The sequence below is a fragment of the Bos indicus genome, chromosome 29 (assembly GCF_029378745.1).
Source record: "Bos indicus isolate NIAB-ARS_2022 breed Sahiwal x Tharparkar chromosome 29, NIAB-ARS_B.indTharparkar_mat_pri_1.0, whole genome shotgun sequence".
Taxonomy (NCBI): domain Eukaryota; kingdom Metazoa; phylum Chordata; class Mammalia; order Artiodactyla; family Bovidae; genus Bos; species Bos indicus.
The window spans coordinates 39354062-39426150 of NC_091788.1; the positions used below are offsets into that span (position 1 = coordinate 39354062).

Here is a 72089-nt window from a genome sequence, read left to right on the forward strand (position 1 = left end):
TGCTCAACATCACTCATTATCAGAGAAATGCAAATCAAAACCACAATGAGGTACCATTTCACGCCAGTCAGAACAGCTGCTATCCAAAAGTCTACAAGCAGCAAATGCAGAGGATGGTGTGGAGAAAATGGAACCCTCTTACACTGTTGGTGGGAATGCAAACTACTACAGCCACTATGGAGAACAGTGTGGAGATTCCTTAAAAAAACTGGAAATTGAACTGCCATATGACCCAACATGGAGAAGACAATGGCACCCCACTCCAGCACTCTTGCCTGGAAAATCCCATGGACGGAGGAGCCTGGTGGGCTACAGTCCATGGGGTCGCTAAGAGTCGAACACGACTGAGCAAATTCACTTTCATGCACTGGAGAAGGAAATGGCAACCCACTCCAGTGTTCTTGCCTGGAGAATCCCAGGGATGGGGGAGCCTGGTGGGCTGCCATCTGTGGGGTCGCACCGAGTTGGACACGACTGAATTGACTTAGTACTATGACCCAACAATCCCACTGCTGGGCATACACACCAAAGAAACCAGAACTGAAAGAGATACATGTACGCAAAAGTTCATCGCAGCACTGTTTATCATAGCCAGGACATGGTAGCAACCTAGATGACCATCGGCAGATGAATGGATAAGAAAGCTTTGGAACATATACACAATGGAGTATTACTCAGCCATTTAAAAGAATACATTTGACTCAGTCCTAATGAGGTGGATGAAACTGGAACCTATTATACAGAGTGAAATAAGCAAGACAGAAAAACACCAATATAGTATACTAACACATATATATGGAATTTAGAAATATGGTAACAATAAGCCTGTATGAGAGACAGGAAAAGAGACACAGATCTATAGAACAGTCTTCTGGACTCTGTGGGAGAGAGCGACGGTGGGATGATTTGGGAGAATGGCATTGAAACATGTATATTATCATATGTGAAATGAATCTCCAGTCCAGGTTCAATGCATGATACAGGATGCACGGGTGGGTGCACTGGGATGACCCAGAGGGATGGAATGGGGAGAGAGGTGGGAGGGGGATTCAGGATGGGGAACATGTGTACACCCATGGAGGATTTATGTTGATGTATGGCAAAACCAATACAATATTGTAAAGTAATTAGCAGTCCAATTAAAATAAATAAATGTATATTAAAAATGAGTAATTTCCACGCTGATGAATGGGGACACATTAGACTTGGTGCAATTTGAGACTCAATGATTGTTCCCTATAATTCAGACCAGTACTATCAGCTCTCTGCTAAAAACTTGAAGGGCATCACCTGTACCTCCCACAGTTTTCTGTATGTATCTCTCTCCTGTGAACTCTAACTAAATAGAGTCATAAATCTCTCTTCTTGGGGAGACTGTTTGTCTTTGCCTAGGTACACCTTCCATGTATGTGTTGGAAACTATTTCTAGAGTTGGAGCAATTGTAGAACTCTCCTTGCTTGCTCCCTACCTCAGGAACCCATCCTCCATACTTTGGCCAATTTATGGAAAGAACTGACTCATTAGAAAAGACCTTTATGCAGGGAAAGATTAAGGGCAAAAGGCAAAGGGGAAGACCGAAGATGAAATTGTTGGGTGGCATCACTGACTTGATGAATATGAGTTTGATCAAGTTCTGGGAGTTGATGATAGACAGGGAAACCTGGAAAGCTGCACCCCATGATATAGCAAAGAGTTGGACATGACTGAGAGATTTAACTGAACTGAGGACATCAGAGAGCATGCAGAAGTCTTTGGGGTCCTGTCAAGCCTGTGGCTCTGGTGGGAGTGGTGAAAGATTTAGGTGGAAGGGGAGGCTTCCCATCCTCTGGTGCAGGTCCTTGAATCCAAGGCAAGGAGCACAAGATTTTGAATGTATTATCAAATATTGTTTTCTAAAAAAACAAAAAACTGTTTTCTGCAGGAGTGAGAACTTTGACTGAGTCTATTCTCTAGATTTTACTGAGGGATGTGGAAGGGATCTGGAGTGGGCTGAGTCTGCTAAAGTTAGATGACCAGCTACTGGAGGGCTAGGCTTATGGTAGACTTTCTGCACTAGGTGAAAAACAAATCCAGTGAAAAAGTGTCCCTTCTGCAGTGTACATGCCAATGTATCACATTGTTTCAGCAGATCATTTCAATGGTGTTTTGGGGCAAGCAAGAAATGCATGATGGGTGGTTGGCTTTTGTCAATTCTTGTAGGTAGTTCGATGACTAAATATATGGTTACTTAATTGCATGGTTGGAATTATGCTTGGGAAAGAAAACTAGATGAGGTCCAGACATATTTCGACATTGAACAGCAAGCATAGGAAGGTTACTAAGGCAACTATAGGTAATTTAAACATGAGGGGCCAAATGGAGAAAGATTCATTTAACGGGCTGAGATTGAACCATACAGGTTGCCATAGTTGTTGCTATGACAAGTACCCATAACAGCTACTTGTTGCTAAGCTGGAGATGTAGGAAACTTGACTAGAGGCCAAGAACCTGTACAATTTTCTTTGCAGTGTGATTTCAGGGGAGAAGTAGTTGACAAGGAAAGGCTGACTGGTAAGGCTGAGGAAGGGAATAATCTGAGCCAGTAATCATTACTGCTTCTGAGAGCCCAGAAAACAGAAGCATCCACTCAGATTTCTGGGCCAGTGTTCAGAAATAGATGTCATTTGGCTTGAATCAATATTTAGCCTTGGGAATGGCAGCCATAACCTCTAAACAGATTTCCTTCTCCCAAGGTGGCAGAATAATTCATATTTGTTCCAGACTCAGGAACCCAGAAAGACCTCTCAGGGCTACTTGCTCTTTGCAGGCACACACGCAATCTAGAAAGTGGAATTGTCATCATGGTGCCCATTTTTCAGATGAGAAAACTGAGGTTAAGACACTTGGTCAAGCTCACACAGCTAAGCATGTGAAAAGCCAAGCACAAACCCAGGGTAACAGTCCTCAAATTGTGTGTTTTTGCTCCAGGCCCATTGGGAGTGGTGGGTGGTGATCTGGAAGCAATGCTTAGGCAGAAGAAAACAATATTCACGTTTAAATTGAAGAAAGTAAGGAAAACCACTAGAATATTCAGCTACGACCTAAGTCAAATCCCTTATGATTATATAGTGGAGATGAAAAGTAGATTCAAGGAATTAGGTCTGTTAGCCTGAAGAACTATGGATGGAGGTTTGTAACATTGTATGGGAGGTGGTCATCAAAACCATCTTCAAGAAAAACAAATGTGACAAGGCAACGTGGTTGCCTGAGGAGGCCTTAAAAACAGCTGAGAAAATAAGAGAAGTGAAAGACAAAGGAGAACGGGAAAGATATACCCAATTGAATGCAGACTTCCAGAGAATAGCAAGGAGAGATAAGAAAGACCTCATAAGTGAATAGTGCAAGAATTAGAGGAAAAGAACAGAATTGTAAAGAGTATAGATCTCTTCAAGAAAAGTGGAGATACAAGAAGAACACTTCATGCAAAGATGGGCACGATAAAGGAGAGAAAAGTCAAAGACCTAACAGAAGCAGATGAGATTAAGAAGAGGTGACAAGAATGCATGGAAGAACTATACAAAAATGGTCATAATGACCGGGATAGGTATGATGCTGAGGTCACTCACATAAAGCCGGATATGCTGGAGTATGAAGTCAAGTGGGCTTTAGAAAGCATCACTACAAGAAAAGCTAGGGAAGGTGATGGAATTACAGCTGAGCTGTTTAAAAATCCTAAAGAATGAGGCTGTCAAAGTGCTGCATTCAATATGTCAGCAAATTTGGAAAGCTCTGCAGTGCCCACAGTGCTGGAAAATGTCAATATTCATTCTAGTCCAAACGAAAGGCAATTCCAAAGAATGTTCAACCTATCATGCCATTGTGCTCATCTCACTTGCTAGCAAGGTAATGTTTAAATTCCTTCAAGCTAAGTTTCAACAGTTCATGAACTGAGAATTTCCAGATATACAAACTGGTTTGAGGAAGCAGATATCAAATTGCCAACATCCATTGGATCATAAAGAAAGCAAAGGAATCTCAGAAAAAAACATTTCCATCTGCTTCACTGACTATGCTAAAGACTTTCACTGTGTGGACCACAACAAACTGTGGAAAATTCTTAAGGAATGGGAGTACCAGATCAACTTACCTTTTTCCTAACAAGTCTGTATGTAGGTCAAAAAGCAGCAGATAGAATCAGACATGGAACAACTGAAAGATTTAAAATTGGGAAAGGAGAATGACAAGGTATACATTGTCACTCTGCTTATTTAACTTATATGTAGGATACATCTTTCAATATGCTGGTCTGGATAAATGCCAAGCTAGAATCAAGATTGCTGGGAGAAGTATCAATATCCACAGATACGAAGATAATACTACCTTAATAGCAGAAAACAAAAAAGAGCTAAAGAGCCTCTCAATGAGAAGAGGAGATGAAAAACTACCTTAAACTCAATATTCAAAAAACTATTCACAAAAAGATTGTCAACATTCATGACATCCAGTCCCATCACTTCATAGCATATAGATGAGGGAAAAGTGGAAAAAGTGGCAGATTTTATTTTCTTGAGCTCCAAAATCACTATGGACCTTGACTGCAGCCACAAAATTAAAAGACACTTGCTGCTTGGAAGGAATAAAGGCTATGAAAAACCTGCACAGAGTATTAAAAAGCAGAGACTCACTTTGCTACAGAGGTCTGTAGTGTCAAAGCTATGATTTTTCCAGAAATCAGGTACAGGCATGATATCTGTAAGAAACAGTGAATGCTAAAGCACTGAGCTTTTGAACTGTGGTGCTTGAGAAGATTCTTGAGAGTCCCTTATACAACAAGGAGATCAAACCAGTCAATCTGAAAGGAAATTAACTTCTGACCCCTGCTGTCTCAGCTGAGGCATCTACTGAGGGCCTCCAGGTGGAAAGAACGGGTGGTTCCACTGCAAAAGTGCCTGATCATGGCAGCTCCAAGCAAACAGTTTGTATCCCCACCCATGGAGAAACTCAGAAAGACTGAAGGCTCTGAGTACCCTGAGTCTCCTGATACAGGCGTTGCATTCTCCCCAGCAGCACTGGAGGCCAAGCAAGGGGCATTCTAGGCCCTGGAGAAGGGGGGTGTCTCAGGGGTCCACTGGGGCCACCAGTTACCAAGTAGGACTGGAAAGGACAGAGCAGGCATACATGGCAGAGAGCTGGTGACAGGGGTGTGGAAACAAGATGGAACCAGCTCTGCATGAAGTACCTCACCCAAACTCCCCTGGAGGACAAGCCCAGTGATAAGATCATTTGAGATGGGATGAAGACAGTCTATTTCATTACCCCTCATAATTCCTCTGAATGAGGAGGTGGTGGAGTTTGTGGGTCATCACAAACTCTTCCATGGCCTAGACCATCTCCCAGTCACTATCCTTGGGGCTGCCTCTCCCCAGCTTCAGTCATGTAGTTCTGGAAGAAACTGACAATTATGTGTGCTGCTGGGTCAGGGCCACAGGACCATGTAAAGCCAATCATAGGACAGCATGGCCCTGCCAGGATGGCTGATCTAGGATTGTACACATGATCTGAGGTGGGTCATTCAGAGAACACCCTTGAACTCTGATGTCTTCAATCTTTTCTTTCCTTATTGGAGAAGCCTTCAGGATATAAAACCCTAGGGCAGGTAGCTTGGACTCCCTCAGTAGGTGAAGCCTTAAGGAAGAAAGTTGTCAGGCTAAGACCATCAAAGAAGAGGGAATGAAAGTGTGAGGGTGTGGAATAGAGACCTGATGACTTCAGATTTCTTGGGTCCAGTCACTGAGATCTTTGTATTTGCTCTGATTCTTGTGTCCTGGATTCCCAGAATCATTTAAATGAGTCTCCCATTTCCTGGAAGCCAGTTGGAAGTGGGCTCCTCTCAACTGTGATTCAGACTTGGTTCTAGATCCTTCCCAAACATTGTACACCTCCCAGACACAAACAGAGGCACCTATTTGTTTCAGCACCATTACAAGTAAAACATTTTATTCTTTATTGAAAATAGGGTGTTCAGACCACAAAATACAGTTCACCAGCATCCTGGGCAGGAGTACCCGAAGTGTGATTTAGTGTTTGCTTGGAGCGGCCTTACCGATTCCTGAACCACTCCAAGCATTTATACTGCCTGTGCCAGGCCAATCCTGTCATTTCCTCAATTCAGGACTGAGAAATACAGCCTCAGGAAGTCGTCACCCAGCATCCAGGTCTCTCTAGATGTCTTCACTGTGTTCTCTATAAAGGTGGTATAGCAGTGGCCTCTAGAATCCTGGGGGAGTCAGAGACACATACCAGTCAGCCTGAGCCCTTACGTGCGACTCCCACAAATATCCAGACCAAGCACAATTCTTGGTTTTATTTCCTCTTTTGGTAAGTATCAAGGGATTTTCTCCTTAGCAGGGGATATGAGAGTTCATCCACAACTGAAGGGGCCAAGATATGTGGTTGCCATGAGGAAGGGTGTGGGGGAGAGGAGGACTGGGAGTTGTGGATACAGAGGAATGATAAACCACAAAGTCTTACTGTAGAGCATAAAGAAATATATTAAATATCCAGTGATAAACCACATGAAAAAGTATAAGAAAAAGAATATATATTTCTGTATGTGTATAACTGAGACACATTGCTGTGCAGCAGATCTTAACGCAACCCTGAAGATTAGCCACACTTCAATAAACATTTTAGAAAAGAAAAAGAGTGTCCATAGTTGTACTCTCTCCCTATTTATTTCCTTCTGACTCCTGCTCCTTGGTTTCTCTGCAGAGAATTCTGGTTCTCCTCCTGCATCCCCACAATTTGTACTTAATTAAAAAACTCTATTTTGTATTGGAGTATAGCTGATTAACAATATTCTGAATTTCAGGGGAACAGTAAACGTACTCAACCATATACATCCATGTATCCTGGTTGCAAAAATACCCCTCCCATCTGGGTTGTCATATAATTAACTGGAGTTCCCTGTTCTACACAGTAACCCTTTGTTGGTTATCCATCTTAAATAGAACAGTGCCCACAACACATTGTTGAAGATTTAACTTAGAAATTCTGGGAAGCCTCCTTTGGCCCACACTCACCCTCTTTGGCCACTCCAGGCTTGGTTGGGTAATGTACTCTGGTTTTCCAACCCCACTGGACAGTCCGTAGCCCTCATCACCCTGAGTAAGTCCCCAGTGCCCCATTGCAGAGCACCTTGGGATGCCATTTGCATGGAATCCAGTGCAGTTTTGCCCAGAACCAAGCGACCCTCCATATGGCTCCATGAGTTTACAGTTTTAGAATTCCTGAAATTCTCTCCCTTCCTCAAAGTCTTCTTTGAGCCCATCGGCCAGCTCTGAACTCCCCTAGATAGCTGACATGAATTCTCCACCCTATGCTGGGGCTGAACAATCACTGTGTACACTTTATTCACATTAGCATCCAGCCTTCCCACAGAGGGGTCAGGTATCCTAACTCATAAAGGGGGCACCCAGCCAGAGCTAGGGGAAGATGCATCCGAGAATGAGAGTGACTGTGTAATTTATCATCCAAACCAGGAAAACTGCGAGAAGGGAAGGGAGACTGTTAATCCCTATAGTGGGACAGCACACTGGGAGTATCCCCAGCCATTCTCCTTGTCACATGACTTATTTCAAAGACTGCTAGAGCTGACCTCCAGTGTTCATCCATCTGAGGGTTCAGATTGAACTGAAGCTCTTTGAACAATGAGGAACTGAGTGATCCCATCTCCTATTGATTCCCACCATGTCAGCATGGTGTGGTGTCTCCACATTTATTTCAAGATGATCAGTGTCCCAGATGGCTCTTTACTCTCAAGTGGTTCCTATTGTCAGAGTCTGGCCAGCCCCAGGGCTCAGCAGCATCTGCAATAGTGTGAGATGGCCTGCAGAGGGCACCCTCTTCCACGTAGCAGCCCAAGGGTTCTGCAAGTTCCTATTTGAGAACCACGCCTCAGGGTCCTCTCCTCACCTTGAGGATGTAAGCTTGAGCTGGGACTGGGTAGTTGATACCATTAATCGTGAAGATAATAGAGGGCAGGGTACTGACCATAAAACATGAAACAGTGCTATTAGAGACAGAGAGAGAGAGAGGTTGGCACTGGAGATCCTTCTTGTGTATGGAGACTGGGAGTGACCCTGGGGCATGACCCTTCACCTCGGAATCCCTTGGCGTGGCACCAATGAGTTTCTGGATGTTATTGACCAGTCTTCTTGGGCCAAAGGTCAGTGATGTCTCAGTATCCACGAAGGGCTCACAGCCACCAGAACAAGCAATAACCTTTCTTTTCATGGAGATGCTGAGAGACAGTGTGACTGAGAAGGATCAAGGTCACTCTGAGTCTCCCTAGAGCTTGCCCTTTCCTGACTGTCTTCTAAACAGCCCTTTGTCTCTTGCCCTCTTTTCCTTTGCTTGTGACACGGCACCTTCCTTGACATTCTTGAATGCAGTACTTGAATACACCAGGCTTTTTTGCACCTTGACACAAGCTGGTCTTCCTTCCTAGAGGAGGCCCCTCCCCTTTGACTAGCAAATTTCTTCTCATCTTCCAGATTTCAGCTAATTGTCATGGTTTCAGGGAAGTCTTTCCCCTGCTGTTTATCAGTCTCCTTTCTTGACAGTCTCTGTAGACACTTCCTCATGTCTAGCATGTACCAAAGTCACAATTCACTATGTGTGTGTCTCATTTCCTGTGCATCTACCTTCTTAATGTGAGGGCAAGTTTTACCTCATTGCTTCCTTAAAGTGCCTGGCACACAGTGGATTCCCAATGCTTGTCTGTATAGTGAGTGAATGAAGACTGTGAGAATAATGAATGAGAAACATCCATAGAGCTGTATCTGATTGGGAACACATAATGGGTTAATCGCAGGGTGAAGATGGAGATTCACGAGGGCAGCTGATTCTCATAGTGGTGGGAGAGAGGGCCTCCTCTGGGAGAGGGTGTCTGCCAGCACTGCTCCTACAACCAGCTCAGACCCTGAGACCCCGGCCAGGAAATACATGACTAGCCCACAGAAACTCCAAAGGACGGGTCAGCTTTTGTCTGAGGGTATTACACAGAATTCTATCAATTATGCCTCTTGTCCTCAGGCCACTCCTGGATTCCACCTTCCTGATTCTCTGTTATAGCTCCTGCCCCACTGTGTGCCCATGAACTTGACGTGTCTTTTTTTATTAGTTGCTTTCACATCTTAAGACTCCAGTAAATCTCTATACACTTCTCAGTAGTTGCTCCCTTAGGAGACCAGTTCTCACGATTTGCTCAGGACTTTGCCTGTTTTTAAACTGACATTTATCTGTACTGAGAACTTCCTTGGTCCCAGGTAGCCCCGGACAGTTGGTCATCTTATACCTCTGTTCAGGATGGAGAAATTCTCCCTGATTCTCTGTTCACCACACTGTAGAATCCTCTAACCATGATCCACGCCTCACAGGGCAGTGAGTGAAGCCCTCTCCCAGCTGCACAGACCTCTCCAGACCCTTTTAGGACCCTAGTCAGAGAGCTGATCAGAAGGCCTGGGGATTATGAACGCATGGGTTGCTTGTGTATCTATGTGCTTGTGTGTTTGTTTGTATGTGTGTTTGTGTGTGTCTGTGTGTGCTTGTGTGTCTCTGACTAGCTATGCATGTTTTTATGTGTCTCTGTGTAAGAAGGCAATGGCAACCCACTCCAGTACTCTTGCCTGGCAAATCCCATGGACGGAGGAGCCCAGGAGGCTGCCGTCCATGGGGTAGCTAGGAGTCGGACACTACTGAGCGAATTCACTCTCACTTTTCACTTTCATGCACTGGAGAAGAAAATGGCAACCCACCCCAGTGTTCTTGCCTGGAGAATCTCAGGGACGGGGGAGTCTGGTGGCTGCCGTCTATGGGGTCACACAGAGTCAGACACGACCGAAGCATCTGCGACTGGCGTGCTAATCACAGGCGGCTGCGACCGGCGCGCTAAGCACGGCCAAGAGGAGTTACCCCACGTCCGAGGTCAGGGGCAGCGTCCGAGAGTACCAGACTGCGACGGTGCAGGAATGGCTGAGAAGAGCTACCCTGCATCCGAGGTCAGGGGGGGCAGCCGAGAGGAGATACCCAGCATCTGAGGTCAGGGGTGGCAGGTGGGGGAGCTACCCCACTTCCCCACGCCTGAGGCCAGGGGCGATGGCTGGGAGGACGAACCCCACGTCCAAGAAGCTGTGGCTGCACCAGCACAGGAGGGCCTAGAGGAGCTATCCCATGTTGAAGGTCAGGAAGGGCAGCGGTGAGGAGATACCCCTCGTCCAAGGTAAGGAGCAATGTCTGCGCTTTGCTGGAGCAGCCATGAAGAGATATCCCACGCCCAAGGTAAGAGAAACCCAAGTTAGACGGTAGGTGTTGCAAGAGGGCATCAGAGGGCAAACACACTGAAACCATACTCACAGAAAACTAGTCAATCTAATCACACTAGGACCACAGCCTTGTCTAACTCAATGAAACTAAGCCATGCCCGTGGGGCAACCCAAGATGTGCGGGTCATGGTGGAGAGATCTGACAGAATGTGCTCCCCTGGGGAAGGGAATGGCAAACCACTTCAGTATTCTTGCCTTGAGAACCCCATAAACGGTATGAAAAGACAAAATGATAGGATACTGAAAGAGGAACTCCCCAGGTTAGTATGTGCCCAATAGGCTACTGGAGATCAGAGGAGAAATAACTCCAGAAAGAATGAAGGGATGGAGCCAAAGCAAAAACAATACCCAGCTGTGGATGTGACTGGTGATTAAAGCAAAGTCCAATGCTGTAAAGAGAAATTATGCATAGGAATCTGGAATGTCAGATCCATGAATCAAGGCAAATTGGAAGTGGTCAAACAGGAGATGGCAAGAGTGAACGTCAACATTCTAGGAACCAGCAACTAAAATGGACTGGAATGGATGAATTTAACTCATATGACCATTATATCTACTACTGTGGGCAGGAATCCATCAGAAGAAATGGAGTAGCCATCATGATCAACAAAAGAGTCCGAAATGCAGTACTTGGATACAATCTCAAAAACGACAGAATGATCTCTGTTCGTTTCCAAGGCAAACCATTCAATATCACAGTAATCCAAGTCTATGCCCCAACCAGTAATGCTGAAGAAGCTGAAGTTGAATGGTTCTGTGAAGACCTACAAGACCTTTGAGAACTAACAACCAAAAAAGATATCCTTTTCATTATAGGGACTGGAATGCAAAAGCAGGAGGTCAAGAAACACCTGGAGTAACAGGCAATTTGGCCTTGGAATACAGAATGAAGCAGGGCAAAGACTAATAGAGTATTGCCAAGAAAAATGCACTGGTCATATAAAACACCATCTTCCAACAACACAAGAGAAGACTATACACATGGACATCACTAGATGGTCAACACTGAAATCAGATTGATTATATCTTTGCAGCCAAAGATGGAGAAGCTCTACACAGTCAACAAAAACAAGACAAGGACCTGACTGTGGCTCAGATAAGGAACTCCTTATTGCCAAATTCAGACTTAAATTGAAGAAAGTAGGGAAAACCACTAGACCATTCAAGTATGACCTAAATCAAATCCCTTATGATTATACAGTGGAAGTGAGAAATAGATTTAAGGGACTAGATCTGACAGACAGAGTGCCTGATGAATTATGGATGGAGGTTCTTGACATCGAACAGGAGACAAGGATCAAGGCCATCCCCATGGAAAAGAAATGCAAAAAAGCAAAATGGCTGTCTGAGGATGCCTTACAGATACCTGTGAAAAGAAGAGAAGTGAAAAGCAAAGGAGAAAAGGAAAGATATAAGCATCTGAATGCAGAGTTCCAAAGAATAGCAAGAAGAGATAAGAAAGCCTTCCTCAGCGATCAATGCAAAGAAATAGAGGCAAACAACAGAATGGGAAAGACTAGAGATCTCTTCAAGAAAATTAGAGATACCAAGCGAATATTTCATGCAAAGATGGACTCTATAAAGGACAGAAATGGCATGGACCTAAGAGAAGCAGAAGATATTAAGAAGAGGTGGCAAGGATACACAGAAGAACTGTACAAAATGGATCTTCATGACCCAGATAATCACGATGGTGTGATCACTGACCTAGAGCCAGACATCCTGGAATGTAAAGTCAAGTGGGTCTTAGGAAGCATCACTATGAACAAAGCTAGTGGAAGTGATGGAATTCCAGTTGAGCTATTTCAAATCCTGAAAGATGATGCTGTGCAAGTGCTGTACTCAATATGCTAGCAAATTTGGAAAACTCAGCAGTGGCCAGAGGACTGGAAAATGTTCATTTTCATTCCAATCTCAAATAAAGGTAATGCCAAAGAATGCTCCAACTACTGCACAATTGCACTCATCTCACACGCTAGTAAAGTAATGTTCAAAATTCTCCAAGCCAGGCTTCAGCAATACGTGAACCATGAACTTCCAGATCTTCAAGCTGGTTTTAGAAAAGGCAGAGAAACCAGAGATCAAATTGCCAACATCTGCTGGATCATGGAAAAAGCAAGAGAATTCCAGAAAAAAATCTATTTCTGCTTTATTGACTATGTCAAAGCCTTTGACTTTATGGATCACAATAAACTGTGGAAAATTTTGAAAGAGATGGGAATACCAGATCACCTGACCTGCCTCTTGAGAAACCTATATGCAAGTCCAGAAGCAACAGTTAGAACTGGACATGGAACAACAGACTGTTTCTAAATAGGAAAAGGAGTACATAAAGTCTATATGTTTTCACCCTGCTTATTTAACTTCTATGCAGAGTACATCATGAGAAACGCTGGGCTGGAAGAAGCACAGCTGGAATCAAGATGGCCAGGAGAAATATCCATAACCTCAGATATGCAGTGACACCACCCTTATGGCAGAATGTGAAGAGGAACTAAAAAGCCTCTTGATGAAATTGAAAGTGGAGAGTGAAAAAGTTGGCGTAAAGCTCAACATTCAGAAAACGAAGATCATGGCATCTGGTCCTATCACTTCACGGGAAATAGATGGGGAAACATTAGAAACAGTGTCAGACTTCATTTACGGGGCTCCAAAATCACTGCAGATGGTGACTGCAGCCATGAAATTAAAAGAGGCTTACTCCTTGGAAGAAAAGTTATGACCAACCTAGATAGCATATTCAAAAGCAGAGACATTATAGCCAACAAAGGTCCGTCTAGTCAAGGCTATGGTTTTTTCCAGTGGTCATGTATGGATGTGAGGGTTGGACTGTGAAGAAGGCTGAGAGCTAAAGAATTGATGCTTTTGAACTGTGGTGTTGGAGAAGACTCTTGAGCATCCCTTGGACTGCAAGGAAATCCAACTAGTCCATCCTAAAGGAGATCAGTCCTGGGATTTCTTTGGAAGGAATGATGCTAAAGCTGAAACTCCAGTACTTTATCCACCTCACCTCATGTGAAGAGTTAACTTATTGGAAAAGATTCTGATTCTGGGAGGGACTGGGGGCAGGAGGAGAAGGGGACAGAGGATGAGATGTCTGGATGGCATCACTGACTCGATGGAGGTGAGTCTGAGTGAACTCTGGGAGCTGGTGATGGACAGGGAGGCCTGGCATGCTGTGATTCATGGGGTCACAAAGAGTCAGACACGACTGAGTGGCTGAACGGAACTGAAGATGCCATTGTGTGTATGTACTACAGCTTTCTTATCCATTCATCTGCTGATGGTCATCTAAGTTGCTTTCATGTCCTGGATATTATAAACATTGCTGCAATGAACATTGGGATACACGAGTCTCTTTCAATTCTGGTTTCCTCAGTGTGTATGCCCAGCAGTGGGATTGTTGGGTCATATGGCAGTTGTAGTTCCAGTTTTTTAAGGAATCTCCACACTGTTCTCCATTGTGGCTGTACTAGTGTGCATTCCCCCCAACAGTGTAAGAGGGTTCCCTTTTCTCCACAGCCTCTCCAGCATTTATTGTTTGTAGAGTTTTGGACAGCAGCCATTCTGACTGGCATGAAATGGTACCTCACTGTGGTTTTGGTTTGCATTTCTCTGATAATGAGCCATGTTGACCAACTTTTCATGTGTTTGTTAGCCATCTGTATGTCTTCTTTGGAGAAATGTCTGTTTAGTTCTTTGGCCCATTTTTTAATTGGGTAGTTTATTTTTCTGGAATTGAGCTTCAGGAGTTGCTTGTATATTTTTGAGATTAATTCTTTGTCAATTGCTTCATTTACTATTATTTTCTCCCAATCTGAAGGCTGTCTTTTCACCTTGCTTATAGTTTCCTTCATTATGCAAAAGCTTTTAAGTTTAATTAGGTCCCATTTATTTCTTTTTGTTTTATTTCCAATACTCTGGGAGTTGGGTCATAGAGGATCCTGCTGTGATTTATGTCGGAGAGTGTTTTGCCTATGTTTTCCTATAGGAGTTTTACAGTTTCTGGTCTTATGTTTGGATCTTTAATCCATTTTGAGTTTATTTTTGTGTATGGTGTTAGAATGTGTTGTAGTCTCAGTTTTACAAGTGGTTGACCAGTTTTCCCAGCAACACTTGTTAAAAAGATTGACTTTACTCCATTGTGTATTCTTGCCTCCTTTGTCAATGATAAAGGTGTCCATAGGTGAGTGGATTTATCTCTTGCCTTTCTATTTTGTTTCACTGATATATTTCTTTCTTTATTCCAGTACCATAATGTCTTGATGACTGTAGCTTTGTGGTAGAGTCTGAATTCAGGCAGGTTAATTCCTCCAGTTCCATTCTTCTTTCTCAAGATTGCTTTGGCTCTTCGAGGTTTTTGTATTTCCATACAAATTTTGAAATTATTTGTTCTAGTTCTGTGAAAAATACCATTGGTAGCTTGATAGGGATTGCATGAAATCTATAGATTGCTTTGGGTAGAATACTCATTTTCACTATATTGATTCTTCTGATCCATGAACACGGTATATTTCTCCATCTATTAGTGTGCTCTTTGATTTCTTTCACCATTGTTTTATAGTTTTCTATATATACAGCTTCTGTTTTTTAGATAGATATATTCCTATGTATTTTATTCTTTTCATTGCAATGGTGAATGGAATTGTTTCCTCAATTTCTTTTCTATTTTCTCATTATTTGTGTATAGGAATGAAAGGGATTTCTGTGTGTTGATTTTATATCCTGCAACTTTACTATATGCATTGATTAGCTCTAGTAATTTTCTGATGGAGTCTTTAGGGTTTTCTATGTAGAGGATCATGTCATCTGCAAACAGTGAGAATTTTACTTCTTCTTTTCCAGTCTGGATTCCTTTTATTTATTTTTCTGCTCTGATTGCTGTGGCCAAAACTTCTAAAACTATGTTGAATAGTAATGATGAGAGGGGGCACCCTTGTCTTATTCCTGACTTAGGGAAAATGCTTTCAATGTTTCACCATTGAGAATAATGTTTGCTGTGGGTTTGTCATATATAGTTTTGATTATGTTGAGGTATGTTCCTTCTAGTCCTGCTTTCTGGAGGGTTTTATCATAAATGGTTGTTGAATTTTTAAAAAGGCTTTCTCTGCATCTATTGAGATAATCATATGGTTCTTATCTTTCAGTTTGTTAATGTGGTGTATTACATTGATTGATTTGTGAATATTGAAGAATCCTTGCATCCCTGAGATAAAGGCCACTTGGTCATGATGTATGATCTTTTTAATATGTTGTAGGATTCTGTTTGCTAGAACTTTGTTAAGGATTTTTGCATCTATGTTCATCAGTGATATTGGCCTATATATGGCATCTTTGTCTGGTTTTGTATTAGGGTGATGGTGGCCTCACAGAATGAGTTTGGCAGTTTTTTTTCATCTGCAATTTTCTGGACGAGTTTAAGTAGGATAAGTGTTAGCTCTTCTATAAATATTTGGTAGAATTCAGCTGTGAAGCTGTCTCGTCCTGGGCTTTTGTTTGCTGAAAGATTTCTGATTACAGTTTCAATTTCTGTGCTGGGTCTGTTAAGCTGTTCTATTTCTTCCTGATTCAGTTTTGGAAAGTTATACTTTTCTAAGAATTTGTCCATTTCTTCAAGTTGTCTATTTTATTGTTGCTGATAGTTGTATAGTTGCTGATAGAAGTCTCTTATGATCCTTTGTATTTCTGTGTTGTCTGTTGTGATCTCTCCATTTTCATTTCTAATTTTGTTGATTCGATTCTTCTCCCTTTGTTTATTGATGAGTCTGTCTAATGGTTTGTCAATTTTATTTATCCTCTTAAAGGACCAGCTTTTGACTTTGTTGATTTTTCTTATGGTCTCCTTTGTTTCTTCTACATTTATCTATGCCCTAATTTTTAAGTTTTCTTTCCTTCTACTAACCCTGGGGTTCTTCATTTCTTCCTTTTCTAGGCGCTTTAGGTGTAGATTTATGTTATTTACTTGAATTTTTTCTTGTTTCATGACGTAAGCCTGTATTGCTATGAACCTTCCCCTTAACCCTGCTTTTACAGTGTCCCATAGTTTTGGGGTTGTTGTGTTTTCATTTGTATTCCTTTCTATGCATTTTTTTATTTCCTTTTTTATTTTTTCTCTGAATTGTTGGTTATTCATTCGGATGTTGTTCAGCCTCCATATGTTGAAATTTTTAATAGTTTTTCTCCTGTAATTGACATCTAATCTTACTGCATTGTGGCCAGAAAAGATGCTTGGGATTATTTCAATTATTCTAAATTTGCCAAGGCTAGATTTATGACCCAGGATGTGATCTATCCTGGAGAAGGTTCCATGTGCACCTGCAAAAAAGGTGAAATTCATTGTTTTGGGGTGAAATGTCCTATAGATATCAATTAGGCCTAATTGGGCTATGGTATCATTTAAAGTTTGTGTTTCCTTGTTATTTCCATGTTTAGTTGATCTATCCATAGGTGTGAGTGGGATATAAAAGTTTCCCACAATTCTTGTTTATTGTTTTTTTCCCTATACATATATATATATTTTTTTTTTTTTTTTTTTTTTTAATTTTGGCTGCACTAGGTCCTCATTGCTGCTCAGGACTTCTCTATTTGCAGCGAGCTGGGGCTACTCTGTAATTTCACTACACTGGCTTTTAAATCCTGTGTTTCTCTTGATGCAGATCACAGGCTCTAGGGCATTCAGTCTCAGTAGTTGTGGCCTGCCAGTTTAGTTGCCCTGGGGCATTTGAAATTTTCCCAAGCCAGGTCTCTAACGCATATCTTAAGCACTGGATCAAAAGGGAAAACACTCTGGAAGGAATTTGAAATATATCACTTTTACATGAAACTTGGCACCATGGCCTATTTTTAAGGAGACCAATAGAGCATAGTCCGCTACTTCAGGCAACTTCCTGGGACCAGGACTGATTTAGGTTTCCCTCCCAAATGTCCCTACAGCATCTTGAAGCTGTCCCCACCATGCCACTTTGTTCTTGCTTGAGTTTCTGAAACCCACACTAGATCACAGCTTCCAGAGGGTAGGGCTTCACTTGACTCACTTGTAAGTATACGTCAGTAGATCTTGTCTCATTATACCAGACTCTAATGTCAAGACAAGGCTAACACAAAGATCAGTTATACTATTATGAGTGTTAGATTACTGGTTCAACTACTGTAATCGAACCTTAAATGACATTGTCTTAAATACAATGCAATTTCAATTCTCTTTCATATAATATTAGTGCAGGTCTCTCCACAGGAATGAAGACCCACTTCTTTCTTGTCACAGCTTCCACCTGTGCTACTTACGTCTGGTCTAATATGGCTGTTCCAGCTCCTGTCATTATATCTGCATTTCAGCTTATTGGACAGGAAAATAATACTTCCATTTGGAAGTGACATATCACCTCTACTCAAATCCCACTGGCTGAGGTATCTTCCATGGTCATGGCAAATCTTGGAGTGGTAGGTCCACAGCTGGGCAGAGGAATGTGATCCTACTACAGAACATTCATGTTGAGTAAAAAAGGCCACTACCCTTCATTCATGTCCCTGTAATTCATTCTTCTTTGGTTCTCCCCACACAGCTTTAACCCTGTTTTGGTCTGCAATATGGATATGGATGAGGTTATAAGAGAGAAATGGCCCAGGCTGTACAAATATGAAGAAAACAAGAAAGGAAAGAAAATAAGAAAGTATAAAAATGCAAAATCTATAGGAAAGTATGCTTATAATAATAATTTTGCAGTTATACAATTTAGGTATACCTGTCATTGGTGAATCAATTTATAAAATAAAAAATAAGAGAAATGTAAAATTTAAATATATTCACTAAACCCAACAAAATAATAAGGCTATATCACATTAAACACATAGTAGTACAAAGATTAGTTTGGATGCACATTGCAAAAAACTAAAACAACCATAACTTTAGCAAGGTAAAATTGATTTTTCTCTCCTACTGAACCAAAGCTGGAGGTGGGCCAGTGAGATCTTGGGTGATATCCATTTCCAGCATTACATGATTGTCCAATACAAATGCAGGAGTTCCAGCCATCACAACTAAAAACCAGGGAGCAGTTAGGAAGAAGGTAGGGAAGGGAAGAGACTCATCTCTCAGCTAAATCAGCTCCTTGAAAGCAATCTTCCAAGAAATCCCTCTTATAGGTCTGCTTGCATTTCAGGCACCAGTCATGACCAAAAGCACCGGTGGGTAGGAAATGCAGTCCTGTAGCTACTGGGCTTATGGCTATATAACAAACTATTTTCAGTTTTGAAAGAGAAGCAGAGAATAGATCATTTTGTAGGCAGCCAGCAGAGTCTGCCTTAAAGAACAAACCTTTTCTGAATATATAAGGCTGAACAGCTAGGCACAGTGTGGGAGCCAGGAAGAAGCAGCAGCAATGAAAGACAGTTGGATGGATCTGAACTGTGCTCCAGAAAAAAAAAAAAAAAAAAAGCCAGACTGGTCAGTAGAGATCTTTATACATACCACAGGACCCAATTTGTTCTGAAAACTGCTTTTCCAACTCAGGTCACAAATCTCTCTCAATTCTTCAGCTTCTAAACACCTTGACTTTGTTACCTCACATTCTGACCTACCTGTCTCACCTTCCTTACTTCTGTTCACATCACTTCACCACCCAGTCACCAGCATTAAAGATCCAGTACTGAGGAGTTAGCAACACTTTCTAGAAGTGTGTAGAAACACAATGACTATTTCCACTTTAACATTAGTTTCTCCTGATCAAGGTCTTTTGAAGGACTGATATGGCTAGAATTATGGAGATCTCAAGTTTCCTCTAAAATCCCAACCAAGAATGTGACTTTCTTGGACCTAGAGGAGATGCACTCACTTTTGGATCCACAGGTTTTAGCAGGAGAGTAAGTCCCTTGTATATGAACAAGTTACATTTCAAAAGGGTGTTCAAACATCCCAATATGTTCATAAGTCCAGCAAAGTTACTTAGACAGCCAACTAAGACAAATGGCTATATATTACTCTAGTTTATTAGCTTTATGATACTGTTAACACAAATAATACATTAAAAACAAACACAAACAGAAAAAGATACATTTTTAGTCTTGCAGTACCTGGATAGGGCATGGCAACCCACTCCAGTATTCTTGTCTGGACAATCCCCATGGCAAGAGGAGCCTGGCTGACTACAGTCCATATGTTGCCAAAGTTGAACACAGCTGAGCAACTAAGAACACTTTTAAAAATACAACAGTAGTACCATCTATATTACCACTGCATTTGTGCTTCCTTTCAGACACCGTAGGCTTGAAATAAAAATACCGCACTATTGTACTCCATCAGCTTCCCTGGTAGTTCAGTCGGTAAAGAGTCTGCCTGCAGTGCAGGAGACCTGGGGTCAATCCCTTGGTTGGGAAGATCCCCTGCAGAAGGAAATGGCAATGCAGTCCACTATCATTGCTGGAAAAATCTCATGAACAGTGGAGCTTGGTGGGCTGCAGTCCATGCAGTTGCAAAGAGCCAGGCCTGACTGAGCAACTAACACTTATTGTGCTCCATACAGTTCTGTACAGTAAAGTATACAAAAGCATACCCACTTGTCTGGGATGTGCCCAAGAAAATGTGTGTCAGATCTGTGAACTAACTGATGTGATTGCACATTAAAATGCAGTTTTACATGTTTGAAAGTTTTCAACTTGAAGGTTTGTTTGTAACAGACTTGCTACACAGGTGTTCAGTGAATGTATGTAGTGAATGAACAAGAGAGGAGAGTAAGGAGCTGCCTGTTGTTTCCATTCTTGCATGTATTATGGCCACTCTGAATAGGAATTCCATTGAGCATAACTGAGGCCTGGTGTATGGGAACAATGCTGCAAGTGACAGAGGACCAGGATTCCAGAACGTGGCACAAGAGCCATGGTTGTTTGAAAAGAGCCAGGAGTGCAAATTAGGAGGAAAACAGTTTTCACTGGTTTATGTGAAAGACTTGGCAAATATCATCTGGATTTGTTTGTAGTTATTGAGCTGTCTTTAGAGGAGCAGTCTCTGTTGCTCCGTATGAGCAAAGAGAGGAGAATGAACCATGAAAATCGAACATGTGTCCCAGGTCAAGTATACCTAGTATTGAAGAGATGTAAGTCCTGTCAATTTATCTGCTCCTTCATGGAAAGAATTAAAGTAGTAAAGGAGGGAAGGTCCACACCATGCTAGCACCTTATTCTTCTTCTGTCCAGTGAACATTGATTTCTAATGAAATTTCTTTATAAACAGAGGATCTACTTTCTTTATAAACAGAGGATATATAAACATGTATATATTACATGTTTATCATATGATTGAAGTTTTCTAATTTACTGTTCCATATAAACTTTTGGTGCTGTTCTGTGCCCAGGCACATGGGGCCCTGAAGCCTGGCAGACTCATTTTCGGCTACAGAGTGCAGTGTATGGGGATCTGCTGTCATCTGGGGCCTGCAATTTATTTTCAGTCTGGGTTCACATCTGAGGGGTTAACTCTAGTTGGGTTTAATTCTATCATCTTGCTCTTTATCTTCAGTTTGTCCCATGTTCTTTCTTCCCATGTCTCTTTTTATCCCTGACTTCTTTGTTACTGAGTAGTTTTTATGATTCCCTTTTTCCGACTTTATCACTTTATTAACTGTAACTTTTTTAAAGTAGTTTTAAGATCCATGGTGTGCATCTTTAACTTTCCAGTCTATCATTATTAATTATGATAATTATTAATAATTATTAAATTATATATTTATTTATCATTTCTTTGGCTGTGTTGAGGCTTAGTGTGGCATCCAGGATCTTCCTTGTGGTAGGGACTCTCTATTTGAGGAGGGCAAGCTCAGTACTTGCAGCATATAACCTCTATTTGAGACACGCAGGCCTAATTGCTCAGTGGCATGTGAGATTTGAGCTCTCTGGCAAAGAAACAAACCAGCATCCCCTACATTGCAAAACAGATCCTTAACCACTGGACCACTGGGAAAGTCATTATATTTACCTTTTAATATATATTACATGTTTATCATTTGGGGTACTGTTCCTTCCCCCTGTAGATCCAGATTTCCCCTTCCTTTTAAATTTCTTCTGACTTGAGACCTTTTATAAAACATTTATCAGATTGGTCTGTTAGTGGCGATGCAGTCTTGTAGTTGTTGTACATCTGAGAAAGTATTTTATCTTGTTTTTGATATATATTTTTCTTGGGTATAGAATTCTGAGTCAATTATATTTCTCTCAGCACTCTAAGATGTGGTGCCAGTGTCCTCTGGCTAACATTGTTTCATATGCCTAATCTGCTGTCATTCCCAGTTTTTGTTCTGCTGTGTCTGTTTTTCCTTCTGGTTACATTTCTTTGATTGATTGTTTTAGGCAATGAATTATGATGTGCCTTTGTATAGTTGTCATACTTCTTGTCCTTGAGTTAATTGAGCTTCTGTGTTTGTGGGTTTAAAGTTTTCATCACATCTGGAAATTTTTCAGCCAGTACTTATGAAGTTCTTTTCTCTATTCTCTTGTCTCTAACTTCCTGTTGGATTCCATCTACATATATTTTAGTATTTTTAAAGTTGTTTCAAAGTTCTGTGATGGACAATTAATTTCTCCCACATTCTTTCCATTATTATTTTCCATGTATCTATTTAACATACACAATACTCTTCAGCCTCATGAATATAAGGATTATTATTGTAGTACACAGTTTAATGTCCTTCCCTACTAATTACGTAATATATATTTTTAACTGTGTTTTTACTCGTTGATTTTTCCATTATTATGGATGTTTTCTTGCTTCTTTGCACATCCTGAATTTTTTTATTTTTAAATTTATTCATCCTAATATGAGGATAATTACTTTACAATATACTGATGGAACTAGGACATAACTGCAAGTGACAGAGGACCAAGATTCCAGGACGTGGCACAAGAGCCATGGTTGGTTGAAAAGAGCCAGAAGTGTAAAAGAGGAGGAAATAATTTTTGACTGGTGTATGTGAAAGACTCGGCAAATACCATCCGGATATTTTTGTAGTGATTGAGCATGTTTTTACTGATTGATTTTCCCCTTATTTTGGATATTTTCTTGTTTCTTTGCACATCTGGAATTTTTTTCTTTTTAAATTTATGTATCTTAGTTAGAGGATAATTACTTTACAATATTGTGAAGAAACTAGGACAAATACTTTCACAATTTATATGGAAATTTTAAATTGGATGTTGAATGTGGTCACTTTTACCCTTTGGATACTAGATGTTTTTTAATTATTATAAATTATTCCTGGCACTGTTTGCAAACAGGGTTAATTTCTTGGAAACAGTTGTACTTTTGGAAGGCTTGCTATTCAGTTTTTTAAGCTGAAATGAGACCAGCCTTTAGACCAGGTTTATTATTCCCCACTAGCAAGGCAATATTGTCTTCAAGGCCCTACTTATGTCATGGGAATTATGAATAATTTCCACTCTGGTGGGTGAGGACACAATTAGACTTGGCTCAATTTGAGGCTCAAGGGTTGTTCCCTATAATTCGAACCAGTACTATTAACTCTCCACTGAAAACTGCAGGGCTTTCATCTGTACCTTCCCACAGTTCTATCTGTGTAGCTTTCTCCTGTGAACTCTTAACTATGTAGAGTCTCAAATCTCTATTCTTGGGGAGACTGTTTTCTCTGCCTAGATAACCCCTCCATGTATGTGTTGGAAACTATTTCTAGAGTTGGGGCAATTGTAGAACTCACCTTGCTTGCTGCATCCCCACCACCACCACGAATCCATTCTCTGCTGCTAGATGTTTGATGTAAAAACTACCCTTTCGTTTATCTTGTCTATTTTGGAGTTATTTGATCCAGGAGAATAAATGTGTCTTTTGCTCCTCTATGTCTACCAAAATGGAGGTCCCCCTGCAATCAGAACTCGCTGAATGCCTTGTGAATGCTAGGTGCTGAATTCTGTGAATGGGCTCATACTTTACTGGGTATAAGTGTTGGGGCCTTAGGGAGCCCCAGTCTTTCTGGAGAAACATGCCAATTACAAATAGTATTTTCTATGAGGTATGTTCAATTAAGTCCAGTCGCTCAGTCATGTCTGACTATTTGCAACCTCATGGATTGCAGCACGCCAGGCCTCCCTGTCCTTCACCAACTCCAGAAGCTTGCTCAGACTCATGTCCATCAAGTGAGTGATGCCATCCAACCATCTCATCCACCAATCTTTCCCAGCAACAGGGTCTTTCCTAATGACTCTGTTCTTTACATCAGTTGGCCAAAGTATTGAAGCTTCAGGTTCAGATTCAGTGCTTCCAATGAATACTCATGATTGATTTGCTTTAGCATTGACTGGTTGGATATCCTTGCAGTCCAAGTGATTCTAAGAGTCTTGTCCAAAACCGCAGTTCAAAGCCATCAATTCACTGCTCACCAGTCCTTATGGTGCAACTGTCACATCCATACATGACAACTGGAAAAATCATAGCTTTGATTATACAGAGTAATGTCTCTGCTTTTATTTTTTTTAATTTTATTTTATTTAACTTTACAATATTGTATTGGTTTTGCCATATATCAAAATGTCTCTGCTTTTAAAAATCCTGTCTAGGTTTGTCATAGCTTTTCTTCAAACAAGCAAGCATCTTTTATTTTTTTTATTTTTTTTAACTTTACAATATTGTATTGGTTTTGCCATATATCAAAATGAATCTTCCACAGGTATACATGTGTTCTCCATCCTGAACCCTCCTCCCTCCTCCCTCCCCATATCATCCCTCTGGGTCGTCCCAGTGCACCAGCCCCAAGCATCCAGTAGTCATAATATGCAGTGATTTTGGAGCCCTTAAAAATAAAGTCTCTCACTGTTTCCATTGTTTCCCCATCTATTTGCCATGAAGTGATGGGACTAGATGCCATAATATTCGTTTTCTGAATGGGTAGTTTAAGCCAGATGTTTCATTCTCCTCTTTCACTTTCATGAAGAGGCTCTTTAGTTCCTCTTAATTTCCTGCCATGAGGGTGGTGTCATCTGCATATCTGATGTTATTGATATTTCTCCCAGAAATCTTGATTCCAGTTTGTGCTTCATCCAGTTGGGCATTTTTCATGATGTACTCTTTATCTAATTTAAGTAATCAGGGTGACAGTATACAACCTTGACATACTCCTTTCCTGATTTGGAACCACTCTATTCCGTGTTCAGTTCTCGCTGTTGCTTCTTGACCTGCATACAGATTTCTCAGAAGGCAGATAAGATGGTCTGGTATTTCAATCTCTGTAAGTTTTCCACAGCTTGTTGTAATCCACACAGTCAAAGGCTTTTGCAAAGTCGATGAAGCAGAGTTAGGTGTTTTTCTGCAATTCTCTTGCTTTTTCTATGATCCAGCAGATGCTGGCAGTTTGATCTCTGGTTCCTCTGTGTTTTGTCAATCCAAATTGAATTTATGGAATTTCGCAGTTCCTGTACTGTTTAAGACTTGCTTCGAGAAGTTACTTTGGTAGCATGTGAGATGAGTGCAACTGTGTGGGAGATGAACATTCTTTGAAATTGCCTTGCTTTTGGATTGGAATGAATACGACCTTTCCAGTCCTGTGGCCACTGCTGAGTCTTCCAAATTTGCTAACATACTGAGTGCAGCAGTTGAACAGCATCATCTTTTAAGATTTGAAATAGCTCAACTGCAATTCCATCACCTCCACTCGCTTTGCTCCTAGTGATACTTCTGAAGGCCCACTTGATGTGCATCTCAGGATGTCTAGCTCTAGGTGAGTGATCACACCATTGTGGTTATCTGGGTCATTAATATCTATTTTGTACAGTTCTATGTATTCTTTCAACCTCTTCTTAATGTCTTCTGATTCTATTAGGTCCATATAATTTCTGTCCTTTATTATGCCCACCTTTGCATGAAATGTTCCCTCCCTGTCTCTAGTTTTCTTGAAGAGATCTCTGGTCTTTCCCATTCTGTTGTTTTCCTCTATTTCTTTGCACTGATAACTTAGGCAGGCTTTTTTTTCTTAATCTCTCCTTGCTATTCTTTGGAACTCTGCCTTCAGATGGGTATGTCTTTCTTTTCTCCTTTGCCTCCTGCTTCTCTTCTTATGTAAATTATTTGTAAGGCCTTCTCAGACAAGCTTTTTGCATTTCTTTTTCTTAGGGATGATATTGAAATGGTATGTACAGTTCAAAAAAATGAAGACCATGGCATCCCATTCCATTACTTCATGGCAAATACATGGGGAAACAATGGAAACAGTGACAAGCTTTATTTTCCTGGGCTCCAAAATCACTGGAAATAGTGACTGCAGCTGTGAAAAAAGAGACACTGATCCTTGGAAGATAAAGCTATGAAAAACCTAGACAGCATACTAAAAAGTAGAGACATTGATTTACCAGCAAAGGTTTGTATAGTCAAAGCTATGGTTTTGCCAGAAGTTGTGATGGGTGTGAGAGTTGGACCATAAAGAAAGCTGAGCACCAAAGAATTGATGCTTTTGAATTGTGGTGTTGGACAAGACTCTTGAGAGTCCCTCGGACTGCAGGGAGATCCAACCAGTCCACCCTAAAGGAAATAAGTCCTGAATATTCATTGGAAAGAACGATGCTGAAGCTCAACCTCCAATACTTTGGCCACCTGATGGGAAGAACTGACTTATTAGAAAAGTCCCCGATGCTGGGAAAGATTAAAGGCAGGAGGTAAAGGGGAAGACAGAAGATGAAACTGTTGGGTGACATCACCAATTTGATGAACATGAGTTTGAGCAAGCTCCAGAAGTTGGTGATGGACAGGGAAGCCTGGTGTGCTGCACCCCATGATATAGCAAGAAGTTAGCATGATATAGCAAGTCCTCTGAACTGATGTACAGAGGACAATCAGGGAGCAGGCAGAAGTCTTTGGGTAAAGAGGAAGGAACAGCTCCTGGATAGCTGACAATGATAGGTTGGTAGGCCTTTTCAAGCAAGAGAAGCTGTAGGGAAACAATTCTATGCCAGGTGGAGAGAATGGTAAGAGAAAGGCAGGGCGGCAGTGCTGGGATTTCCCAGGGGACAATATCCTTGTTCTATGAAACCTTATCAATACTCAATATTGTTAGGTGATTGGAAACATGAGTTTTGTTTTGGAAGTGGTAGAGCAATATTTAATGCAAAGACTGATGCTGAAGATGAAGCTCCAACATTTAGGGCACCTGATGTGAAGAGCCAGCTCATTGGAAGAGACCCTAATGCTGGGAAAGATTGTTGGCAGAAGGAGAGGTGTCAAAAGGATGAGATGATGAGATGGCATCACCGACTCAATGGACATGTTTGAGGAAACTCCGCAAAATAGTGAAAGACGAGATAGCCTGTTTTGCTGCCATACATGTAATCACAAAGTGTCAGACATGACTTAGCAACTGAACAATACCAGTGAGGGCACAGGATCCAGTGAAGCCTCTGGCCCTGGTGGGAGTAGAGAAAGATTTAGATCAAAGGGGAAGCTTCCCATCCTCTGGTACAAGTCCTTGAATCTAAGGCAAGAAGCACAAAATTTTGAATGTGTTACCAAACACTGTTTTCTAAAAAAGACAAAAGCTGTTTTTCTGCATAAGTGAGAGCTTTGACTGAGTTTTTTCTCTAGATTTTACTGACGGATGTGGAAGGGATCTGGAGTGGGCTAAGTCTGCAAAACCCAGGTGAGGGCCAGCCTCGTGGTAGACATTCTGCACTAGGTGAAAAACGAGTCCAGAGGAAAAGTGTCCCGTCTAGAGTGTACATGCCAATGTAAGAGATTGTCATGGCAGATCACTTCAATATTGTTTTGAGGTAAGCGAGAAATGCATGATGGGTGGTGCCGGGGTCCAGCCCTGGCTGATCCAGGGTATTCAAAGCGGGGATGGCGTCGGCGACTATTTAAATATTCATCAAAGATATAAAGAGTAATAGAATGAGGATAGCTCAGTAGGAAAATTCAGTGGAGAAAAGAGGCTGAGTAGCTTGGTTTATGCGGGAGACCAATAAAACTTCAAGAAAAGAAGCTTGCACCACTTACATAGGCTGCAAGCGTCCTTCCGTTCTCCCGAAGGAAAGGAGACACTGAGGCCTCCCTGGTCAGATCTTAGAAGCCCAGGCATAATTAGTAAGCATGGTGGGTTCCGCACTCCAGATGGAGACAGCCAGAGTGAGAGAGAGAGCGACATGGGGAGACCAGTATTTCGAGAAACTGATCCCAATTCTTTATTTTCCAGAGTCTGTTTTTATACACTGAGATGTTATATAAAAGTCACGCGGGGACAGCAGTCCTGACTTTTATTAAAGTCAGGTGCTTCACACAAATGTATACAGAGGTCTTAGGGGTGTTACATCATCTTCTGGCCAGGGAGGCCTGCTGACGATTTATGACCCTCTCCTTGTGACAGTGGTCAGTCAACACTTATTTCTCCAAGGGTGATTATTCTTAAAACAGACGTCACTCAAATAAAGTTACATTCCTATAGGGTGAGGGTGTAGTGGGTTTTAGTTAAGGAAAGAATTTACTTGGCCTAAGGTCTAACGTGATTTATATCAAAGGTTAATACTTATTTCTTCTATATATTCATTAATGTGTATAAGGGCAGGGGATGTAGAGACTTAGCAGTAAACATTGGCTCAACAAATGGAAAACCCTTCACCAATACAATTTCTAATCAGCCCACTATACTTATACTAATACTTTTCTAACTTCTCTAAATAACCTGTTTTCAGAAGGTTTAAAGCATCTCGTGCCTCTCAAGGTTGGGAGGCTGTGAGCAATCACATGTGGCTGGACAAGCCTGTCAGGTAGGCTAGAGAACCTTCAGAGGAGTTTGTAGGTTAAAACACTCTTATCACGCCCAGGAGTTTTTATTAAATGGAGCTCTAAGTTAACTCCTTCTCCGAAAGAGGTGGTGGGGGACAGTCCCCCGTAAAGTCAGAGGTGTAGATGAGCACAAAGTAGTAAAGTAGGCAGGCTCTGGTTATGGGGGTAGATGCTCGAGGATTTCCAGGGGGGACTCCTGAGGCTCGATCCCGCCTTTGCGTATGTCCTTCCTCATGAACTTTGTCACGGGCGGAGTGCCTCATGCCGGCCCCCAACAGGGTGGTTTGCTTTAGTCAATTCCTGTTTGTAGTTAGATGACTAAATGTCTGGTTCCTTCAATGCATGGTTAGAATCATGCTTGGGAAAGCAAACTAGATCAGGTCCACACATATTTCCTCATTAAACAGCGGGCATAGGCAGGTTTCTAAGGCCACTGTAGGTATTTTAACCATGAGGGGCCATATGGGGACAGTTAAATTTAACAGGCTGAGATTGGACTGTGCAAGTTGCCATAGTTGTTGCTATGACAAGAAGCCAAAACAGCTACTTGTTGCTACACTGGAGATGTGGGAAACCGAAAAGAGACCAAACGCCTTACAACTCTCCTTGCAGTTGATTTCAGTCTAGAAGTAGTTAGCAAGGAAAGGCTGACTGGTAAGGCTGAGGGAGGGAGGAATCTGAGACAGTAATCATTAGCTGTTGTGGGACCCCAGAAAACAGAAACATCAACTCAGTTCTGTGTTATGGTTCAGAAATAGATGTCATTTGGCTTGAATCAGTATTTAACCTTGGGGATGGCAGGCATAACCTCTAAACAGAAATTTTCCTTCTCCCCAGGTGGCAAAATAATTCACATTTGTTCCAAACTCAGGAACCAGAAAGTCCTCTAAGGGCCGCCTGCTCCTTGCAGGCACATATGCAATCTAAAAGGTTAAAGTATCATCATGGTGCCCATTTTCCAGAGGAGAAAACAGAGGTTAAGGGACTTGATCAAGGTCACACAGCTATGTATGTGAAACGCCAGAACAAACCTAGGGTCAGTTCAATTAAGTTGCTCAGTCATGTCCGACATTTGCAACCCCATGAATCACAGCATGCCAGGCCTCCTGGTCCGTCACCAACTTCCGGAGTTCACTCAAACTCATTTCCATCGAGTCGGTGATGCCATCCAGCCATCTCATCCTCTGTCATCTCCTTATCCTCCTGCCCCCAATCCCTCCCAGCATCAGGGTCATTTCCAGTGAGTCAACTCTTCGCATGAGGTGGCCAAAGTATTGGAGTTTCAGCTTCAGCATCAGTCCTTCCAGTGAACACCCAGGGCCGATCTCCTTTAGGAATGACTGGTTGGATCACCTTGCAGTGCAAGGGACTCTCAAGAGTCTTCTCCAACACCATAGTTCAAAAGCATCAATTCTTTGGCGCTCACCTTTCTTCACAGTCCAACTCTCACATCCATACATGATCCGTGGATAAACCATAGCCTTGACTAGATGGACCTTTGTTGGCAAAGTAGTATCTCTGCTTTTCAATATGCTATCTAGGTTGGTCATAACTTGCCTTCCAAGGAGTTAGCGTCTTGTAATTTCATGGCTGCAGTCACCATCTGCAGTGATTTTGGAGCCCCCCAAATAAAGTTTGACACTGTTTCCCCTGTTTCCCCATCTATTTCCCATGAGTGATGGGACCAGGTGACATGGTCTTAGTTTTCTTAAAGTTGATCATTGGGCCAACATTTTCACTCTCCTCTTTCACTTTCATCAAGGGGCTTTTTAGGTCCTCTTCAGATTCTGCCATAAGGGTGGTGTCATCTGTATATCTGAGGTTATTGATATTTCTCCTGGCAATCTTGATTACAGCTTGTGCTTCTTCTAGCCCAGCGTTTCTCATGATGTTCTCTGCATATAAATTAAATAAGCAGGGTGACAATATACACCCTTGACTTACTCCTTTTCCTATTGTAACCAGTTTGTTGTTCCTTGTCCAGTTCTAACAGTTGCTTCCTGACCTGCATACAGGTTTCTTAAGAGGCAGGTCAGGTGGTCTGGTATTCCCATCTCTTTCAGAAATTTCCACAGTTTATTATGATCCACACAGTCAAAGACTTTGGCACAGTCAATAAAGCAGAAATAGATGTTTTGCTGGAACTCTCGTGCTTTTTCCATGATCCAGCAGATGTTGGCACTTTGATCTCTGGTTCCCCTGCCTTTTCTTAAATCAGCATGAACATCTGGAAGTTCATAGTTCACATATTGCTGAAGTTTGGCTTGGAGAATTTTGAGCATTACTTTACTAGCATGTGAGATGAGTGCAATTGTGCAGTAGTTTGAGCATTCTTTGGCATTGCCTTTCTTTGGGATTGGAATGAAAACTGACCTTTTCCAGTCCTGTGGCCACTGCTGAGTTTCCAAATTTGCTGGCATATTGAGTGCAGCACTTTCACAGCATCATCTTTCAGGATTTGAAATAGCTCAACTGGAATTCCATCACCTCCATTAGCTTTGTTCATAGTGATGCTTTCTAAGGCCTACTTGACTTCACATTCCACGATGTCTGGCTCCAGGTGAGTGATGACACCATCGTGTTTATCTGGGTCATGAAGCTGTTTTTTGGTACAGTTCTTCTATGTATTCTTGCCACCTCTTCTTAATATCTTCTGCTTCTGTTAGGTCTATACAATTTCTGTCCTTTATCAAGCCCAGTATTGCATGAAATGTTCCCTTCGTATCTCTAATTTTCTTGAAGAGATCTCTAGTCTTTCCCATTCTGTTGTTTTCCTCTATTATTTGCATTGATCGCTGAGGAAGGCTTTCTTATCTCTTCTTGCTATTCTGTGGAACTCTGCATTCAGATGCTTATATCTTTCCTTTTCTCCTTTGCTTTTCACTTCTCTTCTTTTCACAGCTATTTGTAAGGTCTTCTTAGACAGTCATTTTGCTTTTTTTGCATTTCTTTTCCATGGAGATGGTCTTGATCCCTGTCTCCTGTACAATGTCATGAACCTCTGTCAATAGTTCATCAGGCAATCTGTCTATCAGATCCAGTCCCTTAAATCTATTTCTCACTTCCACTGTATTGTCCTCAAACTGTATTTTTTGTTCCATACCTACACGGAGTGGTGGGTGGTAATCTGGCACTATAATCTGCACTTGCTTAGGCAGAAGCATGCAATATTCAGGCTTCAATTGTAGAAAGTAAGGAAAACCACTAGACCATTAAGCTATGATGTAAATCAAATCCCTTATGATTATGCAGTGGAGATTAAAAATAGATTCAAGTGATTAGGTCTGGTAGCCTGAAGAATTATGAGCGGAGGTTTGTAACATGTATGGGAGTTGGTGACCAAAACCATCACCAAGAAAAACAAATGTGAAAAGGTAAAGTGGTTGCCTGAGGAGGCCTTGAAAACAGCTAAGTATAGAAGAGAAGTGAACAGCAAACAAGAAAGGGAAAGATATACCCAATGAAATGCAGACTTCCAGAGAATAGCAAGGAGAGATAATAAAGTCTTCATAAATGAAAAGTGCAAGAATTAGAGGAAAACAATAAATTGTAAAGAGTATAAATCTCTTCAGGAAAATTGGAGATACCATAGGAATATTTCATCCAAAGATGGGCACAATAAAGGAAAGAAACGTCCAAGACCTAACAGAAGCAGATGAGATTAATAACAGGTAGCAAGAATGCACAGAAGAACTATACAAAAATGGTCATAATGACCCAGATAGAGATGATGTTTGGGTCACTTATGTAAAGCCAGATATACTAGAGCATGAAGTCAAGTGGGCCTTAGGAAACATCACTAAAAGCAAAGCTAGTGGAGGTGATGGAATTCCAGCTGAGCTGTTTAAAATATCCTAAAGAATGAGGCTGTAAAAGTGCTGCATTCAATATGTCAGCAAATTTGGAAAACTCAGCAGTGGCCACAGTGCTGGAAAAGGTCAGTTTTCATTCCAATTCAAAAAAAAGGCAATTGCAAAGAATGTTCAACTTATGCAATTGCACTCATCTCACTTGCTAGCAAGATAATCCTCAAAATCCTTCAAGCTAAGCTTCACAGTACATGAAATGAGAACTTCCAGATGTACAACTGGTTTGAGGAACCAGAGATCAAATTGCCAAAATCCTTTGAACCATAGAGAAAAAGAAAGGGGATTCCAGAAAAACATCTTCATCCGCTTCACTAACTGTGCTAAAGCCTTTCACTGTGTGGACCACAGCAAACTGAGGAAAATTTTTAAGAGAATGGGAGTAGCAGATAACCTTACCTATCTCCTGAAAGTCTGTATGTAGGTCAAAAATTGGCAGTTAGAATCAGACACAGAACAACTACAAGATTTAAAATTGGGAAAGGAGCATGACACAGTATACATTGTCACTCTGCTTATTGAACTTTTATGTAGGAAAGATCATTCGATATGCTGGACTGCATAAATCCCAAGATGGAATCAAAACTGCTGGGAGAAATATCAACATCCACAGATATGAAGATGACACCACCATAATAGCAGAAAGCAAACAACTAAAGACCAATTGATAAGGTGAGGAGATGAAAAAAGCTTGCTTAAAACTCAACATTCAAAAAACTATTCACAAAAAAATACTCAACATTCATAGCATCCAGTCCCATCACTTCATGGCATATAGATGAGGGGGAAGTGGAAACAGTGGCAGATGTTATTTTCTTGGACCCCAAAATCACTATGGACCTTGACTGCAGCCACAAAATTAAAAGACACTTGCTCCTTGGAAGGAAGAAAGGCTATGAAAAACCTGGACAGTGTATTAAAAAGCAGAGACTCATTTTGCTACAGAGGTCTGTAGTGTCATAGCTACGATTTTCCAGGAATCATGTACAGATGTGAGATCTGGACCATACGAAAGGGTGAATGCCAAAGAATTGAGCTTTTTAACTGTTATGCTTGAGAAGATTCTTGAGAGTCCCTTATACAACAAGGAGATCAAACCAGTCAATCTGAAAGGAAATCAACCTCTGACCCATGCTGTCTTAGCTGAGGCATCTACTGAGGGGTCCAGGTGGAAAGAACGGATGCTCCCACTGCAAAAGTGCCTAACCAGGGCAGCTCCAAGCAAATACTTTGTAGCTCCACCCCTGGAGGAAGCTCAGAAAGGCTGAAGGCTCTGTGTACCCAGGGTCCCCCGATACATGCATTGCATTCTCCCCAGCAGCATTGGAGGCCAAGCAAGGGGCATTCTGGGCCCTGGAGGAGAGAGATGGCTTAGAGATCCACTGGGGCCACCATTCACCAAGTAGGACTGGAAAGGACAGAGCAGGCTTATGTGGCAGAGAGCTGATGACTGGGGTGTGGGAACAAGAGGGAACCAGCTCTGCATGAAGGACTTCACCCAAAATCCCCTGGAGGAGAAGTCCAGCAATAAGATCATCTGAGATGGAATGAAAAGAGTCTATTTCATTACCCCTTATAATTCCTCTGAATGAGAAGGTGGTTAGAGTTGGTGGGTCATCACAAACTCTTCCATGGCCTAGACCATCCCCCAGTCGCTATCCTTGGGGCTGTCTCTCCAGCTTCAGTCATGTAGTTCTGGAGGAATTTGACAATCATGTGTGCTGCTGTGTCATGGCCAGTGACCATGTAAAGCAAATCATAGGACCCCATGGCCCTGCCAGGATGGCTGATCTCGGGCTGTACATGTGAACTGAGATGGGTCATTCAGGGAACACCCTTGAACTCTAATGGCTCCAAGCTTCTTTCCTTACTAGGGGATGCCTTCAGGATATACAAACCTAGGGCAGGTAGCTTGGAGGCCATCACTAGGTGTAGAAGCCTAAAGGAAGAAAGTTGTCAGGCTAAGACCATCAAAGAAGAGGGAAGGGAAAAACTGAGGGTAAGATAGAGAGAACTGATAACTTCTGATTTCTTGGGTCCAGTTACTGAGATCTTTTTATTTGCTCTGAGTCTTGTGTCCTGGGTTCCAAGAATCATTTCAATGAGTCTTCCTTTTCCTTTAAGCCAGTTGGAATAGGACTCCTCTCAATTTTTACAGACTTGGTTCTAGATACTGCACTCCCAGACACAAACAGAGGCAACCATTTGTTTCAGCACCATTAAGAGTGAAACACTCTATTCTTTACTGAGAATAAGGTGTGCAGACCACCAAACACAGTTCACCAGCATCCTGGGCAGAAGTGCCCAAAGTGTAAGTGAGTGTGTGTCTTGAGCAGCCTTACTGATTCCTCAACCACTCCAAGAATGTACACTGCCTGTGCCAGGCCAATCCTATCATTTCCTCAATCAAAGACCGAGAAATACAGCCTCAGGAAGACGTCACCCAGGATCCAGGTCTCTGTAGATGGACTCACAGTGTTCTCTAGAAAGGCAGTATAGCAGTGGCCTCTAAATCCTGGGGGAGCCAGAGACACACACCAGTCAGCATGAGACCTTACCGGAGACTCCCCGCAATATCCAGACCAAGCACAATTCTTTGTTTTATTTCCCTCTTTTGGTAAGTATCAAGGGGTTTTCACAGCATCTGGGGATATGAGAGTTCATCCAAAACCAAAGAGGTCCAAGACATGAGGTTGCCATGAGGAAGGGTATGGGGGAGGGGAGGAGTGGTAGTTGGGAAACAGAGGAATGAAAAACAACAAAGTCCTTCTGTAGAGCATAAGAAACTATATTCAGTATTCAGCAATAAGTCCCATGAAAAAGAATAAGAAAATATATATATTTTTATGTGTATAACTGAGTCACACTGCTGTGCAGCAGAATGTAATGCAACACTGAAGATTAGCCACACTTCAATATAATTTTTTCGAAAAGAACAAGTGTGTCCATAGCTCTCCTCACTCCCTGTTTCTTTCCTTCTGACTCCTGCTCCTTGTTTTCTCTGCAGAGAATGCTAGTTCTCCTCCTGCGTCCCCACAATCTGTACTTTATTTTAAAAAAAACTTTATTTTGTATTGGAGTATAGCTGGTTACTTTGCCAACAAAGGTCCATCTAGTCAAGGCTATTTTTTTTCCAGTGGTCACGTATGGATGTGAGAGTTGGACTGTGAATAAAGCTGAGCACCGAAGAGTTGATGCCTTTGAAATGTGGTGTTGGAGAGAGTGTTGAGAGTCCTTTGGAATACAAGGAGATCCAACCAGTCCGTACTGAAGATCAGCCCTGGGATTTCTTTGGAGGGAATGATGCTGAAGCTGAAACTCCAGTACTTTGGCCCCCTCATGCAAAGAGTTGAGTCACTGGAAAAGACTCTGATGTTGGGAGGGATTGGAGGCAGGAGGAGAGGGGGACAACAGAGGATGAGATGGCTGGATGGCATCCCTGACTCAATGGATGTGAGTCTGAGTAAACTCCGGGAGTTGAAGATGGACAGGGAGGCCTGGTGTGCTGTGATTCATGGGGTCGCAAAAGTCGGACATGACTGAGCGACTGAACTGGAATGATAGCTGGTTAACAATATTCTGAGTTTCAGGTGGACAGTAAAGGGACTCAACCGTATGTATCTGGGTGTCCTGGTCTCGAAGACACCCGTCCCATCCAGGCTGTCATATAACTGAGTGGAGTTCCCTGTGCTACACAGCAACTCGTTGTTGGTTATCCATCTTAAATAGAGCAGTGCCCACAACACTGTCTTTAAGATTTAACTCAGGAACTCTGAGAAACCTCCTTCAGCCCACACTCACCCTCTTTGGCCACTCCAGGATTGGTTGGGTAACGTACTCTGGCTCCCCAACCCCACTGGTCAGTCTGTAGCCCTCATCACCCCAAGTAAGTCCCCAGTGCCCCAGTGCAGACCATCTTGAGATGCCATTTGCATGGAATCCAGTGCAGTTTTGCCTAGAACCAAGCAACCCTCCATATGGCTCAATGAGTTTCTGGTTTTAGAATTCCTGAAATTCTCTGCCTTCCTCAAAGCTCTCTTTGACCCCATCAGCCTGCTCTGAACTCCCACTGGGAGCTGACATGAAGCCTCCACACAGTGCCATGGCTGAGCAGTCACAGTGCACACTTTATTCACGTTAGCATCCAACATCACCACAGAGGGGTCGGGTACCCCAACTCACAAAAGAGGCACCTGGTCGGAGCAAGGGGCGATGCAGCCAAGAACTAGGCTGACCATGTAATTTATCATCCAAACAAGGAAAACTTTGAGAAGGGAAGGGAGCCTGTTAACTTATGCTGGGACATCACACTGGGACTGTCCCCAGCCATTCTCCTTGTAACATGGCCTATTTCAGGGACTGCTAGTGCTAAATTTCATGTTCATGCATCTCTGAGTTCAGATTGAATTGAAGCTCTTTGTGGACTGAGGACCTTAGTGTTCCCCTCTCCCTGACTCCCACCATGACATATGGTGTGGCCTCTCCACATTTATTTCAGAAAGATCAGTGTCCCACACGGCCCTTTACTCTCAACTGATTGGTTTTGTGGGAGTCACTGGCACAGCTACAGGGCTCAGCAGCACCTGCAATGGTTTGACATGGCCTCCAGAGGGCGCCCTCCTCCCAGCTGCTGCTGCCCAAGGGTTCCTGCAAGCTCCAGTTTGAGAACCAACCCTCAGTATTGTCCCCTCACCTTGATGATGTAGGCTCGACCTGGCACTGGGTAGTTGATGCCATTGATGGTGAAGATAATAGAGGGCAGTGTATTGACTGCAGAACATGAAACATAGTGCTGTTAGAGAGAGAGGGTGAGAGGTTGGCCCTGGTGATTCTTGTTATGTGTGGAGACTGGGAGTGACCCTGGAGCATGACCCTTCACCTTGGAACCTGGTGGCATGGGCCCGATGAGCTGCATGTTATCGACCAGTGTTCTTGGGCCTTCGATGAATGCTGCCCCGGTGTCAACAAAGGCCTTGCAGCCTCCAGAACAAGCAATAACCTTTCTTTCAATGGAGATGCTGAGAGACAAAGGAAGAAAGTGGGCATCAAGGTCACTCTGAGCCTCCCCAGAGTTGTCCCCTTCCCAACTGTTTCCTAAACAGCCCTTCATCTCTCACCCTCTTTTCCTTTGCTCTCGACATAGCACCTTTCTTGACATCCTCGAATGCAGTACTTGAATGCACAAGGATCTTTTGTACCTTGACACAAGCTGGTCTTCCTTCCTAGAAGATTCCACTGCACTTTGACTAGCAAATTTCTTCTCATCTTCCAGAATCCAGCTTAATTGTATTGTTTTCAGGAAGTCTTTTCCCCAGTGTTTATCAGTCTCCTGTCTTAGTCACTCTCTGTAGACCCTTCCTCATGTCTGCTGCTGCTAACTCACTTCAGTCATGTCCGACTCTGTGTGACCTCATAGAGGGCAGCCCACCAGGCTCCGCTGTCCCTGGGATCGTCCAGGCAAGAGTACTAGAGTGAGTTGCCATTGCCTTCTCCTCCTCATGTCTGCTGCTGCTAAGTCTGCTGCATGTCTAGCATGTACCAAAGTCACAATTCACTTTGTGGGCAAGTCACTTCATGTACATCTGCCTTCTTAGATGTGAAGGCGAGTTTTATTCTCCTTGCCTCCCTAAAGTGCCTGGCACACAGTGGATGTCCAAAGCTTGTCTGTCCAATGAGTGAATGAAGACTGAGAAAACAATAAGAAACCTTCAGAGAGCTGTATCTGGTGGGGAACAAATAACAGGTCACACACAGAGTGAAGATGCAGATTCACAGGGGCAACAGATTCTCATAGTAGGGAGAGAGAGGGGCTTCTCTTGTTGAGGGTGTCTCCCAGCACTACTCCTACAACCAGCTCAGACCCTGAGACCCTGGCCAGGAAATACATGATGAGGCCACAGAAACTCCAAAGGACAGGTCAACTTTTGTCTGTGGGTATCACACAGAATCCTATCAATTATGCCTCTTGTCCTCAGGTCACTCCTGGATCCCACCTTCCTGATTCTCTGTAATAGCCCCTGTCCCACTGTGTGCCCAAGAACTTGGTGTGTCTTTTTTATTAGTTGCTTTCACATCTTAAGACTGCAGCCAACCTCTCTCCACTGCTGGGTAGCTGCTGCCTAAGAAGACCAGTTTTCCCCATTTTCTCGGGACTGTCTCTGATTTCTAACTGAAATTTATCTGTACTGAGAACTTCCTATGTCCTAGGTAGCCCTGGACAGTTGGTCATCTTACCATAACCCTGTTCAGGCTGGAGATATTTTCCCTGGTCCTCTGTCACCACATGGTAAAATCCTCTAACCATGCTCCCCACCTCAAAGGGAAGTGGGTACAGCCCTCTCCCAGGTACACAGACCTCTCTGGTGCCTTTTAGGACCATGACCAGAGCCATGCTCAGAAGGCCTGGGGATTATGAACCCATGGGTTGTTTGTATATCTATGTGCTTGTGTGTTTGTCTGTATGTGTGTTTGTATGTGTCTCTGTGTGTGCTTGTGCATCTCTGACTAGCTATGCATGTTTATATGTGTCTCTGTGTAGGTTTATACATGTCTGCTTGTGTGTTTCCATGTGTCTGTGTGTCTGTCTGTGTCATTGTGGGTAGTGTATATGTCTGTGTGACTGTGTGTCTGAGAATACATTTGTGTGTGTCTCTCTGTGTCCATGTACAGTAGTGGGAGCATCACTTGGGCTGACCCTCAGAGAAAGAGGCTTACCAGTCCATGTGTACACTCCGGTCACCCGCTTGGATCAATGGTACCCAGTTGAGCTCTCCCTTGTAGTAGCAGTGGTCCATCCCACCAAACATCACCACACTGCCCTCCTGCTCATCTCTGTAGAGAGAAGTGAGGAGCGATCCTTGGAGGACAGTAACAATAGCACTGTCTGACAGCTGTGCTTGTCCACCCATCAAGGCCCTAATAAGGTCCCCATGTACAGATGCAGAAATTGAGTCTAGGAGAGATTGAGATCGAGACTGAAGTCTGTTACTGACTAATGAGTGGCACAGAGGAGGTTAGAAGCTGAATCACTTGGCTGGGCTCCACCCACTATGTCTTCTGAAGACACCCTGGATCTCCAGCAACCTGAGTGCTCAGACACCCTCAGAGGACAGGGTGCTGAAGTGTTTTGGCTTCCCCCTTGTCATTTTTTAAGGAAAATCAAGGCCTGGGAATTCTAAGGGTGTGGGTTCAGGTCACCCAGCGTTGGCTCCAATGGCCTGTGACCTCTACTGTCAAAAGGGCCCCAAACACAGAAGGGACCCCACCTCTGCTCTCCCTGTCTTGAAATGCCTAATATTTCTTGAACAAGGGGTCCCACACTTTTGTGTCCCACACTTTCATTTCTCACTGGCTCCTACAAATTGGGTAGCTGGTCCTGGGCTCCCAGTGAAATACTAATGAGAAAGGAAAGATATCCACCATCCTTCTCCTTCCTTCCTGATCAAATTCATAAGCATAACCTAATGCCTTTTTCTTCAACTTGTTTCCTGTTGCCTTCCATTAGCCTTTCTCCTCACTCACCGCCGCGCCCCGCGCCCCCCCCACCCCACCCCCCGCCCCCTGCCCAGACCAAGTTACTGATCTTGAGCCCAGGAGTAGGCTTGTGTTCCAATAAACTTTTATTTATAAAAGCCAGGGGTGAAGCCAGGTAGGGTCCTGGGTCCATAGTTATCCTGGGTTAGGTTATCACTCAGGATACTTCTTTATCAAGTGTTCTATAATTTCCATGCACCTGAAAGCATCTTACAGCTAATTTGGAGAAAGGGATTGTCCATCTCAGACTTACTTGCTCAAGTAGAAGGCAAAAACAGGCTCAGAAATGGCACCTTGATTCTTCAGGTTGTCAAATATGGGAATGGCTCCAGAGAAGGATATGTTGGGGTAGTTCAAGCCCAAGACACCATCAAAACATATATCCTCAACCCGTATTCCACCAGGCTTAGACCGAATGGCTGGTCAGTGCTTACAAGGTCCCCAGTCTGTGGGAAAAAAAAGAGTGTTCCCACTTACATGATACATGATACATGAAGTGGGGCTAGGACTGGCCTGAGATTCATTGCCATTAGATCCTCAGAGAAGAATTGAGGCTGGGCTCTGTCTGTGGTGGCCCAAAGATGGTTAGACCAAGCTGGGAGGGTAATTGGGGTTCCATTTGAGAGAGGCTGTGAATTTTATAACATCTGCCCCTCTGAATAATACCACCTGACTGAGTCAAATTGGTCTCGTGGCTTCTGTACAAGTGGGGCAACTAAGAGTTAGGCCAGGTCCCAGTGGTGCCACCTTATGGACAAAACAATTGAGAGCAAGATACCCTTCTGTTTGGCATCACTGTGACCTAATGACAGGAATGGACTGCATTCTCTGTAATGTACGGTATATTCTGTGTCTGTCCAGGAAGACAGAAGCCGAAAACACAATCTTGCTTGCAGGGTTCTATGAAATTACTGCCTGGGGAAATCACTTTTGGGGATATGTGTATATTTCTGTGAGTGTGTATGAGAGAGAAAGTGAGAGAGTGGAACTACTCAAATAATTTGGAGGAGGCAGGCCATAGGTTAATTAGACTCTCAAGGGTCCTCTAGAGTGAGAACTCATTTATCAGGCCCCTTGACTTCTCAGGCCTCCAGTTTCCCACTATGGATACCTGAAGCCCTTGACTTCCCCCAGGGTCCTCAGATCAGTTTTATCCTGTCCCCAACCACTCCACAGCAACTTCAGTCTGATAAGCCAGCCTAATTCCACCTTTTACCACATGTGTGCCCTCAGCAAGGCTCTTGCTGTCTGCACTGTTTCCTCATATGTTTCATGAGCTAACCAGAGTAACTGCTGTGTGGGGTTGATGCAGGATTAAACCAGTTATCACCTGAAAGTGCCTGGAACAGTCCGTGAATATAAAAGTGGGTGCTTTTATCCTTTTTTCTCACTCCCAGCAAAATGAACCTTGAACTGCTCATGGGCGGAAGAGCTGCAAGTCCACACCTCAAGCCACTCTCTGGGTTACCTAATTTCTTTGCTTGTGTGTCACCATGGGCACTGCCTCCCCAGAGACATGATCCTGTGGATAAGATGGCCAATATCTATGGGAGTTAGGCTAGGAAGGGTCCTGTCAGATGGTCCTGAATCTGTTTTGCAAGTAGTGGTCACTCCCTAGCCAGTCCTGACTCAGCATATGTTACACTGTTACCCAAACTGTGTCATGAGCAACAACTTCTTTCATTCTCCCAGATCCATAGGTGATGCTGAAGGTCTATTTGGTAAGCTGGAAGGTGGAAGACTGATGATGTCTGAACCTAACATGTATAGCTGCAGAAACAAGAGATGAGTGTCATCAGGTGCCAAGGGTGGAAACAGGGTGGCAGGGCAAGTGAAGGATGGTCTGGGTACAGGGTGTCTGTACTCACAACAGGCTGGACTGGGGCAAAAGTCAGAAGGCACCCACAAGTCAGATGAGCCTGTGTCAAAGATAACCTGGAATTCCTGAGGGGGTGTTCAAATGGTGATGCTACCCAGGTAGACCAACTACAGGGAGAAGGAAGGAGTGGGTTAGTGCAGAACTGGCTACCCTCTATTCCCACACTGATGCCTCCCGCTCAGTGTCACATATCCCTTGATACCAACTTCTAACCACTGTGCAGCTCACAGACTTTGGTCACAGAGGTATCTGCATTTGATATATTTTTCCTGTGCTACATTATGCAGGATATTGACTCTATGACCAGGTGTTGAACTGGTACCTCCTGTATGGGAAGCCCAGAGGCATAACCACTGGGATTGCAGGACCACTGGACACCCAGGGAAGTCCTGATGTCAAGACTTCATTTGAGAAGTTCTGTGTCTCTTCAAACCCAGCCTTAGCACCCGCTTCTTCAGGAGGTCCTTCTTGATCAACCCCAGCCACTATCTCCAAACTCAGACCACATCCAATCAACAGCTCACAAGTGACCCTTTCATTTGACATGTATTTACTCTTTGTCTATTTCTCAGGCTGGCATGGGCACTGTTGAAGTAAAAATAAGCCCTTGGTCTAATCTAAAAACAGTAACCACAGTGATTCTTATGTCCATACACAGAATACAGGTTCAGTAACTTTTTAGCGCTGTCGTTCTTGCATCTGTGGAAACTGAATTCCTCTGCCTGGGGATTCACAATTGCTTTCCAGTTGGTTCTAACTTATGATCAGTGATGGTTCACTCTTCATCTGTAACTGAGTGGTTCACTTAGTTCAGAAAGAACAATCGCCCTCAAACAAATGACACATCTTTGACACAGAAATGGATATTTACCTGACACCTGATAATTTCCGGGCCACAGTCACAAAGACCAACAGTTGAGGGTGAGAGTGCCTTCTTCTCTGGTTGGGGGGGGTCCCTGTTTTCCAGTGTCTCTGCCTCCTCAGGAACCCTAACCCCAACATCCCACCTGGCAATTCCAGATGAGCCCCAGTGCTAAGCTAGAGCACCAGGGGGCACTGTGGAATACCATCCTCCCAAAATATTCACATCCATGCTGTTTCTCAGTGGATGAATAGTTAGATTTGAGCCATGAAAAGAGATCTGGGGCAGTCTGTAAGCATGCTCCTTCAGGAAATTGTTCAGCATGTTTTTTCCACTGAGGGTTTTTCTCATGGTCTTCACTCACCTTAGAGGTATTCTTTCACTGAGCATTTGACAAAGAAAACAAAGAAGATGCTACAATTAGCTGTCAGTGTTAAGGTATAACTGCATTGTTATGGCCTTGTGTATTTTCTAATCATATTTATGAGGCACATTATTATCAGAATTTTATGCATATACCATGGCAAAGACATAGATTTCAATACAGGTTCTGTTCTGCAGTCTTGAATAAGCCATATGACCATGTGATGTCTCAGTCTCCCCTTCGGCAAAATAGTAGAATGTATCAATATAAACCCTCCAAATAGGATACCTTGGGGATAAGTGAAGTGATGTATATACAGTGAAAGTGAAAGGGAAGTCGCTAGGTCGTGTTCCACTCTTTGCAACCACATTGACTGTAACCCACCAGGGGGATTTTCCAGGCAAGAATACTGGAGTGGATTGCCATTTCCTTCTCCAGAGGATCTTCCAGTCTCAACAATGATAGCCATTAGCATTGCTGTTGCCATCCCATTCATTCCTTCTCATAGAATCTCAAGGAAGAAGGTAGAAGGGGGACTCTTATCCTCTTTTACAAGGGAGCAATTTGAAATGCAAGAGGTTTCTGAGTTGGCTGTGGTCACACTGCTTGTCAGATATAAAACAGTGTATCTATCTCCAAGTTGACAGAGAAGAGAGAGTTGAAAGAAGAATCCAAGATATAGGGAACAAGTAAGGGAAATTCAGAGGCTTGAGAAGGAAGGAAGAGTCAAGTGAAAAATTAAAAGAAAACAACACAAAGAGAAATACACTCCACTGACTTCCAAAGAGATGGAGAGATAAATGACAGTGATACAGAGATGCAGACATAGGCATATACACACTGCAGTAGGCAGGGAAAAAAGAGGACATGTTGAATAAAATATAGAAAGTGCTATTCCACAAGACCACATCGACATCTGCATTGACTGTGCACTGAACAGTTACAAGGTGTTGCATTTTCAATAGGTCATGATATGATTGGACCCCAAGATTTGTGCAACCCAACCAAGACCTTGGGATCCACAGTTCCTATAGCAAGTTACTTATCAGAAAGTAAGAGTTGAGCTTTAAGACTCTTAGGGAAATATTCCATTCCCTTCTAGACCTGAGAGGTAGACCAATAATCAGATGAAAAAAAAAATCTGAGAAAGGAATATGATGCGACCTGCAGTCCCTATACTTACTTGACTATGCACTCTGAGAAGGCCACCAGCCCAAGGACCACAAGCCACTTCATGCTTCTTTCCTGGCTCCAAGTACTCAGGGACATTTGGGTTCATAGCATGTAGTGGTGACCAGGAGCCCCCAGTTATACATACTCTGACCTACCTGAGTTTTTCTCTTTAGGCCACTAAAAGATCTGAAAAAAAAAACACAAAGGTCTTGATAAAATCTTTACCTTCCTCAGTGTCCTTGGTCAGTGGCCTTTGAAGCTTCTCAGAATACAGAGAATTGAACTGTAATCTCTTCCTTGAAGCTTAGCTAGAAAATCAAACTGATCTGCATGGACATCTAAGAAGACAGAGAACCTTGCCTACATGGAAAAAAAAAAAAAAAAAAAAAACTTCTAAGAACATCATGAAAATGGATACTAGGGTCTATGCTCGACATTTGTGGTTTCATGTCATCTTCCTAGCCATTTCATGAGATATGCATTGCTGTCTTCATTGGAGAAGAGATTGCTAGGAGGATAAATTGAAAAATGGCAAAGTGAAGACTTCAGGGACAGCCCAGGGACATACAACTGGCTTAAGGTAGTGGGTCTATTGGCAGACATCAGGGTCACCTATGATGCCAGTCTGCATCAAAGATTTAGGGCAGAACAATACTTCAATTGCATGGTTTCAGTACTGGAAGAAATGTCATATGCATCCACAAGATATTTTATATCCATCCAACAACTGTATAAGGAAGAACTGTGTGCTAGGTTCTGGGTTAAAGGCTTCAAAGTCAAAGTTGATCAAGACAAAAGTAGTCTTTATCTTAAGAGATCTAGAAGTCTAGCTCTCACAAGCTCATGGCCCCAGGAGGCAGGAGATATGATACTAGGACTAGGTGGCCATGTTGGAATCTGGGCAGCACAGGCCTTATCTCTGGGAGCAGCCTTTCCTCCACTTCACCCATGCTGGAACGCAGGCAAGTTGGTCATGTTTTCAAGAGAATCAGGTGTTTGGATATTTATGTACAATATACTGATTTTATTTTTTTTTCAATCTACTGATTTTAATGTTAGCAACTAATTTTTGTTTTTCTGGGGAAAAAAAGGGGGGGGGTGGGGGGACGAAATCTCCACAGTGATGTGCTGGAATCAGCCTTCAGTCTCTGCAATTTTTTGTTTCTGGCCTAGAGTTGGGAGTGCAGTAGGGACAGAGAGGAATTTAATTCATGTTGGTTGATTTAAAATGAGACTGAATATATACTAAACATGCTGACTCATTAGAAAAACCTTGATATTAGGAAAGATTAAAGGCAGGAGGACAAGCGGAAAACAGAGGATGAAATGGTTGGATAGCATCACCAAGTCGATGGACATGAGCTTGAGCAAGCTCCAGGAGTTGGTGATGGATAGGGAAGCCTGGCATGCTGCAGTCTATGGCATTGCAAAGAGACGGACACAACTGAAGGACTGGACTGAACTGAACAAATTGAGAACAAAGACTAATAAAGGTAATGACATCAGGTTGCTGATTAGCTATCTATAACAACACATTACTTAAGTGGCTTTAAAATTCCTCTTATGACTCTACATTTAGAGTGGAATATCTTCTAAGGAAAAACAAAAATACAGCCCATCAAAAACAAAACCAAAGAAAACCAAAAGAAAAAAAGGAGGGGGGTGGTCTTAAGATGTTGGAAGAATAGGATGGGGAAACCACTTTCTTCCCCACAAATTCATCAAAAGAATATTTTTTTTTTCTGTGTTATTTATTTATTTTTTTTTCTCCAATTTTATTTTATTTTTAAACTTTACATAATTGTATTAGTTTTGCCAAATATCAAAATGAATCCGCCACAGGTATACATGTGTTCCCCATCCCGAACCCTCCTCCCTCCTCCCTCCCCATACCATCCCTCTGGGCCGTCCCAGTGCACCAGCCCCAAGCATCCAGCATCATGCATCGAACCTGGACTGGCAACTCGTTTCCCACATGATACTTTACATGTTTCATTGCCATTCTCCCAAATCTTCCCACCTTCTCCCTCTCCCACAGAATCCATAAGACCGTTCGAGAAAACAGAAAGAGAAATTAAGGAAACAATTCCATTCACCATTGCAACGAAAAGAATAAAATACTTAGGAATATATCTACCTAAAGAAACTAAAGACCTATATATAGAAAACTATAAAACTCTGGTGAAAGAAATCAAAGAGGACACTAATAGATGGAGAAATATACCATGTTCATGGATTGGAAGAATCAATATAGTGAAAATGAGTATACTACCCAAAGCAATTTATAGATTCAACGCAATCCCTATCAAGCTACCAACAGTATTCTTCACAGAGCTAGAACAAATAATTTCACAATTTGTATGGAAATACAAAAAACCTCGAATAGCCAAAGCGATCTTGAGAAAGAAGAATGGAACTGGAGGAATCAACCTACCTGACTTCAGGCTCTACTACAAAGCCACAGTTATCAAGACAGTATGGTACTGGCACAAAGACAGAAATATTGATCAATGGAATAAAATAGAAAGCCCAGAGATAAATCCACGCACATATGGACACCTTATCTTCGACAAAGGAGGCAAGAATATACAATGGATTAAAGACAATCTCAAAAGAATATTTAAACGCTGAGTAAATTCCACATAGCAACTTCTGAATGCCGGCAGAGGACATCAGGCACCCAGAAAAGCAGCCCAGTGTCTTCGAAAGGAGGTAGCAAAAAATAAAAAAGACAAAACTGAGACAAAAGAGGCAGGGATGGAGCTCCATCCTGGAAAGGGAGTCTTAAAAAGAGAGAAGTTTCCAAACACCAGGAAACACCCTCAAGCCTTGGAAGCACAGAGAGCAGCATAACAGGGAGGAAGAATAAATAAATAATTAAAACCCACAGATTACGAGCCCAATGGTAACTCTCCCAGTGGAGAAGCACCACAGATGTCTGCACCCGCCACTAGCAATGGGGGGCTGAGCAGGGAGGCACAGCTTCATTGCTTAGAGTAAGGACCGGGCCTGAATGCCTCGAGGGCAATCTGAGCAAACTAACTTGGGCTAGAAAATCAGACTCTGGGATAGCTACCATACGCAAAGCCCTAATCTAAGACATCGCCAGGCCCATGCACAGAACAAAGGACTGAACAGAACTAGCCCGCTGCAGACCATACCTCTGGTGACAGGCAGCCAGAACTGGAAGGGGGCAATCACAGCCCTAGAGAGGCATTATCTACCAAACAGCAAGCAGGCTTCTTTGCTAACTAAAACTTCTTGGGGTTCTGGATGGTCAACATCTGCCTGAGAAGGTGTGCCGGCTGTACACCCAGAAAACCGAGTGGCAGGGACGGGGGAGGTGATAAGTCTCAGTGACAGCACTCACCAAACACCTCATCACCTGAGCTGCTCGGACCTGGGAAGGGCACAAAACGCAGGCCCAACAGAGTCTGAGCCTCTGAGGACTACCCAAGCGCCTGAACCTGAGTGGCTTAGATCTGGGAGGTGCATGCAGCCCAGGGCCGGCCTCCGACGGTCCCGGCAGAACAACCTACAGCCTGAGCACTGTGGGAAGGGAGGGCACATGAGCCTTGAGAGAAGGCAGGCTCAGTGTGGCTGAGACAGTGCGAGCACACGCCAGTGTTATTTGTTTGCAGCATCCCTCCCTCCCCACAGCACGACTGAACAAGTGATCCTAAAAAAGTGTGCACTACAGCCCCCCTTGTGTTAGGGTGGAAATCAGACACTGAAGAGACCAGCAAAGAGAAGAAGCTAAAACAGAGGGAACCACCTTGGAAGTGACAGGGGCAATAGATTAAAACCCTGTAGTTAGTACAAACTACATAGGAAGGGGCCTATAGATCTTGAGAAATATAAGCCCTACCAAGGAACTATCCAAAAACGAACGGACCCCACACTGCCCATTACAACACCAGAGAAAGTCCTAGATATATTTTTACTATTTTTACAATCATTCTTTTATTTTTTTAATTTTTCTAAAATTTTAAGTCCTCTATTACTCCTTTAATTTTCATTTTTATAACCTACTATTGCTTTGCAAAAAAGACCCTATTTTTTATAGCAAACTTATATATATATATATATATATATTCATATTTATAATTCTTGTGACTTTGTCTTCTTTTTTTTTCTTCTTCTTCTTCTTTTCTTTAATATTGTATTTTTGAAAATCCAACCTCTAGTCCAGCGTTTTAATCTTTGCTTTTTGGTATTTGTTATAAATTTTGTACCTTTGAGAACCCAATCTTCAGGCCCATTTTTACATGGGAGCGAGATTACTGGCTTGACTGCTCTCTCCCCTTTTGGACTCTCCTTTTTCTCCACCAGTTCACCTCTGTCTCCTCCCTCCCCCTTCTCTTCTCTACCCAACTCTGTGAATCACCAGTGTGTTCTGGATGGTGGAGAACACATAGGGAACTGATTACTAGCTGGATCTGTCTCTCTACTTTTGATTCCCCCTTTTATCCTCCTGGCCACCTCTGTCTCCTTCCTCCATCTTCTCTTCTCTGTATAACTCCGTGAACATCTAGGAGCAGTCCAGACTGTGGAGTGCACATAAGGAAGTGATTAGTGGCTAGCTTGCACTCTCCTCTTTTGATTCCACCTCATCTCGTTTGGGTCACCTCTAAATCCATCCTCCCTCCCTCTTCTCTTCTCCATGTAACTCTGTGAACCTCTCTGGGTGTCCCTCACTGAGGAGAAACTTTTCATCTTTAACATAGATGTTTTATCAATGGTGCTGTATAGAAGGAGAAGCATTGAGACTACTGTAAAAATAAGACTAAAAACCAGAAGCAGGAGGCTTAAGTACAAATACTGAAAACACCAGAGAATTCCTGACTCCAGGGAACACTAATCGACAGGAGCTCATCAAACGCCTCCATACCTATACTGAAACTAAGCACCACCCAAGGGCCAACAAGTTCCAGAGCAAGACATACCACACAAATTCTCCAGTAACACAGGAACACAGCCCTGAGCTTCAATATACAGGCTGCCCAAAGTTACTGCAAAACCATTGACATCTCATAAATCATTACTGGACACTTCACTGCACTCCAGAGAGAAGAAATCAAGCTACACCCACCTGAACACTGATACAAGCTTCCCTAACCAAGAAACCTTGACAAGCCACCCGTACAGCCCCACCCACGATGAGGAAACTCAACAATAAAAAGAACTCCACAAACTGCTAGAATAAAGACAGGCCAACCTAAACTCAGAGATCTAAACACGATGAAGAGAAAGAGGAATACTCAGCAAGTAAAGAAACAGGATAAATGCCCATCAAACCAAACAAAAGAGGAAGAGATAGGGAATCTACCTAATAAAGAATTCCAAATAATGATAGTGAAAATGATCCAAAATCTTGAAATCAAAATGGACTCACAGATAACTAGCCTGGAGACAAGGATTGAGAAAATGCAAGAAAGGTTTAATAAGGACCTAGAAGAAATAAAAAGAGTCAATATATAATAAATAATGCAATAAATGAGATCAAAAACACTCTGGAGGCAACAAAAAATGGAATAATGGAGGCGGAAGATAGAATTAGTGAAGTAGAAGATAGAATGGTAGAAATAAATGAATCAGAGAGGAAAAAAGAAAAATGAATTAAAAGAAATGAGGACAATCTCAAAAACCTCCAGGAGAATATTAAACGCTCCAACATTGGAATCATAAGAGTCCCAGAAGAAGAAGACAAAAAGAAAGACCATGAGAAAATACTTGAGGAGATAATAATTGAAAATTTCCCTAAAATGGGGAAGGAAATAATAACTCAAGTCCAAGAAACCCAGAGAGTCCCAAACAGGATAAACCCAAGGTGAAACACCACAAGACACATATTAATCAAATTAACAAGATCAAACACAAAGAATAAATATTAAAAGCAACAAGGGAAAAACAACAAATAACACACAAGGGGTTTCCCATAAAGAAACAGCTGATCTTTCAATAGAAACTCTGTAGGCCAGGAGGGAATGGCAAGACATAATTAAAGTGATGAAAGAAAATAACCTGCAGCCCAGATAACTGTACCCAGCAAGGATCTCATTCAAATATGAAGGGGAAATCAAAAGCTTTACAGACAAGCAAAAGCTGAGAGAATTCAGCACCACCAAACCAGCTCTCCAACAAATCCTCTAAAGGATATTCTCTAGACAGGAAACACAAAAAGAGTGTATAAACTTGAATGCAAAACAATAAAGCAAATGACAATGGGATCATACTTATCAATAATTACCTTAAACACAAAAGGGTTGAATGCCCCAACCAAAAGACAAAGACTGGGTGAATGGGCAAAAACAAGACCCCTATATATGCTGTCTACAAGAGACCCACCTCAAAATAGGGGACACATTCAGAGTGAAACTGAAGGGCTGGAAAAAGATATTCTATGCAAATAGAGACCAAAAGAAAGCAGAAGTAACAATATTCATATCAGATAAAATAGACTTTAAAACAAAGGCTGTGAAAAGAGTGAAAGGACACTACATAATGATCAAAGGATAAATCGAAAAAGAAGATGAAACTATTATAAATATATATGCACCCAACATAGGAACACCACAATATGTAAGAAAATTGCTAACAAATATGAAAGGGGAAATTAACAATAACACAATACTAGTGAGTGACTTTAATACCCCACTCACACCTGTGGGTAGATCAACTGAACAGAAAAATAACAAGGAAACACAAACTTTAAATGATATAATAGACCATTTAGACCTAATTGATATCTATAGGACATTTCATCCCAAAACAATGAATTTCACCTTTTTCTCAAGCACACACGGAACCTTCTCCAGGATAGATCACATCCTGGGCCATAAATCTAGCCTTGGTAAATGCAAAAATATTGAAATCATTCCAAGCATCTTTTCTGACCACAATACAGTAAGATTAGATCTCAATTACAGGGGAAAAACTATTAAAAATTCCAACATATGGAGGCTGAACAACACGCTGCTGAATAACCACAAATCATAGAAGAAATCAAAAAAGAAATCAAAACATGCACAGAAATAAATGAAAATGAAAACACAAGAACCCAAAACCTGTGGGACACTGTAAAAGCAGTGCTAAGGGGAAAGTTCATCGCAATACAGGCATACCTCAAGAAACAAGAAAAAGGTCAAATAAATAACCTAACTCTACACCTAAAGCAACTAGAAAAGGAAGAAATGAAGAACCCCAGGGTTAGTAGAAGGGTAGAAATTTCAAAATTCTGGTAGAAATAAATGCAAAAGAAACAAAAGAGACCACACAGCAAAAATGAACAAAGCCAAAAGCTGTTTCTTTGAAAGGATAAATAAAACTGATAAACTATTAGCCAGACTCATCTAGAAACAAAGGGAGACAAATCAAATCAATAAAATTAGAAATGAAAATGGAGAGATCACAATAGACAACACAGAAACACAAAGGATCATAAGAGACTACCATCAGCAATTATATGTCAAGAAAATGGACAACGTGGAAGAAATGGACAAATTCTTAGAAAAGTACAACTTCCCAAAACTGAACCAGGAAGAAATAGAAAATCTTAACAGACCCATCACAAGCACGGAAATTGAAACTGTAATCAGAAATCTTCCAGCAAAGAAAAAGACCACGTCCAGGCGGCTTCACAGCTGAATTCTACCAAAAATTTAGAGAAGAGCTAACACCTATCCTACTTAAACTCTTCCAGAAAATTGCAGAGGAAGGTAAACCTCCAAACAAGTTCTGTGAGGCCACCATTACCCTAATACCAAAACCTGACAAAGATGTCACAGAAAAAGAAAACTACAGACCAATATTACTGATGAAAGTAGATGCAAAAATCCTTAACAAAAATCTACCAATCAGAATCCAAAAACATATTAAAAAGTTCATACACCATGACCAAGTGGGCTTTATCCTAGGGATGCAAGGGTTCTTCAATATCCAAAAATCAATCAGTGTAATACACCACAATAACAATTTGAAAATTAAAAGCCATATGATTATCTCAATAGACGTAGAGAAAGCCTTTGACAAAATTCAACATTCATTTATGATAAAGCTCTTCAGAAAGCAGGGATAAAAGGAACATACCACAACATAATAAAGCTATATATGACAAATCCACAGCAAACATTATGCTCAGTGGTGAAAAATTGAAAGCATTTCCCCTAAGGTCAGGAACAACAAAGGTGCCCACTTTCACCACTACTAGTCAACATAGTTTTGGAAGTTTTGGCCACAGAAATAGAGCACAAAAATAAATAAAAGGAATCCATATTGGAAAAGAAGATGTAAAACTCTCACTGTTTGCAGATGACATGATCCTCTACATAGAAAACCCTAAAGACTCCACCAGAAAATTACTAGAGCTAATCAATGAATATAGTAAAGTTGCATGATATAAAGTCAACACACAGAAATCCCTTTCATTCCTATACACTAATAATGAGAAAATCGAAAGAGAAATTAAGGAAACAATTCCATTCACCATTGCAATGAAAAGAATAAAATACTTAGGAATATATCTACCTAAAGAAACTGAAAGACCTATATATAGAAAACTATAAAACACTGGTGAAAGAAATCAAAGAGGACACAAATAGATGGGGAAATATACCATGTTCATGGATTGGAAGAATCAATATAGTGAAAATGAGTATACTAACCAAAGCAATCTATAGATTTAATGCAATCCTTATCAAGCTACCAACAGTATTTTTCAAAGAGCTACAACAAATAATTTCAGAATGTGTATGGAAATACAAAAAACCTTGAAACCAAAGCAATCTTGAGAAAGAAGAATGGAACTGGAGGTATCAACCTTCCTGACTTCAGGATCTACTAGAAAGCCACAGTCATCAAGACAGTATGGTACTGGCACAAAGACAGAAATATAGATCAATGGAAATAATAGAAAGCCCAGATATAAATCCACACACCTATGGGCACCTTATCTTTGACAAAGGAGGCAAGAATATACAATGGAGAAAAGACAATCTCTTTAACAAATGGTGCTGGGGAAAATGGTCACCACTTATAAAAGAATGAAAATAGAACACTTTCTAATACCATACACAAAAATAAACTCAAAATGCATTAAAGATCTAAATGTAAGACCAGAAACTAAAACTCCTAGAGGAGAACATAGGCAAAACACTCTCCGACATAAATCACAACAGGATCATCTATGACCCACCTCTGAGAATACTGGAAATAAAAGCAAAAATAAACAAATGCAATCTAATTAAAATTAAAGCTTCTGCACAACAAAGGAAACTATAAGCAAGGTGAAAAGACAGCCTTTGGAATGGGAGATAATAATAGCAAATGAAGCAGCTGACAAACAACTAATCTCAAAAATTATACAAGCAACTAATGCAGCTCAATTCCAGAAAAATAAACAACCCAATCAAAAAATGGGCCGAAGAACTAAACAGACATTTCTCCAAACATACAGATGGCTAACAAACACATGAAAAGATGCTCAACATCACTCATTATCAGAGAAATGCAAATCAAAACCACAATGAGGTACCATTTCACACCAGGCAGAATGGCTGTGATCCAAAAGTCTACAAGCAATAAGTGCTGGACAGGGTGTGGAGAAAAGGGTACCCTCTTATACTGTTTGTGGGAAAGCAGACAAATACAGTCACTCTGGAGAACAGTGTGGAGATTCCTTAAAAAACTGGAAATAGAACTGCCTTATGACCCAGCAATCCCACTGCTGGGCATACACACTGAGGAAACCAGAATTGAAAGACACACGTGTACCCCAATGTGCATCACAGGACTGTTTATTATAGCCAGGAGATGGAAGCAACCTAGATGTCCATCAGCAGATGAATGGATAAGAAAGGTGTGGTACATATACACAATGGAGTATTACTCAGCCTTTAAAAAGAATACATTTGAATCAGTTCTCATGAGATGGATGAAACTGGAGCCTATTATACAGAGTGAAGTAAGCCAGAAAGAAAGACACCAATGCAGTATACTAACGCATATATATGGAATTTAGAAAGATGGTAAGGATAACCCTGTATGTGAGACAGCAAAAGAGACAGATATATAGAACAGTCTTTTGGACTCTGTAGGAGAGGGCGAGGGTGGGATGATTTGGGACAATGACATTGAAACATGTATAATATCATATAAGAAACTAATCACCAGTCCAGGTTTGACGCAGGATACAGAATGCTTGGAGCTGGTGCACTGGGATGACCCAGAGGGATGGTACAGGGAGGGAGGTGGGAGGGGGATTCAGGATGGGGAACACGTGTACACCAATGGCGGGTACATGTAGATGTATGGCAAAACCAATACAATATTGTAAAGTAGTTAGTCTCCAATTAAAATAAATAAATTTAAATTTTAAAAAAAGAAAAAAAGGAAAGAAATCTGAAACTATATTCAAGAACTTCAGTTCAGTTCAGTTGCTCAGTCGTTTCCAACTATTTGTGAGCCCTTGAATGGCAGCACACAAGGCCTCCTTGTCCATCACCAATTCCCAAAGTCCACACATACTCAGGTCCATTGAGTTGGTGATGCCATCCAACCATCTCATCCTCTGTCATCCCCTTCTCCTCTTGTCCTCCATCTTTCCCAACATCAGGGTCTTTTCAAATGAGTCAGCTCTTTGCAAGAGCTGGTGGCCAAAGCATTGGAGTTTCAGTTTCAGCATCAGTCCTTTCAGTGAACATTCAGGACTGATTTCCTTTAGGATGGACAGGTTGGATCTCCTTGTAGTCCAAGGGACAATCAAGAGTCTTTTCCAACACCACAGCTCAACAGTATCAATCCTTTGGGGTTCAGCTTTCTTTATAGTCCAATTCTCACATCCATCCATGACCACTGGAAAAACCATAGCCTTGACTACACGGACCTTTGTTGACATAGTAATGTCTCTGCTTTCCAATATGCTGTCTAGATTGGTGTCAACTTTCCTTTCAAGATGTAAATGTCTTTTAATTCCATGGCTGCAATCACCATCTGCAGTGATTTTGATGCCCAGAAAGATGAAATCAACCACTGTCATCACTATTTACCCATCTACTGGGCATGAAGTGATGGGACCCAATGCCGTGATCTTAGTTTTCTAAATGTTGAGCTTCAAGCCAACTTTTTCACTCTCCCCTTTCACCTTTATCAAGAGGTTCTTTATTCTTCTTAACTTTCTGCAGTAGGGTGGTGTCATCTGCATATCTGAGGCTATGGATATTTCTCCTGGCAATCTTGATTCCAGCCTGTGGTTCCTCCAGCCCAGAGTCTTCATGATGTACTCTACATATAAGTTAAATAAGCACGGTGACAATATACACCCTTGATGTTCTCCTTTCCTATTTGGAACCAGTCTGTTGTTTCATGTCCAGTTCTAACAGTTGCTTCCTGACCTGCGTACACGTTTCTCAAGAGGCAAGTCAGGTGGTCTGGTACTCCCATCTCTTTAAGAAATTTCCACATTTTATTGTGATCCACACAGTTAAAGGCTTTGGCACAGTCAGTAAAGGAGAAGGAGGTGTTTTTTCTGGAATTTCTTGCTTTTTTGATAATGCACTGGATGTTGGCAATACGATCTCTGGTTCATCTGCCTTTTCTAAAACCAGCTTGATCATCTGGAAGTTCATGGTTCACATATTGCTGAAGCCTGGTTTGGGAAATTTTAAGCATTACTTTACTAGTGTGTGAGATGAGTGCAATTGTGCTGTAGTTTGAGCATTCTTTGGCACTGCCTTTCTTTGGAATTGGAATGAAAACTGACCTTTTCCAGTCCTGTGGGCACTGCTTCGTTTTTGAAATTTTCTGTCATGTTTAGTACAGCACTTTCACAGCAGCATCTTTCAGGATTTGAAATAATTCAACTGGAATTCCACCACCTCCAGTAGCTTTGTTCGTAGTGATGCTTCCTAAGGCCCATTTGACTTCATACTCCAGGATGTCTGGCTCTAGGTGAGTGATCACACCATCGTGATTATCTGGGTCGTGAAGATCCTTTTTGTACAGTTTCTCTGTGTATTCTTGCCACCTCTTTTTAATATCTTCTGCTTCTGTTAGGTCCATACCATTTTTGTCCTTTATTGAGCTCATCTTTGCATGGAATATTCCCTTGGTATCTCTAATTTTCCTGAAGAGATCTCTAGTCTTTCCCATTCTGTTGTTTCCCTCTATTTCTTTGCATTGATTGCTGAGGAAGGCTTTCTTATCTCTCCTTGCTATTCGTGGGAACTCTGCATTCAAATAGGTATATCTTTGTTTTTCTCCTTTGCTTTTTGCTTCCCTTCTTTTCACAGCAATCTGTAAGGCCTCCTCAGACAGCCATTTTGCTTTTTTTGCATTTCTTTTCCATGCGGATGGTCTTGATTCCTGTCTCCTGTACAATGTCATGAACCTCCGTCCATAGTTCATCAGGCACTCTGTCTATTAGATCTAGTCTCTTAAATCTATTTCTCACTTCCACTGTATAGTCCTAAGGGATTTTATTTAGGTCATACCTGAATGATTTAGTACTTTCCTCCACTTTCTTCAATTTCAGTCTGAATTAGGCAATAAGGATTTCATGATCTGATCCACCGTCAGCTCCCAGTCTTGTTTTTGCTGACTGTATACAGCTTCTCCATCTTTGGCTGCAAAGAATATAATCAGTCTGATTTCGGTGTAGACCATCTGTTGATGTCCATGGGTAGAGTCTTCTCTTGTGTTGTTGAAAGAGGTTGTTTGCTATGACCAGCACATTCTCTTGGCAGAACTATTAGCCATTGCCTTGCTTCATTCTGTACCCCAAGTCCAAATTTGTGTGTACTCCTGGTGTTTCTTGACTCCTACTTTTGCATTCCAGTCCCCTATAATGAAAATGACACCTTTTTTGGGTGTTCTCTAGAAGGTCTTGTAGGTCTTCATAGAACTGTTCAACTTCAGCTTCTTTGGTATTACTGATCATGGCATAGACTTGGATTACCATGATATTGAATGGTTTGCCTTGGAAACGAACAGAGATCATACTCTCATTTTTAAGATTGCATCCAAGTACTGCATTTCAGACTCTTGTTGACTATGATGTCTACTCCATTTCTTCTAAGGGATTCCTGCACACAGAAGTAAATATTATGGTCATCTGAGTTAAATTCACCCATTCCAGTCCATCTTAGTTCGCTGATTCCTAGAATGTCTATGTTCACTCTTGTCATCTCCTGTTTGACCACTTCCAATTTGCCTTGATTCATGGACCTAATAATCCAGGTTCCTATGCAATATTGCTCTCTATAGCATCTTATCTTGCTTCTATCACCAGTCCCATACACAACTTGTTGTTGTCTTTGCTTTGGCTCCATCCCTTCATTCTTTCTGGAGTTATTTCTCCACTGATCTCCAGTAGCATATTGGGTGCCTACCTACCTGGGCAGTTCATCTTTCATTATCGTATCTTTTTGCCTTATCATACTGTCCATGGGGTTCTCAAGGCAAGAATACTGAAGCGGTTTGCCATTCCCTTTTCCAGTGGATCAAATTCTGTCAGATCTCTCCAACATGACCCGTCCTTCTTGGGTGGGCCCACAGGATATGGCTTAGTTCCATTGAGTTAGACAAGGCTGTGGTCCGTGTGACAGATTGGCTGGTTGTCTGTGATTATGGTTTCAGTCTGTCTGCCCTCTGATGCCCTCTCTCAGTGCCTACAGTCTTACTTGGGTTTCTCTTATGTTGGACGTGCAGTATCTCTTCACAGCTGCTCCAGCAAAGTACAGCTGCTGGTCCTTATCTTGGAAGTAGGGTAGCTCCTCTCGGCTGCTGCCCCTGATGTGGACGTGGGGTAGTTCCTCTCTGCCATGCATCTGCGCTCTTGTTGCAGCCGCCATGCATCTGCACCACCATTGCAGCTGTGGCGAGCAATAATTCAACAACTTATTGTTCCTCATATTGTTTCTGTTATTGTGACAGAATCGTATGTATATTAACAGGTAAAAGCACGACAACAATTAAAACTAATGTTCTGAAGTAAGCCTTTCAGTGGCTAGAAAAAGAGGTTCATACGTAACATATAGAAGTTTAATTCAAACCCTGCTGTCTTAAATCTTGAACTGAAAGCGTAATTTTGTACCAACTAATTATATTCCTTTTTATTTTAATTTTTAAGGAAAATGTGTACTTCCTCCTACGACCACTGTAAAGCCTAAAAGGAATGACAACTTGATAACAGGGACTATTCTGAGGTCTAACATCTAGCTTCCAAATACATTTCTCATCAGACGATCTTAAAGAGATGGCTAATTTCAGTACTGGGTAAAGAAATGCTCAAATTAATCTTGGGATTCCTGAAGGACCTGAAAGCTGAGGGACTTCAGAGACCAATGGGGACTGGAGAGAAAGTTTAGGAATCCAAATGAAAAGGCCAAACATCTACCAGTTTGTTGGGCAGAATGATGTTTCTGCTTCTCAACACACTGTTTATGTTTCTCATAGCTTTCCTGCCAAGAAGCAAATGCCTTCTGATTTCATGGCTGCAATCAGCATCCACAGTGGTTTTACAAGATGAAGAAATCTGTCACTGCTTCCACCTTTTCTCCTTCTATTTGCCATAAAGGATGGGGCTTTTAATATTTAATTTTAAGCTGTCTGAATGTGTCCAAATGTTAATAGGCAACATCCAATTTGTCACTGTGATAGACTACTGGGGCACCAACTCACTATTCTGAGCATTGAGAGAGAAAAATAATCATCAATATTTAAGCTATTTTTGTTTCTATTAAGCATAGGTTATGTAACTACAAACAGTTCCAGGAAAAGAATCTAGAATGTCCCTTCTAGGGGTGATGAGAGAGTGATGGAGAGCAGCTATAATACAAATGAAGCCTCACTCACTGGCCTGCAGCTCACCTCCTGCTGTGGAGGTCTTGTTCCTAATAGACCAAGGACTGGTACTGTTCCTGACCCACTGTGGTGGTATTGTGGACTCCTGCTCTAAACCCAATAGTGACATTGGGATATTGTCCCAATAGGAACATTCTGTAAGACAAACCACCCTGCTTCTTCCTTGTTTCTGAACAAACAAATGGCATTAAAATTGGGAGAGGAACAGTTATTTAGTCCTAAAGGAGAACAACCAAGTGCAACATATGAATACATTCTTTCAATAAACTGTGAAAAGACATCTGCTTTTTGAGAATCAGGGAAATTTTCACATGGACTGGATATTAAATATTCCTTTTATTGGGAACAAAAGAGCATTTTTTTTTCATATCCTATCATTCTACCACAAATACTCATTATGTATATCTTATGAAATGTTCATTCATCCTAAAATACTTAAGGAAAAATGAATAAGGAGTAAAAGAGAATGAAATGACAGTCTGTCTTGATTTAAAAACAGATAGCTGCTATGCTATGCATAGCTGCTATGGATTGAATTGTGTCCACCCTTGACTCTCAATATGATGGTATGAGGAAGTAGGACTTTTGGGAGGTATTCTGGTTGAGATGGGGTTTTGATGGTGGTCCCTCATGATGGGATTAGCTTCTCCCTCTTTTTCCTCTCTCATTTTCCCTCTTCTTGTTCCCTTCAACCACCACATGTGAGAACATAACAAGAAGAGAAAGACTGATGCAAGTCAAGAATGTCTTCCTGTGAACTCAATTGTCTACCACTTTGATGTTGCATAGTCTCCAGTCTATGACAACCTGTGGGACTAAGAGGTTAGTTTTGTAGTTACTGATGCCGAATGTTGAAATGTAGGGTGTATAACACTCTTCTTTCTTATATTTGTTATGTTTGAAATTGTTTTGCAGTAAGAAGTTTATAGAAAGTCCATTTTGAAATTTCTGTCTTAGTGATACCCTGAGGAGACCAAGATAACAGATTCAAGCAGGTCCCCAATGAATGAGTGGTTGCAAGACCATATGCTCCTTACTCCAACTTATCTCTTGTCATCTGAAAACTCTCCCCCACACCTGACACCCTTACTGCCCCCCTCTCCCATCTGCATCTCCATTCCTCTGCTAAGCTGAGTCATCTAGTGGAGATATTGATGATTCAGGACAGGGTCTGGAAGCAGAAGGAATGCATACATTTTTAGAAAGAATGAACTAGGAAGACCCGTCTTGGCTTTCCCTTCTTTAATGCCATCTGCAGGTGAGGGATTGGGCCTGGATAGGGTGGAAGGCACAAGTGGGACTGCATAGATATCTGGAAGTGAAATGAGCAGGAATTCAGAGTGCAGTAACCAGGAGGTGGGCAGCCTGCACAGAACCCAGGAGGGAAGGAAGAAGCATTGGGAAAAGAAAAGGGCCTCCCTGAGGCCCAGACCTTCTTGAGTCTTCCGGTTAAACTTGGAGGTTGTGCCTTTCCTGCTGGAATTCCTGCTCCAGATGTGGAGGGGAGAGAGCTGTACTCACTGCTAATGAGTCACAGGGAGAGGGAGAGCCTCCCGCAGAGGCCCTTTGATCCCACTCTAACTGTGGGTATCATTCCAAGCCAGAGAGCAAATGGCAGGTAATCTAAAAGATGACCTACTTAAAATGGTATTTAAAATACTACAAAATTTGTCTAAGAGTCCTGGCATATCTAGTTCCCAGAGGTTTTTTTTTTTTTTTTTTTTTAGAGATGATTCATCAGCCTAATTTGGGTTTCTGCTGAGGAATCTACAAGCTTCCCCAGTGGTAACTTCTGACTTATAACTACCTTATCTCATCCCACAGAACCCAAATGATGAAAAGTTCCAGGGGGCTAGGCCTCTAAGGTCCTAGGTGTCACAGTAGATGTGTGCAAAGTGGTCTACTACTCCCAGTCCTGAGCCCAGGACCCATGAACATCACCAGACAGGTACAGCCCCCTGCCCAACAGAGGCGGCCTCAGCATCCTCAGCAACATGCACCTCTGGGAAACTGGGACACTGATTGGCATTGAACCTTATTTTGGAACAAGTGTTCTGGAGCAAGTCCAGTCTCCCTCATCCAAGAGATGGGAAACTGAACCCTGGGGTGTATGACTCACCTTAGCTGCAGGTAAGTTAGTGAAGGCTTGGGACCCAGAATCTCTGGTTTCCAGGCTAGGAGACTTCCAGTAAGGGAAAGATGAGAGAAAGCCCAATTGCATCCACTCCTGGGTACCTCTCAGAGGTCTGCAAGCACCAGAGTAAAAATTTCTTTCCCGTTGCCCCTCAAGTCTGATTTCGATTTTATCAGCAGACCTGCCTGCATGTAGCAGCAGGAAAGCAGTGTTCAGTGATCTTTCTTCGGGGTTCCAGGCACAGTGGGGGAGACCCACGCTCAGAGACAGTTGTGAAGGTGGTGACTGACTCACTCCCAACTCAGATCCCCAGAGCTCCCACTCCTTCTTCACACAAGACAGACCCTTTGCTGACTGGGTAACATGAACCTGCATTCACAGCAAGAAGCATTCTCTTCTCAGCCTTCTGGCAACTTAGATATGTGCCTTATGTTTCCTTAGGGAACCACTGGCTGAGTAAGGTTGGGGTCTGAAACTAGCCTGGATGCAGGGGATGTGTTCCCTCTTTCATTCTCCAAATAGACTTTGCAGATTGAAAGGCCTTGAGAGAATTACAATCACCCTTATATTTTGTAGAGACTTTGCTTTATGAATCTGGTTGGAGAAAAGGACAGAAACACAGGACAAGGCTGGACATCTCTGGGTCCCAGCTGACTGCGAGTTGAGTTCCAGCCACCAGGCTTCACAGTCAGGTTCTGATGTTATTCACAAGCCACCTTTGAAGAAGGAATAGAGGAAAGAGTTTTTGGTCAGAGAGCAGTGTGGTCAAAGGGCCATGGGAATCACCTGGGGCAAGATGAAACAGCAGCCATTATTTGTTTCTTTGCTCTATTGGTTCCTTGGTGTTTCTACTCCTGAGAACAAGTACATGGAGATAGTCAGAGGCATTGGTGGTGCCCCTGGCACCTGATGCTCCTGGTGATAAACAGATTGTCCAGACCATATTCAGCCTCATAATAGCCCCAGGTTCTCCCTTCTTGGGAAGGCTGACATGCCTCATTTCTTCTAACTCACAAGTGAAGCATGGGATGAGGTCGTGGTGATTGACCTGTAGGCCAAGTTCCAAGCATGCAAGGAAGGTTGGCAGTGGAAGGGTAGCCATTTATTAAACTTGGTTACCTTGGTCCTTAGCAGGGGCTACTTCCCACACCTAGAATATTTTTCTCCCAGCTTTTTGTATGGCTGGGTCCTTCTAAACATTTAGCATCATCTCAAATGAGTCTCTCTCAGGCTTGCTTTCCCTGGCCACTGCACTGTCACAAGTAGAGACCTTCATCCAAAAAGTGCCTAGATCCTTCCTTCCGTCAAAACAATAAATATAGTTAACAAAGTGGAAAGGTGGGAGAGAGATAAATTGAGAGTTTGAGATTAATATATGTATACTACTTTATTTAATAGATAATTAACAACAACACACAGTACAGCACAGGAATTCTGCTCAATAGTCTGTAATACCCTGTATGGGAAAAGAATCTAAGAAACAATGGATACGTGTGTATGTATAACGGAATTAATTTCCCATACATATAATATTAGTACAATGCCGTAAATCAACAACATTCCTATATAAATCAAAACCTGAAATTGTTTTTTAAAATGCTTTCATGTAGAGACCCATGGAGTTCTTTAGACTTTCAGGATTTCAGATATGGTGCTGGAGATGGCAGAACGGGTGCAGAAATCTAGACATTATCTGAGTTTGCATTTTCCTGAGCTTTGGTGTCTTTTGCTTCTAGTGTCACCTTTGATTTGTCTTTGGAGGATCTGATACAAGGGCTTGGAGACTCTAGCTGGGTGTTAGTTGAAGGATGAGAGGGAGGAGACAGTGGGAGAGTGAAATCCCAGCTCCCTAGCCTTGGGTTGGGGCACATTTGAGGCACAACTTATATCCCAAGTTCCCTGTGAAAACAGGCTGTATCTTCCCTCTCCACGACTTGCATGATATCAGACTCAGACTGGTTTGATCCTTTTTCATGTCCTGCTTCCCCTGAGACCTCACTGGTTTCTCTGGGAGAATTTTTTTTTTTTTTTTTTTTTGACAGCACTAGGTCTTCATTGTGGAGAAAGCAATGGCACCCCACTCCAGTACTCTTGCCTGGAAAATCCCATGAACAGAGAAGCCTGGAAGGCTGCAGTCCATAGGTCGCTGAGGGTTGGACATGACTGAGCGACTTCACTTTCACTTTTCACTTTCATTCATTGGAAAAAGAAATGGCCACCCACTCCACTGTTCTTGCCTAGAGAATGCCAGAGATCACAGAGCCTGGCGGGCTGATGTCTATGGGGACACAAAGAGTAGGACACAACTGAAGTGACTTAGCAGCAGCAGCAGGTCTTTATTGCTGCTCAGGAATTCTCTATTTTCAGCAAGCAAGGGCTACTCTGTAATGGCAGTGCACTAGATTTTCAATCCTGTGCTTCTCGTAAAGTTGATCACAGGCTCTAGGGCACTCAGGCTCAGTAGTTGTGCCCACTGGCTTATTTGCCCTGGGGCATTTGCAATCTTCCCAAACCAGGTCCAAACGCATATCTTAAGCACTGGATCAAAGGGAAAACACTCTGGAAGGAATTTGAAATACATAACTTTTACATGAAACTTGGCACCATGGCATGTTTATGAGGAGACTAAGAGAGGATTGTCTCTGCTTCAAGAAACCTCCTGAGATCAGGACTGATTGAGGTTCCCCTCCCAAGTATTCCTACAGGATCTTGAAGCAGTCCTAACATGTGGTTTGTTCTTGCTTCAGTTTCTGAATCCCACACTAGATCACACCTTCCAGAGGGCAGGGCTGTCACTTGACTCACTTATAAGTATATGTCAGTAGATATTGTCTCATTCAGACCCCAATGTCAAGACAAGGCTAACACAAAGATCTGTTATTCTATTATGAGTGTTAGATTACAGTTTCAATGACTGTAATCAAACCCTAAATAACATTATCTTAAATACAATATAATTTCAATTCTCTGTCATATAATGTTACTGTAGGTCTCTCCACAGAAATGGGGATCCACTTCTTTCTTATCATATCTTCCACCTGTGCTACCTCAGATCATATCAGATCACTCACTCAGTTGTGTCCGACTCTTTGCGATCCCATGAATCGGAGCATGCCAGGCCTCCCTGTCCATCACCAACTCCCGGAGTTCACTCAGACTCACGTCCAATGAGTCAGTGATGCCATCCAGTCATCTCATCCTCTGTCATCCCCTTCTCCTCTTGCCCCCAATCCCTTCCAGCATCAGTCTTTTCCAATGAGTCAACTCTTTGCATGAGGTGGCCAGGTACTGGAGTTTCAGCTTTTGCATCATTCCTTCCAAAGAAATCCCAGGGCTGATCTCCTTCAGAATGGACTGGTTGGATATCCTTGCAGTCCAAGGGACTCGCAAGAGTCTTCTCCAACACCACAGTTCAAAAGCATCTATTCTTCGGTGCTCAGCCTTCTTCACAGTCCAACTCTCACATCCATACATGACCACAGGAAAAACTATAGCCTTGACTAGACGGACCTTTGTTGGCAAAGTAATGTCTCTGCTTTTGAATATGCTATCTAGGTTGGTCATAACTTTCCTTCCAAGGAGTAAGCATCTTTTAATTTCATGGCTGCAGTCACCATCTGCAGTGATTATGGAGCCCAGAAAAATAAAATCTCACACTGTTTCCACTGTTTCCCCATCTATTTCCCATGAAGTGATGGACTGGATGCCATGATCTTCATTTTCTGAATGTTGAGCTTTAAGCCAACTTTTTCACTCTCCTCTTTCACTTTCATCAAGCGGCTTTTTAGTTCCTCTTCACTTTCTGCCATAAGAGTGGTGTCATTTGCATACCTGAGGTTATTGATATTTCTCCTGGCAATCTTGATTCCAGCTTGTGTTTCTTCCAGTCCAGCATTTCACATGATGTACTCTGCATATAAGTTAAATAAACAGGGTGACAATATACAACCTTGACGAACTCCTTTTCCTATTTGGAACCAGTCTGTTGTTCCATGTCCAGTATTCACTGTTGCTTCCTGACCTGGATACAAATTTCTCAAGAGGCACACCAGGTGGTCTGGTATTCCCATCTCTTTCAGAATTGTCCACAGTTTATTGTGATCCACACAGTCAAAGGCTTTGGAATAGTCAATAAAGCAGAAATAGATGCTTTTCTGGAATTCTCTTGCTTTTACATGATCCAGCGGATTTTCGCAAATTTGACCTCTGGTTCCTCTGCCTTTTCTAAAACCAGCTTGAACATCTGGATTTCACGGTTCACATATTGCTGAAGCCTGGCTTGGAGAATTTTGAGCATGAGTTTACTAGCATGTGAGATGAGTGCAATTGTGCGGTAGTGTGAGCATTCTTTGGCATTGCCTTTCTTTGGGATTGGAATGAAAACTGACCTTTTCCAGTCCTGTGGCCACTGCTGAGTTTTCCAAATCTGCTGGCATATTGAGTGCAGCTCTTTCACAGCATCACCTTTCAGGATTTGGAATAGCTCAACTGGAATTCCATCACTTCCACTAGCTTTGTTCATAGTGATGCTTTCTAAGGCCCACTTGACTTCACATTCCAGGATGTCTGGCTCTAGGTCAGTGATCACACCATCGTGATTATCTGGGTCGTGTAGATCTTTTTTGTACAGTTCTTCTTTGTATTCTTGCCATCTCTTCTTAATATCTTCTACTTCTGTTAGGTCCATACCATTTCTGTCCTTTATCGAGCCCATCTTTGCATGAAATATTCCTTTGGTATCTCTGATTTTCTTGAAGAGATCTCTAGTCTTTCCCATGCTGTTGTTTTCCTCTATTTCTCTGCATTGATCGCTGAAGAAGGCTTTCTTATCTCTTCTTGCTATTCTTTGGAACTCTGCATTTAGATGTTTATATCTTTCCTTTTCTCCTTTGCTTTTCACTTCCTTTCTTTTCACAGCTATTTGTAAGGCCTCCCCAGACAGCCATTTTGCTTTTTTGTATTTCTTTTCCATGGGAATGGTCTTGATCCCTGTCTCCTGTACAATGTCATGAACCTCATTCCATAGTTCATCAGGCACTCTATCTATCAGATCTAGGCCCTTAAATCTATTTCTCACTTCCACTGTATAATCATAAGGCATTTGATTTAGGTCATACCTGAATGGTCTAGTGGTTTTCCCTACTTTCTTCAATTTAGGTCTGAATTTGGCAATAAGGAGTTCATGGTCTGAGCCACAGTCAGCTCCTGGTCTTGTTTTTGCTGACTGTATAGAGCTTCTCCATCTTTGGCTGCAAAGAATATAATCAATCTGATTTCGGTGTTGACCATCTGATGATGTCCATGTTTAGAGTCTTCTCTTGTGTTGTTGGAAGAGGGTGTTTGTTATGACCAGTGCATTTTCTTGGCAAAACGCTATTAGTCTTTGCCCTGCTTCATTCCGTATTCCAAGGCCAAATTTGCCTGTTACTCCAGGTGTTTCTTGACTTCCTACTTTTGCACTCCAGTCCCCTATGATGAAAAAGACATCTTTTTGGGGTGTTAGTTCTGAAAGGTCTTGTAGGTCTTTATAGAACTGTTCAACTTCAGCTTCTTCAGCATTACTGGTTGGGGCATAGACTTGGATTACTGTGATATTGAATGGTTTGCCTTGGAAACGAACAGAGCTCATTCTGTCATTTTGGAGATTGCATCCAAGTACTGCATTTTGGACTCTTTTGTTGACCATGATGGCCACTGCATTTCTTCTGAGGGATTCCTGCCCGCAGTAGTAGATATAATGTCATCTGAGTTAAATTCACCCGTTCCAGTCCATTTCAGTTCGCTGATTCCTAGAATGTCGACATTCACTCTTGCCATCTCTTGTTTGATCACTTCCAATTTGCCTTGATTCATGGACCTGACATTCCAGGTTCCTATGCAATATTTCTTTTTACAGCATCGGACCTTGCTTCTATCACCAGTCACATCCACAGCTGGGTATTCTTTTTGCCTTGGCTCCATCCCTTCATTCTTTCTGGAGTTATTTCTCCACTGATCTCCAGTAGCATATTGGACACCTACTGATCTGGGGAGTTTCTCTTTCAGTATCCTATCATTTTGCCTTTTCATACTGTTCATGGGGTTCTCAAGGCATAAATACTGAAGTGGTTCGCCATTCCCCTCACCAGTGGACCACATTCTGTCAGATCTCTCCACCATGACCCGCCCATCTTGGGTTGCCACACGGGCATGGCTTAGTTTCATTGAGTTAGACAAGGCTGTGGTCTTAGTGTGTTTAGATTGACTAGTTTTCTGTGAGTATGGTTTCAGTGTGTTTGCCCTCTGATGCCCTCTTGCAACACCTACCGTCTTAATTGGGTTTCTCTTAGCTTAGGCATGGGGTATCTCTTCAGGGCTGCTCCAGCAAAGCGCAGCCATTGCTCCTTATCTTGGACCAGGTGTATCTTCTCACCACTGCCCTTCCTGACCTTCAATATGGAATTGCTCCTCTAGGCCCTCCTGTGCCCACGCAACCACAGCTCCTTGGACGTGGGGTTGGTCCATGCTATTTACCTCTGGTCTAAAATGGCTGCTCCAGCCCCTGTCATTACATCTGCATTCCAGCTAGTGGGACAGAAAATAATACTTCCATTTGGAAGTGACATATCACCTATACTCAAATCCCACTGGCCAAAGTATCTTCCATGGTCATGGCAAACCTGGGGGTGGTGGGCACACAGAAGGACAGGGGAATGTGATCAAAGTTCAGAACATTCATGATGAGTTACAAGGGCCACCACCCCTCATTCATATCCCTGTATTCATTCTTCTTTGGTTCTCCCCACAGAGCTCTCTGTCAGTTTTGGCCTGCAGATATGGATATGGATGAGGTTATAAGAGAGGACATGGCCCAGGCTGTACAAATATGGAGAAAACAAGAATGGAAAGAAGATATGAAAGTATAAAATTAAAAATCCAAAGAAAAGCATGCTTATAATCATAATTTTTCATTTATACAATTTAGGTATAATGGTTGATGAATCAATTTATAAAATAAAAAATTAGAGAAATATAAAATATAAATCTGTTCACCAAACCCAACAAAATATTAAAGCTATAATGTATTAAACACATAGTAGTATCAGGATTAAGTGTGGATGCACATTGCAAAAAACTAAAACAACTATAATTTAGCAAGATAAAATTGATTTTTCTCTGCCACTGAAACAAAGCTGGAGGTGGTCCAGCCAGAGATTGGGTGCTATCCATCTCCAAAGTTACATGTTTGTCCAATACAACTGCAGGAGTTCCAGCCATCACAACTAAAATCCAGACAACAGTTAGAAAGAAAGTAGGGAAGGGAAGAGTCCCATCTCTCAACTAAATCAGCTCCTTGAAAGCAGTCTTCCAAGAAATCCCTCTTACATATCTGCTTGTATCTCTAAGTCACCTGTCATGACTAAGAGAACGGGTGGGCAGGAAATGCAGTCCTGTAGCTACTGGGCTCATGGCTATATAACAAACCATTTGCAGTTTTTAAAGAGAAGAAGAAAACAGATCTTTTTTTTTTTTTTTCCAGTGACTTGTACTTTTTTTTTTAATTTTATTTTATTTTTAAACTCCACAATATTGTACTAGCTTTGCCAAACATTTTGTAAGTAGCCTGCAGTGCCTGACTTAAAGAACAACAACAAATAAAAAGAATAGAATAAGCTGAATGTCTGGGAACAGTGTGGGAGCCAGGAGAAAGGAGCAGCAATGAGAAACAGCTAGATGGATCTGAACTGTGCTCCAGAAAATAGAGGCAGACTGGTCAGTAGAGATCTTCTAAGAACTGGAATGAGGATTAAACGTACCACATGACCCAATTTGTTTTGCAAACTGCTTTTCCAACCCAGGTCCCAAATCTCTCTCAATTCTTCAGCTTCTAAATACCTTGTCTTTGTTACCTCACATTCTGACCTACCTGTCTCACCTTCCTTAATTCTGTTCACATCACTTGTCCATCTAATCCACCAGCATTACAAGATCCAGTATTGAGAACTTAGCAACACTTTCTAGAAGTGGGTAGAAACACAATGACTATTTCTACTTTACTATTTGTTTGTCCTGATCACAGTCTTTTGAAAATACTGAAATCGCTAGAATTATGGAGATCTCACGTTTCCTCTAAAATCCCAACCAAGAATGTGACTTCCTTGGACCTGGAGGAGATGCGTTCACGTTTGGACCCACAGGTTTAGCAGAACAGTAAGCCCCCTGTATATAAACAAGTTACTTTTAAAAAGAGTGTTCAAAGTCCCAATTTCTTCATAAATCCAACAAAGTTACTTAGATAGCCAACAAAGACATTTACCTATATATTAGTGTAGTTTAATAGCTTTATGATACTTTTCACACTAATAATACATAAAAAAAAAAAAAACACAAACAATAAAAGAAACATTTTTAATCTTGTGGTACCTGGATAGGGCATGGCAACACACTCCAGTATTCTTGGTCTGGAGAATCCCCATGGCAAGAGGAGCCTGGCAGACTACAGTCCATATGTTGAAAATTCAGACACAGCTTAGCAGCTAAGTACACCTTTAAAAATAGAATAGTAGTACCATCTACACTACAACTGAATTTATGCTTCCTTTCAGAAAGCGTTGGCTTGACATAAAAGTCTTGGACTATTGTACTCCACACCATTCTGTACAGTAAAGTACAAAAAAGCACACCAACTTTTCTTAGATGTGCCCAAAACAATGTGTGTCAAATCTGTGAACTAACTGATGTGATGGCACATGCAAATGCACTTTTAAATGATTGAAAGTTTTCAACTTGAACGTTTGTATGTAACAAACTTGCTACACAGGTTTTCAGTGAATGTATGTAGTGAAGGGACAAGAGAGGAGAGTAATGAGCTGCCTGTTCTTTCACTTTTTACGTGTATTATGGCCACTCTGAATAGGAATTTTATGGCCACTCTGAATAGGAATTTCTTTGGATGTAACTGAGACCCTGTGGATGGGAACATGTGTGCAAGTGACAGAGGACCAGGATCCCAGGAGATAGGACAAGAGCCGTGACTGGTTGAAAAGAGCCAAGAGCGCAAAATATGAGGAAACAAGTTTTCACTGGTTTATGTGAAAGACTCAGGAAATATCATCTGGCTTTGTGTGTAGTGATTGAGCTGTGGTTTAAAGGAGCATGACTTGTTGCCCAGGATGAGCAAGAGAGGAGAAGAGAGAGGAGAGTGAACCATGAAAATCAAACATGTATGTCTAGTATTGTCTATGTATGTCAAGTAGGTCTACTACTGAAGAGATGTAAGTCCTGTCAATTTATCTGCTCCCTCCTGAAAAGAATTAGAATTCTGAAAGATGGAAGGTCTGCATTATGCTAGCACCTTATTCTTCTTCTGTCCAGTGAACATTGGTTTCTAATGCCATTTCTTTATAAACAGAGGGTGTACTTTGTATGATTGAAGTCTTCTAATTTACTGTTCCATATAATCTTCTGGTGCTATTCTGTCCCCAAGCACGTGGGGCCCTGGGGCCTGGCAGGCTCTGTTTTGGCTGCACAGTGCAGTGTATGGGAATCTGCTGTCGTCTGGGCCCTGGGTTATATCTTCGGCCTTGGTTCACATGTGAGGTGTTAACTCTCAAAGTGAGTGAAATTGCTCAGTCGTGTCCGACTCTTTGTGACCCCATGGACTGTAGCCCACCAGGCTCCTCTGTCCATGGGATTCTCCAGGCAAGAATACTGGAGTGGGTTGCCATTGCCTTCACTAATGAGGTTAATTCTAGTTGGGTTTATTTCGATCATCTTGCTCTTTATCTTCAGTTTGTCCCATGTTCTTTCTTTCCATGTCTCTTTTATCCCTGACTTCTTTGTGACTGAGTAGTTTTTTATGATTCACTTTTATATCCTTTGTCACTTTGTTAAGTATAACTGATTTTAAAGTTTTAAGATCCATAGTATTCATCTTTAACTTGACAGTATACCATTATTAATTATGATAATTATTAAATCATTTATCTATTTATCATTTCTTTGTCTGTACTGGGTCCTAGTGTGGCATGCAGAATCTTCCTTGTGGTAGGGACTCTCTATTTGAGGAGGGAAAGCTCAGTACTTCCAGCATGTAAACTCTATTTGAGACATTCAGGCTTAGTTGTCCAGTGGCATGTGGGATCTTAGTTCTCTGGCAAAGGACAAACCTTTTCCATTTGCAAATGCTTTGCATTGCAAAGCAGATCCTTAACCACTGGACCACCAAGGAAGTCCATATATTTACATTTTAATACGTATTACATGTTCATCATTTTGGATACTGTTCATTCCCACTGTAGATCCAGATTTTCACTTCGTTTTAAATTCCTTCTGACTTGAAACGTTTTATAAAAGGTCTGTTGGTGGTGATGCACTCTTGTAGTTGTTGTATGTCTAAGAAAGTATTTTATCCTGTTTTTGATATGTATTTTTCTGGGGTATAGAATTCTGAGCCAATTATATTTCTCTCAGCATTTAAGATGCGGTGCCATTGTCCTCTGGCTAACATTATTTCATTTGCCTAATCTGCTGTCATCCCCATTTTTTTGTTCTACTGTGTCTGTTTCTCCTTCTGGTTACATTTCTTTGGTTGATTGTCTTAAAACATGAATTATGATATGCCATTGTATAGTTTTCATATTTCTTGGCCTTGAATTAATTGAGCTTCTGTGTTAATGGGTTTAAAGCTTTCAGTATACCTGGGAATTTTTCAGCCAGTACTTATGAAGTTCTTTGCTCTATTCTCCTGTTGTTCACTTCCTGTGGGATTTCATTTACACATATTTTAACACTTGTAAAATTACTTCAAATTTCTCTGATGCACAATTAATTTTTCCCACAGTCTTTGCATGTCTATCTTACATGTCTCTGTTTAACATACTTAATATTCTTCAGCTTCATGAATATAAGGATTATTGATGTAGTAAGCATTTTAATGTCCTTCCCTGCTAATTATGCCATATATATTTTACTTGTATTTTTACTAACTGATTTTTCCCTCATTATGGATATTTTCTTTCTTCTTTACACATCTGTAATTTGTTTTTCTTTTAAATTTAATTATTTATCTTAATCAGAGTATAATTACCTAGCAATATTGAGATGAAACTAGGACAAATATTTTTACAATTTATATGGAAATTTTAAATTGGATTGTGGATGTGGTCACTTTACCTTTGGATGCTGGATATTTTTTAATTTTTATAAACTATTCCTTTCACTGTTTGCAAACACTGTTAATTTCTTGGAAACAATTGCATTTTTTGAAGGCTTGCTGTAAAGTTTTTTAAGATGAGATGCAACCAGCCTTAAG

General features: G+C 41.9%; 1 pseudogene; it reads right to left on the reverse strand.

Annotated features, from left to right (window-relative positions):
* Positions 1-6107: 6107 nt before the first annotated feature.
* Positions 6108-43866, reverse strand: LOC139180695 (pregnancy-associated glycoprotein 1-like; annotated as a pseudogene).
* Between the last annotated feature and the right edge of the window lie 28223 nt (positions 43867-72089).